Genomic DNA, 51295 nt, shown 5'->3' with positions numbered 1-51295 from the left:
AAGGTTTATACTTATGTTCTGGGTCCAGAGTTTAGGGTAGGCTGGGCCTTAGTAACTCTTTACCATCAGAAATAACAGTTGTAGCTCGATCCAGTTACCAAAAGCATATTAAACTTTTCCTTTCAGATACAAAAAGATGTAGTGAATAGGATAGACTTTCACATGAAAATATCTTTTAAATTACTTATGTTTCTCCTTGTATGTTTTTTTTTTTTTTTTGCCTGCTACTTCAATGTAAAAAAAAAAAAAAAAGTAATTAAAAAAAAATTTCCTGGGCCTCAAATTATAATATTTCAGTTTAGTTCAGAAAAGTATCAGCCCAATCCCTGCACATGTGTTCATGTGTTAGTGGCATGTCTAATGAACTAAAAGCCAAATTGCCTGCATTTATTTCAGTGGAATGACTCTGGTAGAAAACTGAATTACAAACAAGAAATGGATTTTTCCTGCTGGTCTCAGGGATGGATGGGTCTGAAGAAACAATTGCCTCTCTCTCCTAGAGATGGTCCTACTGGCTCATAGAGCCTTACTGGGGAAGGTGAGGAGTTAGCGATAGACAGCTGAGTAAAAATGTTGTTGCTGACTCTGTCTAGGCTACAGCCTCATCTTTGGCAAGCTCTGTAATTCCATGATGCAAAATAAAGGCCAGGCCAATCTGCTTACCCACTTCATTTCTCTTTCTAAATTATTTAGGAGAGGCTGAACTTACAAGCAAATTCAATTTTGCAGAACTCTTTAGCAAATCTGGACATCTCCTAACATTGTCTCTCTCCTTCTTTGCTTTAGTTCTCTTGAGTTTTCCTTTTCTCTCCACTCTTTCTCTATATCCTAATTCTGCTTTTCCACACACTCCTTTTCTATATCTGAAGTCTGCTTCAGCTGTACTCTTTCTTATTGAAAATATAGATTTCTTTTCCAGCTCTCATCACTTCTTTTTTTTTTTTTTTTATTACTTGGCCATTCTCTGCTTTCCAGTAAAAAACTCTGAATTTTTTTGAACCTATATTATGGTCTTTTGATTCTTACTCATGTGCTGTGGACTTTTTTGTTCTAATGGGGCATGGGATCATTCAAGTAGGAGGCACCCCTGGAGGCTAGCTAGGCCATTACTGAAATATCTGTTTTGAACTAGGATCAATGCTAAATGTCTTATCCAGTCAAGTTTAACACATCTCCAAGGATGGAGATTCAGCAGCTTCTGGGAACTTTTGCCAGTGCTTGACCAGTCCCACTGTATAACAATTTCTGGTTAGAAAAATTGTTCCATGGCTAGGAAGCACTTTCTTACTTGAAAGACACATTTCTGTTCAAGACAAGATTAGTCCCATCAGTTTGTTGGCATCCTCTCTGGTACTTAAACTGCTAATAACAAGCAGTTTTAGTCCCTTCTGAGGCTTTCTGTCACTAGACTAAACACAGTATCCACTTCCCACTTCCTTTCCAGCAGAAAGCCATCTATCCCTCTGACCACTCTTGGCATCCTTCAGTTATAGTTCATGTTTGAAAGTTCATTGCTCTATATTTGACATAGAGCAATCAGAAGCATATGCAAAATTGATGTGAAATCTCACAAATGTCTTTGAATTAGTGCAGTAAGATTCTACCTTTTCTGCTGGATATTCCTCACCAGACTACTCTAAGATCACCTTAGCCTGCCATAGACACCACACCACATCCTTCCCTTCCACAGTTATTTCCATAAAGCATACTTGCTGCCATTAGAGCACCCAGCTCATTAATTCCTTCCTCACCTCATCTGCTTATTAACACTCAGAAGTGCTCTCTCCCTTTCAGCCAGCTCCATGCACACCTAATTCTTGTTTTCTCCTGCTCCCTCCTCACTGCATCCCACAATACTCCATGAAAAGGCTTAATTGAAATTCCCAGGAAGGAAACATGTTTCCTTTGTGTAGGAAATAGTTTTTCAATGAGTGTATTGGGCTGACACAACCCAACATTGCAAAGTCATGTTTCATCTTATCCACCTACCAACCTCTGTTTGCCTTTCATTCAAAATTTTGCTGAGAGCTTTGCATAATATTGCAGCCAACCACTTAAGGCTGCCTGGGTCACCTCCTCTCCCCATATTTTTAACTAAAGGGCTCAGCTTTGCTTTTATTCATATGTGTGTTACTGTCCTTACCTAATAGGTCTGAAACTAGGAATACTTGCTACCAGAGCTGTGCTTTCATGTACCAGTCCCTGCCAAATTCAGAGGTACACTTTGCTTCACAATAATCCAGGAGTTTTCTGGGGGGAAAAAATGATACATTCACTGCATCTTGAGCAACAGAAGTGCCAGAAAGATAATCACAGAATCAGCTGAGTTGGGAGGGACACACAGGACTCACTGATTTAAAATCCTGACCCTGCACAGCATCATCCTCAATAATCACACCATGTGCCCATGAGTATTGCTCAAATGCTTCTGTAACTCTGTCAGGTTTGTGCTGACAAAGTGAACACTTGCCTGGGGAGCCCATTCCAGTGCCCAAACACCCTCTAGGTGAAGAGCCTTTTCCTAATATTCCTCCTAAACCTCCCCTGACTTAGCTTTGGGCCATTCCTCGTTCCTGGTCACCAGAGAAGAGATCAGCATCTGCCCCCCTCTTCCTCTCATAAGGTTAATTATAACTGCAGTGAGGTCTCCCCTCAGTCTCATCTTCTCCAGGCTGAACAGACCAAGTGCCCTCAGCTGCTCCTCATATGGCTTCCCCTCAAGGCCCTTCACCATCCTTGTGGCCCTCCTTTGCCTTTCTAACAGTTTCATATTTTTCTCTTGTTGTGGTACCCAAAACAGCCCCCAGCATTCAAGGTGAAGCCACCCCAGATCACAGCAGAGAGGGAGAATACCCTCCCTTGCCTGGCTTGGTGATGCTGTGCCTCATACACCCCACACCTGGCTGCCAGGGCACTGCTGAGTCATGTTTAACTCGCCATCAACCCCCAGGTCCCTTTCCATGACACTGCTCTCCAACATCTCATTCCTCAGACTGTACTTACATTCAGGACTGCCCCATCCCAGGTGCAGGATCCGGCGCTTCCCTTGTGGCACTCCATGTGGTTGGTGATTGCCCAAGCCTCTCATGTGCTGAGGTCTCTCTGCAGGGCCTCCCTCCCTTTCAAGCTCTCCCCAGTTTTGTATCACCTGTGAACTTGCAGTCCTGCATCCAGGTCATGAATGAAGACGTTGAAGAGCACAGGGCTGAGGATGAGGCCAGCGGAACCCCACTAGTGACAGGTCCCCTGTCTGATGTCACCCCATTCCCTACAACTCTCTGTGCCCGACCAGCTGCTCACCCATCTCCTGATGTGTTTATCCAGCTGTGTGCTGGACATTTTGTCCAGAAGGATCCTCTGAGAGACAGTATGGAAAGATATACTGAATTCCAAAAGGATTACATCAACTGGCTTTCTTTGATCAACCAGGTGGGTTGCCTTGTCATAAAGGAAATTAGGTTTGATAAGAAGCACTTTCCTCTCATGAACCTGTGCTGGCTGTGACTGATAATTAAACAACTGAAATCCAAATTTACTTATGATTATCCCAAAAGCATGCAACAAGACACAAATTGTGCAATAGTTGGCACTATGTCCATAACTGTGAAGGCAGGAATTTCTTCAGCTATATTTTTATTGTCAGAGCATATCTGTAAGGTAATGGAGATCCAAAATGTTGTGATAGCTTACCAGTTTCATTTCTGGAGTTACTAGCTGGAAAAATAATGAGAAGAGGTGAAATCATGAATGAGGAGTTTACCATCAGTAGGAGAGATTTCAGTTTCCTTCTAATCCCTTTCTTTGCTGAGGCATGTCTGATTATCCCTGTTGTATTATCCTTTTCAATCACAGTTCCCAGCAACACAATTACCAGCACTGCTCTTACAGTACCCATAACTAAAATAGTTTTGCAATATGGAGAATATCAACAATATGCATTTTGGTGGCGTCTCCTCAATTTTATTGAATACTTCTTGAGGTGGCAAAACTCTATCCTGTAATATTTAAAGAATCTCCATGTAGAAATAGATTTTTAAACAAGATGTAATGTGATATTCTACATTTAAATAGTTTCACTTTCTAAATTCAAATAGAGCTCTGAATTAAATCCCTGATCCTCTGCTCAAAACACACTATAAGCATCCTAGTTCTGAAATTTCATCCTAGTAATTTAAACCAAACCCGACTCCTTCATCTGTTTAGTCCTTTGCAAAACCTTTATTAAAAAAACATCTAAAACATCACATGAGAGAAAACTGCCAACAACAATAACCTCAACTTCTGTTGCAGTTCAATGGTAAAAACACTTAGCTTAAAAGCTAAATTTTATGCGCACCACTATTTGTTTAGGGAAAAAACCTGTATCTAAAGTGCATGAATTGTCAAAAATTAAATTTATCTGTCTACTGTAAACCAACAGTAATTAATAAAATGCAAAAGACTGGGAAGGCTTACGTCAGCAGAGAGAAATTACACAGTTCATATGTGAAAGGTTCTTTGTAATGGGAATGAACTACATCATTTATATAAAACAGATTATTTACTATGCCTAAACATGTTGTTTTGTGCCAGAATATTGCATGGTTTTTTTCTCCTGGTGCTCTATTGCTTAGTCTTCTGAAGTTCTCATTTGTTTTCAGGAAACATTTAACACATTCCTGCCATGTTGCACTAAGTTCTGCCTGAGAGGAAGGTAATTACATCTGCCAGCTCCTTGTGTGCTGGGAAATGTGTGTGGAAGTTAAAGGCTCCAAACAGCATTCCTTGAAAAAGCTTTGCTGGAGGACAAAGGCCCAGTAGCCATCCTCACCTGTCCCGCTGCTGTGCAACCCCATAGCCACCAGCAGTGTGCACAGGCTGGCTCAGAAACATGGGCTTCAGCACCTCTCTGGGTGGCTCAGAAACATGGGCTTCAGCACCTCTCTGGGTGGCTCAGAAACATGGGCTTCAGCACCTCTCTGGGTGGCTCAGACACACATGCCTGAGTGCCTGTCTGTGGCTCTTCCTCTGCACATCAGCTTACCCAGTGAAAGGAGCTGGGGAAATCGATATGCAAACAGGGATGCTTCAACAATCAGGAGCAATTCCAGGCCATGTGAGGTGCCCGAGGCCTGCTCTGGCTCCTTTCAGAGCCAACACGAAAATTGACCTTGGAGACCATCCCCACTGCAGAGAGGAGTGTGATCACCATCTCAGTCCCACAGCAGGGAGAGGAGCTGCTTCCCCTTGGTTTGAGTCTGTAAAACACCACGTGGAGTTTTCAGCAGCTTCGCTTTGAATCAGCCTGAGGAAGCTGGAACCCAAGGAGTGGGAACAGTCTCCCCTCCCAGAGAAGGAACCATCTCTGGCATTGGCTCATTATAGCTGACATACAGTACATCTCACTATACCACAGTGCGGCACAACGCTGTCCATAGTGGGGATATCAGGCATAGCTGAAGAAATCGTGTTCCTTTTTTACATCAGGAAGAGGACAGCTGTGTCACTGGGGATGGCATTACAGACGTCAGGAGCTGTGGTTCAGAAAGTCTGTCCCTGTGGCTTCTGGATCATCTGCCTTGTGTGGCAGCACTTGGTGCCAGCCAGGCCCTGTGGCAATGCTGGCAGTCCCTTCCCCTGGACATTTGTGTTTGAGGTGTAACATCATCACCAAGCTCCAGAGCAAGGGACATCATGAGCCAATGGTCCCCTGTAGGGATCAGAGCACTCGCACATCTCCTAATATCCATTCTATTTGTAAATAGCTACCTCATGACATATACCCATTTCAGCACCAAAAAATCCCATTCTAGATTCTCATTCCTAATTCACTTTGTGGTCAAGACAAAAAATCTGAATAGCTATCACAGCTTTCCCACAATTTGGACATGCCACTCCTGATTTTTTAAATCATCCACAGATAAAAATAAATCTTTTCTATTTAATGTAAATAAGTTATGATTTGCTAAAAGTATTCCAGATTACTGAAGGGAAAAAGATGAAGGTGATGAAAACTCTTGCTGATATTTCCTTTGCAAAGCTGCAGAGTAGCCTTGGCTTGCAGTAGTGTAAAGATGCTTTTCATGTGACCTCGTTCTTGGTGAGAATGACAGGCTGCAAAGGCTGAAGCAAGAAGGAAAAGTGAAAAATACAATAGGAAAGAGGAGAAAGTAAACTAAATATGTGCATGAGCCATTCCAAAGGACTTCACCGGTGCTTTATCAGGAAAATAAATATTTTCTGAGGCTATCTGAGGAAATTATACTCCATGGCTTTTTCAGTCCAGGTCAAAGCCTAAAATTGTCTATACTTTTTCATGTGATGCTGTTTTAAGACTGAAAGGAAGACTATCACATGCAACACCACAAAAAGGAACATCCTAGGCAAAAGGAGATCTGGGGAAAAACACATTTGGTAAAGCTTAACCTAGGTGCAGGGAAGAGGGTTGAGGATACAAAAAACATACAGCTCAGTAGGGAACTAAGTGCAAACTTCAGAAGTATCAAAGGGCTGTGGGATTACAGATTCCTACAGATGTCAGGGGGAGCTATTCAGGGAAAGGCCTTTACTGAACAAATTAGAAGTGTTACAACCTTTTTTGCAAATTAAAACAAAAGTAATCTATTTCAAAATCTTTAACAATAAGTATCACTTCTGGCAAGTGGCCACAGAAAATATATTTCAAAATAAAAAGCTTGTTACTACAGAAAACCTGTGACTTCATTTTGGAATTATGGAAATAAATTATCCCATCATGTATTTGAAATCTTCACATTCTAAGAAAAGTTTAGTCTTCACATTCTAAGAAGAGTTACTCCAGGCTACATCAAGATTACTAGTGCTTAAGAGACCAGCTTGAAAGGAGAAGTGGCAGAACAGGAAGAGTGACTTTGTCCCCGGCAAAGAAGTGTCCTGCGTCAATGGCAAGCAAAGAATTTCAAACAGATGTCATCTAGTATTTGCAACTAGTAATTTCTCCTTTTCTGATATCATCTGATTTATTTTCCTCCTTGTGGTATCTCAAAAAATTTAGTATATTTCTTACTATGCTAGCCTTGGTTTTGATGGTATTTCTTTTAAAAGTTTCCTCAAAGCCTGATGAAAAGAAGCTCAGGCTCAGGAGAGAGTGAACAAATTATACAGACTTTAAGAGGGAAGGTAGGAGCCATTTCCCACTTTGTCTTTCCCTTTATATATAAGACAGTGCCAGTTTCATAATGAATTCAATAGAAATGTTGCTATTGAGTTCACCCTCTTGCAGTAATTTTATCTTGTCTTTGAAAAAGTTTTAAAACAACTTTTCCTCTCTGTGACACTGATCTTACTCTTCTGAGAAGCAGATATTTTCAGTACTCCTGTGACTGATTCCCTGAAATTATTTACAAAAAAATTCTCAATAGGGACACCATAGGGAAGATGTGAAACATGGAACAAAAAGTAATGGAATTCTAGAATTGTTAAAGGAGCATTCCAACCATTTTTTTCATCTTCATCATAAGCCAGGAAAGTCAGCTTTGTTTTCCTGACTGTTTGCAGGCTTTTTATTCTGCAGATGTTCTCTGTAGACCCAAGAGCACTGGGAGTTCTGGTTAAACCATATGTTCACACACCAATGCTCCTTTCAAAAGCTGTGTTTCTAGGGGTTATCAGCTCTTGAAGTTTGCTGTCTGAAGGGTCTTGCAACCCCATCACATTGCTTAGCAGAAAAGGTTGACAACTGTGGACTTACCCATTCAGATAGCAAAGCATGCCCTGACAGTGATCATGTGGCTGTATGACTCTCTTTGCTCTTTCATCAGGCAAGTGAAGTTCTACCAAAATCAATGGAGTTACAACAGTTTAAAACGTTGTTGTTGTTGTTGTTGTTGTTGTTGTTAATAATAATAATAATAATAATAATAATAATAATAATAATAATAATAATTTGTCCTAAATTCTGTCTGGAGTTGAAAGCAGGTGGGGAGACAAAAGTCCTCATGAATTCAAATTTACTTTAGATACTAGATTTATTTGTTAATAAAAAGTGATGACTATATCAATGTCTTAAAACTTTCTCCTTTTTTAATCTGTTTTCAAGAGTGTGCACTGCTTTGGAGGTGACACGCCTCTTTTGAGATGAGGCATAACATTTTTCACGCTCAACAAAAAAACCACAGTGATTTTTCTTAATTTGTTATTGATACTCTCCCATGAGTCAGGCATTGCAGCTTGCTCCACCATACTGACACAAGTGTTCAGGCAGGCGGGCAGAGAATCACTCAGATCACAGACTGAATCCTAATGAAAACTAATAAAATTCCTTTGGTGTCTTATTTTCCATCTAGATCCCCACCAGAATCTGACATAACGGCTCAAACACCAGTGCTGACACACATGGGAAGTGGTGAGAAAAAGTGACTCGTGGCAGAAGTCAGACTACAGACTGGCAGAGATACTCTTTTTTGGTAGCATCCTCCCCACATTTGTATCTGTTTGGTAGTATGTCCCCACTTCCCAGGAGTTAGCAGGGCTCATTGAAAGAGCTTTAAATAAATTTGAATGATAAATAAGTCCAGGGGCCGCACACTAATGTATGATTCTGTTTCTGTACCAGCTTATAACAGTTGTCGAACTACATGCTAAACATTATGCAGAAAGCAGTAGATTTCATTAAATAGTTGTGTGCTACCCAGGCTAAATGGGAGATTTAACATGCAGTTGGTAACAGCATAGGATTCTCCATGGAGCTTTCTTTATGACTTAAAAAAAAAATAGTAGAATGTCACATTTTAGAAAGTAGTAATTTTGCAAAATGTATAAAATATGCAACTTCCCACAAGAACAATTGCACAGACTATTGCAAACAGATAATGAAAATAGTAGGAAATGAAACACGAAAGTTTAATTTGACCTTCCTTAAAAATGCCTGTAATTCTGATCAAGGCCTTTTCTCTCTGTTCATGTTTGCCAATTGCGCTGTATTCATAGGGAATAAAGTGATGCCTTCACATAGGCACATTTTGCAAGTCTAGGCACTTTCGAAATACTAACAAGTCCAGACAAGGAGTATGAGAAAAAAGTAGACCATAGAGACCTCAGTATTTGAGCATTTGTGATTAACAATGAAAATCTAAGTAAGAGCAGTAGGGAGTGATGGTTGATGATGCTGAGCTAAAGTACAAAGGGAGATTTTTAAGTTCCCTCTCCATACCAAAACTGCCATTGTCACACATAGCTGCAGCTGTAGAGAAGGGCTGGGTGTACCATCAGCTGTAGGGAAGGGCTGGGGGGAAGGGGATGGTTTCATATCAGAGCAGTTCAGCTTGACTGCTTCTGGTTTTTATTTTTAACTTCTGGTCTCGCACATAATTTTAACATCAGCAGGGGAAACTGAGTACATTCTGCATTTTCAGCGAGTGATACCAGGGGACTTCACAGCGAGGAGTGCCTGACCTGAGTGCGCAGATCTGTGGTGTTCCCCTGCCAGGCATGGACATCCCTGCCAAGGAAGGGATATGTGAGAGCTGGTGTATTTATTGCTCTTGAGAAGCTTGAGAAGCTCTTGCACCAGTACAAAAGAAACAGGGAGAGGAACTTTTTCACCTCAGGAAGCAGGTGTGACTCCCACGTAGCAAGGACACTTTGCCAGGGAGGACCTGCCACTCAATCCTCCTCAATTTTACCACAGAAACCAGCTCTTCCTTCCAAAAAGCAGCCCATGGAGGAAGTGTGAGGCCTTCATTTCCTCCCAGGCTTACTCAACAGCTCTGGGGCCAGAGTGTCCCTAGAAATCACTTTCTATTTCTGCCCAAGGTCTGAATTTTTTTTACTACATATTTGAGCAAACTTCCCTTGGAACCCACTAAGGTGGCACACAGATTCCTGATCTTCTCTTTGTGACAAAAAAAAAAAAAAAGGTTCACTTTAAGAGGAGCAATAGAAAAACATCTTGGCCAATATTCTTCTTGGGAATTGGGAGACTTTCCTGTAGGAGTTCTGGGTTCATAATCTATTTAAATAAGGAAGGGATATGATTCAACATCTCCCACATCCTGGTTAAGCAATCTAAACAAAAAAGCATCAGACCATCTAACTGACCATCTGAAGGAAAAAATTAGTTGGACCTAGACCACTCAGATCCTCTGGTGATGGGACCAAAGTCCTCACAGCTAACCTGGCCCCCAGGACACTTCTGCTTCAAGAATAGCAATGTGGAAAGAGTGACTATTACAGATCCAGCACAATCTATTAACCCTGTAATAGTGTGCTAGCACGCAATTAGAAAGAGCTCCTGCTATGGTAAGTAGGTTCCCTTTCACAAATTCAGTTTAGAATAATAAAGAAATTTGCTAGAACTCAACCAAAAAAGAAGAAATACTCAAATTTGCCAATGTGTAAAGCACTTTCTGAGTAGTGATAGTTTTCTCAACAAAATTGTATGACTGAAATGGCAAACTCCACAGCAGCTTCATTGTGTCACTACAGGATCCTTGTGCTAGAAAGCCTTTATGAAAGCAAACAACACTTATTGAAGGTGCACTCTGCATTTTGGTTTTCCAGTTACCCATCTGCTAAGAGAAACTTCCAACACATATAAAGTGCTATTGAAAAGTTATCTCCCAAAAGGAATGTACTGTATCTTATTCCGACAATGGAGTTACAATACTTTTACCATTGATACCATTGATACCACCCAACTTCTATTCTCACTATAGAGAGAAATCACTGCTTTCCAGGGAAAAAAACATAAAAATTTCATTAAGTGACTTGGCTTATGTGTAGGTAATTTACAAAGTCACAAAGGCAATCACCAGGAAAAGAAGAACAAGAACACAAGTGAATGCATGACTAAATGTCAAACCAAGTGAGATAATAGTCTGATATGAGATTATGGGCACAAAAACATTGGGCGTGGACAAAGGTAAACCAGTTAGATTTACAGATGTCTCATGGAACAAAACACGAGCTTTTATTTAAGAGTGAAATAGATCCTCTTTACTGAGGTGAGCTGGAGTTGGTATGCATTCATGAGTGAGATTATAAACATTGACACACTTCAGTTTCCTTTGGCATTGAGCAAGTTCCTTGGAGGGAAAACCCCCCTTTTGAATGCTTTGTAAAACACAATCTACATCTAATGTACTACGTTAAAAATGGTAAACAATAAAGATAAATACTTACACCATTCAGTACCTTGCATACACTCAGGCTCCTCACTGTGTTCTCTTTTCAGCTCTGTCATCTTCTCTGGTAACTGAAATACCTCACTCCTCTTCATCATATAACTTCTTCGAATTTTCATCTTTCATGCTTAGAAAGCAAGCTTAATGGGAACTAAGAAGTTCCTTGAACACAAGTGAAACTTACAGTCAATTAATTTTTAAAAACAGACTGAGATTTTTTTTTTTAGAAGTACAGCCCTACAAAAATTCAAAACACAATGCTGACAAAATGGGATCCCTGTCAAAACACTGTGTTGTCCTCATGGGTGATGCTCACAAAACAAGCCAGATAACAGCATGCTGCTTGTGAAAGACCCAAGGCCACCAGTGTTTCTAACTTGACCAGCTCTATGCTCAACAGCTCTGTGCAGTTTTCTCATGCAGCCCTAAAACAGGCACCACCCACCCCACCAGGCAAACTGTGCCGTGACAGAGACGAAGCAACAGCTACCTTCCTTCCATGAGAAAATCTCATCCAATTGCTTCCTGATGCCATTTAACAGTGCAGTCACAGCAGCAAAGCGCTCCTAGTGAAAATCTAGTTTCACTGTCAGGTGCCACAACATTCTCATTCCAGCATTAAAATGCCTGCAACCATTTTGCCTTGAAGGACATGTAGCATTAGATGTGTCTTGCAGCATCAAGATATTCCCCAAGAACTGTTATATTTAGGAACTCTTTCACCTAGGACTACATGGCTGAAAGTTGTTGCCTGCTGGAAGTTGGCTAGAGAAGACCATAGCATTATTTACCTTGAAATTAAGCAGATAAAGCTGAAAACCAGGACATAATTTAAAGGTAAGTAAAAATTTTTCCTCTAAACCTCTGATTTAGCTTAAGGCAAGGATATTCATGGTACTCGCATATGATGCACTCAAGAAATAAAATTTGAGTCTTACTACACATCTTAGTCTTGTTTAAAAATGATGCAAGTCTTCGTTTAGGCAAGAAAAATGAGCAATCCCCGAAGTTTTCGCCAAAAAATCCCCAAAAAACTTTGCAGTTACCTAGCAAACAACCAACAGAGAAGGAAAGAACTTGCCAAGCCACAAAAGCGATGGGCCGTTAGTCAAGTGCATCAGTGCTCTTTGGTGACATGCAGCTTGTCAAAGCAATGTTTGCTTATGAGAAACATGAACACGGGGTATTACCAACCTGCTCAACCTGTTCACTTCAGATACAGCCCAGGGCAGCTATGTTTGACATTACAAAGAACTCTGACACTCTTTACAAGATCTGTAGGAATTTGAGTTCCCTTGTTACAAGTTTTGAGGAATTCAACCAAAAATATGTTAGGGGAACTAGACATCAGCTTTCCTCCTCATTCAAAATAATTGGAAGTTATTTGCTTAGTGATTGTCATGATCCCACTTCTGACAATTGGCATTTTCTTCCACACACAATCTAACACCTGTATAGAAGAACACCACATTTTCAGTTCTATTTCTTCACTTACTACCAACAGTACTATTTTAAGTCATAATCCCCAAATAAACAATACTGGTTTTCTTACTACTGCAAAATAGTGCAGATTATTAGAAAGAAAAAGACAGTCAAACCAAACACACAGATTGGAGTGGAACTTACTGCACCATAGTAATTCTACTTCATTGAAAGACCTTATTTTTCCATGTAGGAATGCCATTTATGTTTTACTCACAACATTTAGCAAGCAAGGTCTCCTGCTGCTGCCAATGGCACTGGGTATTGACCCTGCACATGGTTGGGTTCCTTGCAGACATGTGCCTGATGGCTGACAGAAGAGGGGAGACAAGATTTGACCATGACAGCTCTGCAGTCTGTCGAATTATTCAGTGGCAATAGCATTTCCATATTGGTGTCACCTACCTCTCCTGAAAACAGGGTCCCTTCTGCAAATCTCCGAGGTTATCAAGGGCACAGGTTTGCTCCCAGGCAGAGCAATTCTAGAAAAAGAACCTTTTCCAGAATGGGTCAGTGGGTTGCACAGTGATCCTAGAAAACACACATGGGATGATCGTGGATTGGCTATAACTTTGACTGGAACCAGGAATAATTTTCACGTGTGACAATTGGATAGATTTTTTTACAACATTCAGAAATGGTCTCTCTGCTCCTACAGAAATATGCAGTACTAGTGCTCATTTCTCAGACAGAAGAAAAAGTTGGTTAAACACTGAGAATTTCTGAAATCCCACCTTAGTAAGTTTTTACATACAAGGATGCAGCCATCTTGTTGACAGCATAAATGAAAAGAAAAAGAAAAAATTTGTACAGTGAAAGAAGTGCAATAAAAATAAAAGGATGCAAGAACAGTAATCTACAGTATTACAAAGATGCTATGCAGGAAAGAAATTCCTGGGTATCCAGAAACTATGCCTCAGAGTCTCAGTAATAATACTCCTACATTTTAAGTACCAGGATCTCCTGATCTGTAGGTAACTCAAAAGCAAGTGCTGTTTGTTTAGGGCTTACTAAATTTTGAACAACATGACTACTGATGAGTCAGTGTAATTCAATGTAGTATGGTGTCGACTAACTATTTATACAATGCAGATCTCCTTTAAACCCTCCCCAAAATTTAACCATTATTACAGATAGATTAGCAAAAGTATTTCTTCTATGTACAGTACCAATTAAATAAGTGATTTTCCATAAGAAACTGTCCAAAGCAATAGAAGTATTCTAATGCTATTGTGTAAATTCCAGTTCCTTCTTCCTTTGAATGTTATGCTTTGTCCTAGATTATCAAAGGGAGTTTCTAAGCCATTAATGAGCAGCTTTCACTGGAGCATGTAAGTATACTTTGTACTTCTGAAAAGTCACATGGACATTCATATAAAAAAAGTAAACAAAACCCCAAAATGAGAAAACAGTAACTGAAGGCTTAGAGACTTTCAGATGAGGAACAGTTGAAACTTGCTTTTTTTTTTCACTCTGCAGATGCAACTACACACATCAGCAAGACCACAGAACAGTGATCAGCACAAAAATGTTCTGTGAAAATTTCTAAGGAATAGAGACTTTTACAACACAATGAGAAACTCATAGAATAAGTTTACAAAATCAAAAATTACAGAGCTACAGAGAAGACTAAATTACAGAATGCTTGCTGAAAATATATTATTAAGGAAACAGCCTTCTACCAAGCTTTAAGAATAGTATTTTCACTTAGGTTAGGTAAAGGAAAAGTTTGACTGTCTGCAGGGAACAGCCTATGAGTCGCCTGGCAGCGGAAGGAAATCCCCGAGACGTACATCCATATGCTATTGCAAGTGGAAAAAGAGGTAGGCAGGAGTTCCCTCTCTCATGTATCTGCCTCTGATGGTTACCCAAAAGCAAATACCAGGCTTTGAGCTCATCTGACTTGGCTGTTTTAATCCTTTAGCACATTTCAGTTGATAATAGTCAAATGTACTGCTATTGGCATGCTTTCTTCTATGCCTAATGCCACAGATCTGACTTTACAGCAAATACTGTTCTGGCAATATCCCCCTTGCTGCACTTGGGGACCTGGGCAGAGATGGATTGCTGCTGTTGAAAACTGCCCTTTCACACTCGCATTCCAGCTCTAATTATCTCTCCACTGGGCAAAATTACCGCAGCTGCTTTTCTGCTACTGGCAGAAAGAGGCATTAAATAGAAAACAGTAGTAGCCTGCTTCTTTCCTGAGGCTCTCTTTTCAGGCTGTTCTTAGAAAATGAAGTGGAAGTATCTGGGGTATTTTTCAGTTTCTGCCCCATGTTCTGTTTTCCCAACTCTGTACTCTCCTGTTAAGATAGGCGTTCTCAATGCAAACTCTGGTCTTCCTTATGTGAGAAAACATAACCAACTTCATACAAAAAAAAAAAAAAAAAAAAAAAAAAAAAGCAGTTTGGCCAAAATCAGTTCAAGACATTCCACAAGTTCAATGTCAGCATGCCTTAAACAGTTTGACTCAGCCTCTCAGCCTGCATTCTACAAGATTGATCCCAACAGGCAACAGGCACACTTGCCGTGGGTGAAGAGTCCCCCTGAAAGGTTAAAATTCCTGCAACAGCTACCAGGTGGGCAGAAAGAGATAAGGCAGCAGATAACAGGGAACTTCGTGGCATTTCCTGCAGCCACCCTCTCGTAGGAGCTGGCTTTGGTCCATTTAAAGCATTTGATGTATTTAATCCTACCCACACGTAGTTCACTCAAAAAGAGGCAACTCGCGACTTGTACTACCCAGCACCTAAACCGGGGTGTTTAGTTTCACGTATACAAATAATAAAAATAGCTAAAACACAGAGATAAATATACACCATACAAAATCCATAAAAGATTACACCACGTTAAAATGTTAAAATACACGGAAGTATATCGCATATATAAAGTACGTACGCATATAGGCAGGTATGCGTGTATAATTTCCAGGTGCGGCCGGAGCTGGCAGGCTCCGAGGAGAGCGGGACGGGGGCTCCAGCCGCGGCGGGACCCCGCGGGGCAGGTGGGCCAGCGGTGGTGCGGGGGGCGGCCCGGCCCTCAAGGAGTTACGGAGCACGATTACTTCATGTTCCCACCGGCCGCTCTCGGCTGCCCCCCCCACGACCCGTTTCACAATCCCGGCTCTGGATCAGCCCCGTCAAGCCGGGCGCGCTCCATGAGCACACCCCCCATGTTCTCATGCCGGATTTTCCCAAGGCCATGAATAATCTCGAAGCCCCCTCAATAAATACACGTTCAGGGATGCCCGGAGCTCATTCAACCCGCCAGCCTCGCCGACGAGAAGGGGCCAGGGCCGGAGCCGAGAAGAAGGCGCACCATGAAGTTTCCCCGGGACTGCGGCCGCGACCGTGCCCTCGCCGGCCGCCGCCGGCCGCTCGCCCTCCGCGCCGCGCTGCTGCTGCCGCCGCTGCTGCTGCTGCTGGCGCCCCGGGCCGCCGCCGCCCCGCTGCCCGGCGCGGACTCCTCGGGGGAGCCCGAGCCGGACGAGGCGGCGGCGCGGCGGGCGGCGCTGCCCGACAGCCTGAGGCTGGCGCGGCTGCTGCACGCCCGGGCGGCGCAGCTGCAGGACGAGGTGGGTACGGCCGCGCCGCGGGCTCGCACGCTCCCGCTCACACGCCTGGCCCGGCCGCGGCTGCCTCCTCACAAGGTGCGATCAAAACTTCTCCGTGTCTCTCCCCAGATGTGCGAGAAGTTTACCGTCTGCCAGAACAGCATGGAAATGCTCCTCCACAACAACCTCAACCTCCCCAGGGTGACGGAGGAAGATGGGTGTCTGCTCGCCGGCTTTAATGAGGCAAGGAACAGCTCTCCTTTCCTATCTAATCCTGTCTACCTGGGGCAGGTTTTGCCCGCTAAAAAGAACTGTGGAAGTTGACCTAAAGATTTGTACCGGCTCTAGCCGGCTTTGGCCAGACCTCCACACTGTAAGAGCATCATCTGCTAACCTGCACACAGCACTGAGATCAAGGCACTTTGAACTCTAAGTGACTTTCTCACCTTTCTCTCATTTCAGGATAAATGCTTGAGAAAAATCTCCAGTGGGCTTTATACATTTCAGACATACCTCAAATACATACAGGAAACTTTTATTAGTGAAAACCAAAATGTTGAATCGCTATCCTACAGTACAGAGCACCTGGCACGTACCATAAGACAGATGGTAAGTTGGTTTTAAATTTCCTCTGATGATTTTTGTGGCTTAATACTGATGTGAAGTCAGAAATAGAAGATACTATGTCCAATAGAGGATGCTATGTTTCAGTTCCTTGAAAAAACAGGTGACAGTTCCTTATGCTCCGATCTTAGCCTTATGACTTAGAGGTTTTACAAAGTTTTGCTTTCTTTTCTTAAAGAAGCAACTCTTCCTACTTTCTGTTGTTAGTTATAATTTCCAAACCAACTAAATGCATCATTATTTTAAGAACAAATATACTAAACTGGCTGGTAGAAATATAATTTCTCAGAGAGCTTATTTATAATTGCCAAACTGCAATTAACCCATACTAATGTTGGAACCCACTGAGAAGTAGAAGTCAGAAACTTTTTTAAAAAGCCCACATAAAAAAAAAAAAAAAAAAAGAGTAAAATAAAAAACCAAGTGTATCTTTAGAGTATTATTTATCTTTAAAACTCTCTAAACCAAACTTTTAAGCCAAGCTGTATGGCACATTGAGATATTGCTGTCAATATACCAGATATACCCCTACTGAGAAACACATATTTTGCTTGCAAAATATCTTTCACAAAAATAACAATTTCTCTCTTGATTTGGTATACTAAAATGCTGCTAATTTCTGATAGATATTTTTCATTCTTTAGAGAGCTTTGAAAGATCACACTTCAAACATTTACTTAATTCCTGTAGTTCTTGCTCATTTTAATAGTCCTTAATACGAATGCTTCCTTTTGTCTTTGGGGAAAGCATTTGCCTGATTAAAAATCACCCAGGTAAGGACTGCAGAAATCTTGGGGCATTATTTCCTTCCAGGTAATTTTGGCATGTGAAAAGCCTATTGTGTATTGTGTGTTTGCCATACCTTTCCTAACATATTTACTTATGCCCATCATTCTTTATGTGAAAGGAAGCTGAACTGTTTTTTTTCACACAGTGCTAGCTGAGAATAATTGTCCTGTCATATGACAGCGACTGATTACTAGTTTCCAGCTTGATACACAAGTTTCAAGAAAGTTTGTTTCATAACTGAGACTAGGTTTGGATTTTGGTTTTTTTTTGACCAAGGTAATCAAAACAGGCAGAATTAAAAACAGTGATCAAAAGCAAAACCTGCACCTGTAGAAACTGTGGAGTTTTTGAGAAAAGGCCTTGATCTTCACATTGGAAATTTTTCTTTGTGAGAGAAAAATCTGCTATTTAAGGCAAGGACAGCAAAGCCAGAATCCATCACTTGTGGTTAAATAGATCCACCAGCATGATACCTGTCTGGATATCCAGATAAAACTTTTAACAGAGCACAACAAGGAGCTGGGCATACCAGGAAAAGGGGGTGTGATCAGAATACACTCTCAAGTAGTCTGGATAGGAAGAGTATTTCTCTCTTATATTTCACAAAAAAGATATTCCAAAAGGAGGTTTGCATCTTTTTGCCACTTGTTAAAGGGAGGAGAGATCCTAAACACAGGATTAAGCAGATATTTGCTAGAACTTTGGACTCCAAGCACCTAAAACAGCTCCCAAATGATTTGGGTATGTAACTCCCATTTTCATTAGTCCCACTTCTTGGGACAAGTTCTTCAAAGGCCTTTAGGTACTGGGTGCACAGTGCTGTGAGTCAGCATTAGATAAACAACTCATTAACTAAATAACTTCTATTCATCTTGTAGTTATGCTCTTATGTATCAGTGAAAGTTGATGGCACTTAGTCTCACATGTAACTAAATGTCTGGAAAGTAAGAATTAAGCAGTTAAACAAGTCTGACATCTTTGGAAAGGAAACTTGTTAATCTGTTACAAAATGTGAGAGTACTCTAATGTCAGCCGATGACTGACTTATGACTCAGGATGGAGCAGAGCACGTTAGGACAAACCATGATCAGCACCTCCCTACCTAACCAACCATGTGACTGCCAAAGAACAGGAGGGGGGTATTGATCTGCTCAGAGCCTGTTGGACCGCGATGCCCGAGGCTGCACTCAAACCAAAACAATATAGCCCAGAGGTTCCTACACAGCAGTCCTAGCAGGCAACAGCATTCCTCACACCTCTCCACAGAAACAGAGCTGGAGGAAAGCATGGGTTCTCATGGGCTGTTGTCTGCAGTACAGAAAAAGTGGATATGCAGCAGGCTGGGAAAATACAAAGCAATGCTCTCCAACAGGCTCAGTGACAGTGTTTTAACCAAAGCCCTCCAATATTGTCTTTTTCACAGGTGATCAATCCCGAAGAAGTGATCATTCCAGATGCAGCTACCCAGGAATCCCTCCACACAAAGCTGAAGCCCACTAAGGCCTGGACAGAGAAAATCACCATCCATCTCATCCTCCGATATTTTACTTCATTTATGGAGAAGACAGTGAGGGCTGTGCGCTATTTGAAAAACACCAGGAGTTTCAGTGTTTGAATGTTTTAGTTCAGGCACAATCCTTTTGTTACAGATCTGTCAGGTGGCAGACAACAGTGTTGTTCTGTTTTAAGAACTAGAAATAATAACAATGGTTTGCATCTATATACATTCCTATTTCCTTCTAGGAATTTATTTATTGTATTTAAGATATTTATTAGTTTTTAATATTTCTTATTTATATTTTAAATATTTAGAAATAATTTAAACAAATTATGTATTTTATTTCCTTTCTAATGGTACTATTCAGATAATAAACTTATTTAATATGTATTAAAAAAAGCCAACATTTTCAGAACCCAGAAAAACTTTTTTGTAATTTATGTTTTTATATATTTGAGAGATGGTACCTATGACTTTTTTATATTTTAAAAGACAAATAAAAGCCAATTTAAAAAAAAAAACCTTGTATAACCTCTGTGAACTTTAAGTAAGACCAAAGCACTCTAATATATCCAGTTTTTAATGCCTGCAATTATCAGAATAACTACTTTCAAGAACTTCTCTGTAAAATTAGGCCAGTTCTCTACACAGCACATACATACACACGTAGACGGTTTGATTACCATATAATTCTTAAAATGCAATATGAAGGAACAAGATTCACTGAAAAGGGCACTTAAGAATGAACAAGATAAGCCATCAATGCTCCTGAGAAACAAATGGACAAGTGCCTTATGTTTAACAAAGAACACCCAATAAAATTGTTTGTAAAGGTCTTCTTACAAGTCAAATAGTCTCTTTAAAATAAATGAAGTGGTGAGACAACCACATTAACCACTTTGACATGAATACTTCCCTCTGATTAGTTTTATTGCTGTCATCCAGGGGAATTTTCCAAGTTTGGTTAAATAGCTCTGGCTCCTACCACAAGAAGTAGAAAAAAAGAAATTTAGGTTATTTCCTTAAGCAATATAAATTAAAATATTGCTTCTGAGCAATGCACCAACATGCATTTGTCTTTTATAATTTATATTTCACTAGTATGGACAAGCCACACACCACAAATGCATATTCCTGAATACCTGTGGGAAGAAAAAAAAAAAAAAAAAACCAAACAAAAAACAATACAGAACAGGACTTAAGCCTGAGTACCAAACCACTGAAACTTTCCTTGGCTGCATCATCTGCAGCACTGTAGTTGTGCAGGTTCCTCATATACCCAAACTTAGAAGAATGCACAGACTACACAGGGGATGCAGGCAGCAGAAGTCCCTCAAGCTTTGTCCCTAAAAATGGTAGATTATTAATTACCCTCACTTTTCCTTCTGACACAGTGGTGAAGATGCGCAGATGAAAGGCGTGCCTTGGAATGTGGATAAGGATGTCAGCAAACTCTCCTCTTCCTCTGAGTGATCTGATTGTCCACATATGCATTCCACCACCACTGGGGATGCCAAAACAGTGACCAGTCCACCCACTGCTCACATCTCAGATGCTCAAAACAAAACAAACTGCTGCTTTGCCCAATATGGTAAAATTGTCATCTCAAGTTGAGCAACATCTGGAGAAGGAATGAAGAGATCTCAAGGAGATCTTGAAAGACGTCTGCGGTGAATGGGTTTTCTAACAGCACCTCAGATTCTACTTTAAGTGTCTTGGCACACAGGAAAGCCTGGCTTAGCCTTTTCACTGCTTGCATTCACAGGAATTTTCTTTTAGTGACCATTTCTTTAAAGATCTTTCTGGCCTTTATTATGCCAATAATAGCTATAAGACCCAAAGCGGATCCCACACTGGACCTAACTACTATGTGAGAAGAGAGAGGGGAAAACAAAAAAAACAACAAAAACAACAACAAAAAACCAAACCAAACAAAACAAAAAAAAAAAACCAAACAAAACAAAACAAACAAAAAACCCAAAAAAAAAAAAAAAAAAAAAAAAAAAAAAAAAAAGAAAACTGAACAAAAGGAAAGGCTTCTCCCAGTAGAGAGTGGCTGCCTCAGATTACCATTAGTTACTATGTACACAGCATCTAAACAAACTCACACTCATCTCCTGAAACACCACCAAAAATCGTGTTAAGAACTGGAGTGCTGAAATCTGTTGCAACAACTGACAGACAAGCCCTGACACTTCCATACTCTTCAGCTGATGGCTACCCCAGGCGGTCTGCAATTATAGCAAATATGTAAATGCTACCACATTTTAGGATGCAGAAGATGAACAAAGATTATCACTCGTTGGGTGGGAAGGTCAACTTTCAAGTCCTTCCTGGAGCAAAGTGTTATTCCTGATGGTGTCAGTGAGCTGCCATTATTTCACCTTTGGCTCCTCCACAGTTCTCAGGGTCCTTCAATGCAGCAGCTGCCTTGCTGACCATCAATCCCTGTCACAGGGACTGCTCCCAGGATCAGCACTACTTGCTGAAACCAACACCCACTGGTGCTTCTGGCACACAAATATTTGCAGTAGGGAATTCAGATGAAATCAGAGAAGACCTAAACACTGCTAAGCATGTTACAGGGCCTCTCAAATGAGCCAATTTATAATTCTTTTTCCAGTTTGCTGTGTAGAAATTATTTTACATCAGTATAACACACAAAGGCATTTATTTTAGTTGGCAGACCAGCACAAACACATTAAAAAACCTAGAACAGTAAAAAGTGAGCAGTCCTAACTACACTCAGCAACAATGCCTCAAAACTTCTATTGAAGAAAGCTCTTCCTGACAGCCAATTCACTGAGCAAACTCAAAAAAACAAAGCAACAAAAAAAAACCCCATTAACAGAACCCAAATAAAAAAAGACCTGCTAATAATGACCTAAAAAAATACAAAATTAACCCACAAAAGCGGCATTCTGGCTGCTGCTGTACAGGGCCAGCCTCACCCTGCACATCCCAGCTAGCCTTTCCCCACATTTCCACTCATCCTTAGTCGTTAACCTCACACGGAGATTCTGGAATGCTTCACAGATTACCAGCTCCCTTCATCCTGATTTTAAATTCCCAAAGAAGGAAGAAGGTAAAGCTATGTTGAAAAGTATGCATACATTATACAGCATGCAAGAAAAGCCCACAGTATTCAGAAACAGTGTTTAGGATGACAAACAAAATGTTCCCAAGAGAAGTTGCTGTAAGACCAGAATGCTGGACAAGAGAGGAAAAAAACCAAAACAATCCCCAAAAAACCAAAAAGACAGAATGTAACCTAATATTAAAGTCATCTGTAATAAAAAAGTGGGGGGTGGGGATAAGGGATAGTCTCTGAAGTACCATTTTTCTATTTTTTAATCATACTTTACTGTGTAAGAAATTTCTAAGGAAAAAAAAAAAAGTGGAAAACATTTCAGCCTGACCAACTTCCCACATTGCAGTACCATTCCCTTCCCAGTACTGGTGTTAACACTAAATTTTGGCAGAGAGAACAACTACCTGAATGAGACTGCATGCATCTCTAGTGCCTCCACAGATTTTATCAACAGCTTATGGTGAGATTAGCTAAACCATGCTGATGCTACAAGACAGGGAAGAGTTACAGCACCAGTGAAGTGTGGCAGCAGCATCACTTTTCAGCAGTAAGGAGCCAATAGGTCGGCTTAGCTTGATGGGAAACTTCCTCCTATGTTTGCCATTGATATTTGTAACTAATATTTCCAATTTCGTAAGTATGCACTAGTATACATCAAAGTCCTCATGGTCAAAGTATTAGCAAAAAAAAAAAAAGCATATATATATATATATATATATATATATATATATATATATATATATATATATATATATATATAAATACAAACCTTGTAACTAAGTCCTTGCTTTTCAAATCAAATGATTAGATAACAATTTCCGACCTCACTCAATGAATTTCTTTCCTCTTCTTAATAAGGGAAAAACCAAAACCCATCTACCCCCTTGCACCAAAAAATGCAACCTCTGCAGACTTCAACCTTTAAGTACTATCTCCATGAATTACTAGCAAAATCAACCAATTTCTGTAATTAAACATATTTAACCAACTCCTCCTATATTTTCAACACTGACTTTGGCAATCATCAGAAAACACTCTTCATAAATTTTTCAATCTGGATTTCTACTCAGTGATCAGAATCTGAGAATCATTCTTTCCTGAGAAAATCATTCCTGAGAAAATATTTTTTAAAAAATTTACCATCAGAATAAAAACATTGAGATTTGATTTGCCCTGCCATATTCTTTTCCACACAGCAGATAACATTCACTCCACCTCAGCCATCCTCTTATCCTGAATTAATATAACCATGACCAAGAAACAATATATGTAACCCACAAGCTTAACCAAGAAAAGGGTATCGCATCACACAACATCATGGAAAAGTATTTAGAAATTGTAATTAAGTTGTTATTTGTAAAAAATAAATAAGTTATATGACATTTAACAGGATGTGGTCTCTCCTCCTGTGGTGAAAACAGATGTAATGAGCTTTAATTTCCAAATATCATCAGTATCATCATAGCTTAAATTCCAAGACTGTAACACAAACATCCAAAAACATACAGCTTGATTTAGCAATTTTAATGATAAAAACCATTATGTTAGATGTCTGTTTCATTTACCACACAATGAAAGAAAATGAGATCTTAAGCAGTTCTTTGTCACCTACAGCCTCTTTGGAAGACAAAGTAGCAACAGACAAAGTAGCAAAAGATAAGTTTTATACTTCACCAAAAAGGGCCTGCTGTGACAAAATTCTGAACATTGGTTTGGTCTGCACAGTTTATGTGTTTAAATGTTATAGTTCAGCTAATAGAAGCTTTGCTGATGAACTCATTCAAGGAAAAAAAAAATCACACAGCCTGTGTTAGATGAGATACAGCCCAGTTACTTTGTACCAGTTGTCTTCACACCAGGAATTTGTAGCAAAATTTAAAAACTGTTACAAATTCCTGATCACTTTCATTTTTGTCTCGCAACTGGTCATGCCTTGAAGAGTTTATGGAGAAGGCAGATACGTTTCTTTGTAGATTAATTATTAAGAACAAAGTTACAGAAAGCCAGATTTTTTTTTTTCCTTTAGTGATAACACTAAACTGACCATTCTTCTTCTACCCTGCTAAGCAGGAGATGCACAGTCCATACACCAAGACCAAGAAAACCACCAAACCCACAAGACTCCCTCTCTGACCCTCGCACAATTGCTTGTCATCAGGTGCAACAGGCTCCAGTGACAGATGGCATTTCCCTGACACTGAGGCAAACACAAGTACAGTCCACATCCCTCCACTTTGAAGGCCCAAAGTAAAAAGCCAAACAATCCCTATCTCCAGGCTACAATCAACAGGATATCTCAAAGTCAGTACAATCTCCACCAAACTCAGGAAGGCATCAATGACTTTATTTCACAGATCTACACTGTAGCCTTGAGCTCAGCTGTGGTAGCCAGAGCTCATTTTGCAGTAAACTATGCTCACTGGCTTTATTCCAACACTAAGAGTTCACAGGACTCCATCACAAGCCCCATCACAGTAAGGAATCTGCATTTGGCTGTGCAAGGTACTGATTCAGTGACAGAGATCAACACAGCAAGCAGGACAACTCGCACGTGTTCTTTTCTAATTGTCTACCATGTGACCATAACATAAAATTTTCTCAAGTTCTACTGGGAGAAAAACAGAAAGGAAAAAAATCATAGATTAAAACACTTGAAATTAATAACACCTAAATTAAGTCCCCAGCCTTGATCAACATGGGAGTTCTTCCACCTCACTCCTTAGACCTGCCCTCTTCTCCCTAGCACCACCAAAAAAACCCCAGTCTTGCTAAAACTAGTATATTTCTGATCTTTCTTGAGGGAATTAGGATTCTTCACAGGAAACTCTTTAATATATAACTTCCCAAACCACTAATGTGTTCTTACAAGCACATCCAAATTTTGTGAAAATGACAAAAATTGCAGAGTAACTTCAAAATATCCATACCAATGATTTCTTCATTTTCAAACTTGAAGAAAAATATCTCCCTTTTATTTTTTTCTCAATACCTCACAATAATTACCATGACTTAATGATTAATACCTGTTCTTTTTTTTTTTTTTTCCACTAGGGAAGAATATAAATGTTTATTTAAGGAGAAGTTTCATTCACCTTTTAATTACAGGAAGAACACTACATGGAATGAAAGTCTGGATGTATAAACAAAAAACATTATACTACATACTGGCATTCAATTTAACCTGACTTGAAGGTACTATGCAGAGAAAAGGTACCTTTTCTCCCTCAATCTGAAAACCCAAGATTTCTATGCTAATAACTTTCCTGAAACATACTGCAGTAGCAGTGAATTACCAAAAAATTCCTATCCAATGTGCTTAAAGTAAGAATTTCATAAGCAATATTTATCCAGTAATTCCAAGTCACAAAAAATCTGAAATGCAACTATTTTTAAGACAAACTTTCAGCATGGAGACATCACAGAATCTGGCCTGTGCTTGATATATGAATGCTTTTGTAAAAGTTTTAATGAAAGAGGAAACACTTCCCTATTTCTTTACCGCTTGCCAAATACTATAATTCTTGGAAAGCAGCCAGAGCAACCACGTGGTGGTTACCACCCACAAACCACATCCCCAAATGTCAGACACACAACAGGGCACATGAAATACACTTCTGCAGGTGTTTGGGTCCATCCACACACTGCTGCATTTTGGGTATTGCACACCCATGTGAAATGTAAAATCTGATTGAGAAATATGAGTTACTTCACACCAAATACTGTACCTCTTAGTACTGAGTATTTCAGGTTACTGCATGAAATTCAACAGATGAAAAATGTTCCTAATCATGATTAAAGCCACTACCAAGTACCAACAGATTATTTCATTATGATTACCATTAGATATCATCAGTACAGAAAAATAATCAAAAATTTAATTTCTTTCATAATTTAAGACTATAAGCTGTTACATTAATCTCAAGTTACTGTAAGAGAAAAGGCACTTTTCTGCACTAGCAAAAAGCTGCACTAGCAAAAAGATACATGGTCAGAAGACACTGTTCTGCATTCAGTCCTTGTACTGTTCCACTGTCACCAGTCTATCAGCATTAGCCATGCCAGTATTTCATGGAATTTGACTGAGTTATCATGATTACTGGAATTTTAAAGAACATGCTGATTTGCATTAGCTCTCATAAACGTTTTCACTTTTTTCTTTACAATTCTTGTCCTTCATTTTAAGTTTTCTCCCTTGGCTCATTTCTGTTTCTCCAATCACAGCCCTTAAACACAGTAACACTTTACCATGAATTGCCATGGCAGGTTAAAAACCGAGGAATCTCTTATTCTTAAACATTTAATTAATGTAAATAAGCCTGAAAATTCTGTGGCATAAAAAAAAAAAAAAAAAGGCCATGTCAAAATCTAGAATACCTGTGTTGCAATGATAATTTTGATATAAGAAACATCATTTTTTAAAAATCACTGCAGAGATACAAACTACCCTACACAGTTCTGGAAGGGAGACAGCAATCTACCTAAAACAGCTTCTATTTAACAGAAACCAAACAGTCACCATTTAAGTGCTTGAACTTCAGTGTTAAAAGGGGAAAAATCAATTGAAACCAAAACAACCACAGTCCAAACAGCAAGACTTCAGCATAAAAATGAAGCACATACCTTGTTTAGTGCACTTTTCTTCCATCAGTTATACATTAGCAACTTTCTCTTACAGTAAGAGCAATTTATACACATACACACAGAGCACTCAACTGTACTGTCCTTCCACCCCATCCTAGATCCCAGAAAACATAGAGAGCATTTAAAGGTAGCAGGAAAGTATACTTTTTTAGAATCTGACTGCGCTAGAAAACACAAACATACACATCCCTCAATCCTTACTGTATCCACAGATAAAAAGAATCCAGAATGAGATAAGAAACCTGAAGTGGATCAGCACAGTAACCATCCACAGAGGCTTACCAACATTTGGGCAAGGAACTTTTGAGGAATATTGAAGTATTTAAAACATTAGCTCAATTTTCTGGTTACTGTGGAGATAAAGACGAATCTTTATCCAAAAGGCAATTGTTAACAGGGATAAGTATGGGAATTAAATATTTTGGAAAAAAAACCACAACAAAATAAAACCCCCACCACGGGTTTCTGTAATAAATAAACCACTACATCATATTATGTAAAGACTTAAAAACAACATGCATCCATTCAAACAGTATTTATTTAATTACACCGTAATGCAAATAAGTTAGGTCCATATAAACTTCATTTTGTTGTATGTACAACCTATGGCATTAGCGAGCTGATTGAGCCAGCTGGTCTAAGTGTCGGCCTCATCCTCTGGAATGTACGCATCTTCTGACACTCTGTCCATTGGCTGCGTCTACAACAGGACCACCAGAGCCTTCATCCCCAAAGTAGACTGAAAGGGGAGGGGGGAGGAAATCAAAGTCAGATTTGCAGCACATACTTGTCTTTAAATCAATATTTCTAAAACACAAGTCTGGAGAAACAGCCTACAAATGTACAGAATAAACACTAGCTCCCAAAATACTGAAATAATGCCACCTTTAAAGTAAAATTTAAGACTACAGAGCACTCAACATGAGCATCTGTAAGTCTCAGATTAGACAAAACATCTGTTCATGGTATCTACATATATATATTCCGGTACAAAACACATCTTTTACACTGCACAGATGCACACCAAAAAAAGAAGTCTCAAACCACCAGTGAAGCTAAACATAGAAATGCTGCCAACAAGCAAATAACTGCAGCAACTTGGTTATTAAGACAACAGAAGATTGCACTGAAATTGTAATATGATCTTACCACTGTTTTTCCCATATTTTCTACTCTTTCTACTGAATCACTGAATCCTAAAAATGGGATTTCTATATACTGTAACTATGTAAATTAAGAAGAGTTAATATATGACTTTGCAAACAATAGAGTCCATCAATTATTTGCTTTAGGAATACCTGGTTCTGCACAGTAATCAAAGGCATTTCTTGAAAAAGAGAAGAACCACCCTTTCTCCAAAACTTTAATTAGACCCAAGGAAGCCCTTCAATAACACTTAAACGTCACTAGAACTTAAGCATTACTAATGCCATAACATCACAGCATAACAGAGTCCCACAAGAAAGAGGCAACACAAGCCAAATGCACTTTGCTTCATGACAGTGACTAATACTGAAGGATACAACCCCCTTTATTTCATGCACCTTTTATGCAGTGTTATTCCCCATTTGCAAAGGCAGGAGATCGGATTTTGGTTTCCATTTATGCTAGAAATCTGTTCTGTTCTGTGCAGAAACTTGCACAAACTAGCTCTACAACAGATTAGAAGGGCAGCTGTCATGCAAAAGACACAGGAAGTTCCATATCTTAAAAACTATGCAAGATTAAGAGAAAGGTCTTCCCAAGAACTAGAACTCTGCTGACTTGTCATTTGAATTTCCAAAGAAACAAGAACCACAAAAATTAAAAACAAGGGATGGAAGCATCAATCACAACTGTTGCTGGCTGGAGATAACACCCAAACCAGTTAACTATTTGCACTGGGTTTGTGTGAACATTTGGAACCAATACATACCTCCAGATAGTTGGCTCAGGCATTCCAGGATCTGCACCTCTTTTAAAACCTGAAGTGAAACATACGTTACATGCATATATAAAAATAAACAAGTATGTGCAGATTCCTGCATAGTTAAATCTCCATGAAGTAATTCCAGCCCATTAAATAGCGATTAAAAAGAAAATTACTGAACACAGAATTGTGATTCATGAAGCTGTGCACTAACCTGAACAAAAACTGCACATTCTTACAAGAGTCAGAAAGCAAAGAAAATAAATACCAGTGTACACTTTTCTTTTTTTAAAAAGTCTTACCTGCATCTTTACCTGGCTTAAAATTCAGGGTCAACTAACTGTGTGAGATGAAGGAAGTCGTCTACCCCAGAGATCAAGACATGCACACTTTTACACACACAAACCCACAGATTTTAAATGTTGTTCAGAAAGCAAGCTAGCAGGGCTCTACCAACAAAGACACTTAAAACTGGTGTAAACACCTCGAGGTCTAACAAGCAATTATGCAGTGATGTCTGACACACCACTTAGAAGCGGCATTTCAGGAACAGTTCACTCAATTTAGCATGACAGATACTAAACGTTAAATCAATTAAACCTCAAATCTTCTATTCTGACTGGCACTTTTTGGAAAAAGTAACATACTACTCAAGCTTGCAAACAAACAAGCTGTTTTCTAATACCCAGGAAAATGAAATTAAAGTTAACTACAAAGAGTTCATCCCCAGTCCCCAATGACTCAAATATACCAACTGATTAAAGTTATATGTATACTAGGGAAGCAACTGAAGGTTTAGTGCATGAAGTATCTTTGCCCTCTGGACTGTAAAATGAAAGTCTTGAAACAGAATCATGCAATTCAGGCACTGTTCAACACTACACTGGCTATCTAGAAGTGAATGTTTCATGAAACATATTGTTTCCATCATTTACAGAAAAAGAATAATTCATGTCATGTTGCCTGAAAAACAGGCCACAAAGGTTAATGGAAAAACTTCCATTAACTTCACAGGCACCAGAAAAGCTCTTTGAAGATAACCTTGAATGATTTGAGAAAATTAGACATCCTGACCCAAGTTCTTTGGCTGTCATACTGTCCAGCAACAGAGCTTAAAAATTCACCAATTGCAGCCACACTGTGTGTGTGAATGTTTCTGGCTCCTTGCCTTACTCCCAGTATTTTTAAATAAGCAAACCAGGTTTAAAAAAACTGCTTTGGTCTAATTTACTGACTTTAAACCAGGCAGCTACTTTAAAGAAAGTTTAAAAAAATACAACAAAACCCCACCAATTACCTATAATTGCACGTTCTCATACTGGGCTCCTCCTACATGCCCTGAGCTAGAAAGCCTTACAGAGAAAGTTACAGGCTCAAATTTGCTGACCATTTTCTTGCCTATTTTTAGTTCAGCACGTATTTTATACACACAGAGTCACACCTTCCCTCCCAGATTCAAAAGTAATCCAAGTAGAGATCCTTTCAATCCTGCAGACTTTGGGCACATGCCACCTCCAAATGTCTATGGCAATCAAGGTGGCATCTGCACTTCCCCTTCCCATCTGCTTATACTTTCATTACTGCAGATAAATTTATAAGAAGGCAATGTAGATGTGGTATAGCACACTTATTTTCTGGAAACATTAATCTAAACTACCCTAAATTTCTCACTGCTACATAACAAAAAATATACTAGGCACCCTGGTATTAGTGCAACTGTAAACACAACAAGGTGGCCTGATAAAATTTGAACGAACTTATTTAATGTCACTAATGCAATTAATGTGACACTCTGATGTCACTAAGACAAAAGAGCATCTTTCCAAGATCCACAGACACTGTCATGGAAGTAAAATCTAAACAAAACTTCAACAAGAAATTAGGTCACAAAACACTGCTGAAATTCCCACCCAAAACTTATTAATTTAAAATTACTGATGAACTGAAGATGGAAATGCAATTGAAGTTCAGACCCAATAATGCTAATTAGTTTTTTCTATAGTTGTTGAAGTGATGTCTTTTGCTTGCAGTTGTTGTTAAAGCACTTCTGTAACAGCTGAAGAGACCAACGTTTTCCTGGTTGTTATCTATAAACAAGTAAAGCCCTTCAAAACAGCACTGCATTCCCTTCAATTAATCAAAACAACCACTCAGATTTGACTGGAAACACATCAAGTTCCCAGCCATCCTTCATGTTTGCATTCAGTGCAAAGAGGCTTGCCTGCTTTAGGTGCTTTTCCCAAAAGGCCCAACAGTTTGGGCAGAAAGTAAGTCAAATGAACTGCAGGAATCAGCCTTCCTGGGCCCCTCAGTATAAAAGAGGTGAACAAAAGTGTTGGCCTCTTTTTAACAAGGACAGCTGATGGCATACCTCTCTAACTCAGCAGAACTACCACGTGGTAGTGATGCCCGGCCAGCCCAATGACAGGACAAGCAAAATATATCCCTGGCACCAGGCAAAACAGCAAGGCATCTCCTTAACATTCCACTGCAGCTTGGAAACAGGAGCCACACTATTTTTGGTGGGAGAGAGACTGTAACCTGTATTCCTGTTGCTGGAAATTCAATCTCAGCCAGAGGCTGCCAATGCCCTCAGTGCCAAGAAGCAGAGCTCCCAGCGTTCTGCTCACCACAGACTCCCTAGAGCACAAAGCACAGCCTTGACTGCTACAGCAGGCAGTCACTGATACAGGGTTAAATCACAGCCCCACTTGCTGCTCGGCTGCTTCAGTGCTCTGCTCACTCCCCAGAGAGGCCCTCACACAGGACTGGCCTCCAGGGAGGAAAAGGGGTAAAAACCTCTTTATTACAGAACCACAGAATTGTTAGGGTTGGAAGGGACGTCTGGAGATTCCCATGTCCAACCCCTGCTAAGGCAGGGTCACCTAGAGCAGGTGACACAGGAATGTGTCCAGGTGGGTTTTGAATGTCTTCAGAGAAGGAGACTCCATGACTTCCCTGGGCGCCCTCAAAGAACTTCTTCCTCACGTTGAGGTGAAACTTCTTGTTTATGAGGTGAAACTACTTCTACAGTTTATGGCCATTGCTCCCCGTTCTGTAGCTGGGCACCACTAAAGAGTCTGGCTTCAGTCTCTTGGCACTTCCCCTTAAGATATTGGTATGCTTTAATGAGACCCACTCCCAGTCTTCACTTCTCTGGACTAAACTGGCCCAGTACCCGCAATCTCTTCTCATAAGAGAGATGCTTCAATCCCTTAATCCTCCCGTGGCCTTGTGCTGGACCTTCTCCAGCAGCTCATCTTTCCCGCACTGAGGAGCCCAGAATTCGACACAGCACTCCAGATGTGGCCTCGCTAGGGCCGAGTAGAGTGGGAAGATCACATACTTCTTCTTCACAAAGAAAGGGGAAAAAAAACAAACAAAAACCATAGAAACGCACAAACAAAAAAACCCAAGCGTAACAAAAAGCCTCCCCGTCAGTTCTGCCGAGGGCAGCCCCGCCGCCCCTCCGCACATGCGCGGCGGGGCGGCCCCGGGCCCTTCCCCGGCCCCGCCGCTCCCGGCGGCTCCGGCCGGGCCGGGCGGCGGAGAGCGGCCCTCGGAGCCGGCCGCCCACACCCGGCCTCGGGAACGGCCGCCGAGGGCCCCCGCGCGTCCCCCGCCCGGCACTGACCGAGATAGAGCACTACGGGGATGAAGCCCCAGCGGATGGCGAACTGGCCGCCCTTGAAGAGCTGCTGTAGCCGCTGCTTGGCCTCCTTGCTAAGCTTCGGCATCCCGGCGGCGGGGCAGAGAGGAGGAGGAAGAGGAGGAGAAGGAGGAGGGGCGCAGCCGCTCTGGCGGCGGTGCCGTGCGCGGGGCGGGCCCATCTCCCGGCGGCGGGGCGGGCCGGGGCGGGGAGCGGGCCGGCCGCGCCCCGGGCGGGCAGGGAAATGGCGGCGGGGCGCGGCCGGTGCCGCCCGCCGGCTGAGGGCCCGCCTCGGCGGTGTCCCTGCCCGCCCCGGCGGTGTCCCTGCCCCGGCGGTGTCCCTGCCCGCCTCGGCGGTGTCCCTGCCCGCCTCGGCGGTGTCCCTGCCCGCCCCGGCGGTGTCCCCGCCCCGGCGGTGTCCCTGCCCGCCTCGGCGGTGTCCCTGCCCGCCCCGGCGGTGTCCCTGCCCGCCCCGGCGGTGTCCCTGCCCGCCCCGGCGGTGTCCCTGCCCGCCTCGGCGGTGTCCCTGCCCGCCTCGGCTCCTGCCGCACTCCGGTGCGTGTCCTTCCCGGGGTGTTGCGCACACGCCGCCTCTGCAGGGTGGGAAGTGCCTTCGGTAAGTGAAGGGTGGAGATGGAGTGATAAGGAAAGGTGTTCCTGGAGGAGGCTGGAAATGCGTCTCCATGATGCTGTGTCAAGGAAGGTTTAGGCTTGATATTAAAAGGAAAATAATATTAAAAAGATTCTTCACCCAGGGGGTGGTTGGGCACTGGAACAGGTTTCCCAGGGAGGTGGTCACAGCACCAACCTGACAGAGCTCAAGAAGCGTTTGGACAACGCTGTCAGGCACACGGTGTGTCTCTTGGCATGTCCTGTGCAGGGCCAGGAGATGGACTTCGATGATCCTTGTGGGTCCCTTCCAACTCAAAATATTCCATGGTCTGTGGTACCAGGCTGTGTGATGTATCCAGTCCATGGAAACAAGGAGTGAAAACTTGATTAGAAATATGAGGAGAGACACAATACATAAAAACTGCCAGTACAGCACTTGGAACTTTTTGTCCTTAAAAATCTCAGAGCCCAGATAAGCATTGAGGCATTTTGTTTTTTAACTAATAAGTGTGTGGCCTCTGTCCTTGCAGTGCCCTAACCACCAAGCTACTGTTTGACACAACTTACATGACATCTTGCTCTGTAGTGTCTATGCCTTTGATTCAATAATTTATATCACGTTTTTACCATGTTTTCATTCTTTCTCAGGTAGCCTCCTGCTCTTTGCTGTAATGCCAGATCCAAGCCAGATGCATATCTTCAGGTTCTGCTATTGCTAATGCAGCTGCAGAAGTTAACCTCATCAGGCTGTATCATGTCTGCTACCTATAGCAAAGTTCTGCATGTTATATATTGGTTTGCCTACAGCAGCTACATGAACTTCTGTAGTCATTTTGTCACATTAAGAATAACAGCAAGTCAGTACTTTTTAGAGACAAGAAAAAAATCCAGCGATATAATAAATCTTACATATTCAGATATACCATTTACTCTTCCAGTGTTTGGGTGCCTGTTCTGCCATTTCAAGATGATAAAAATAGGAGCTTTTTGCTCCCTACTTGCTCTCCAGGTGCAGGCAGGTAGCAAACTGCAGGCAACATGAGGGGTCCTGGCAGCCCATGGCTTGCTTTTGCCACGGTCTGTGAATTAGGAAAGTGTGGGAGGATGAAAGAATATTTTGGTGAGATCTTGGCACAAACATGCAGTCATGTTGCAGAATGCACAGCCTTTCCTGCTCTACACCAGTCCCAGTGCCCTGTGCTTCCATACACATTAAATATGGGATACACCACTATTTCTAGTCATAGGACTGACACACATTTAATGATACCTGACAAGTAAAGTAGAGGCTTAGATTTTGCGAGTGTCTCTTTTAAAAACTGAACAGCTTATCCCTATGGAAAAGTTAGGAATAGGAAAATACAGCGCATCTGTATTCATCATGAGCATCAATATGAAGTTCATAGGACTATATGCCTACACCTTTTCCAAAAGTATATGCCTTTGGTGGGGAAATCCTAGGAATTCTAACTGAAAATTGAGAGAAAAAGTCTTTCTATCCATAGGTTTGTGTTGGATTTCAGTTTTTTTGGTATATCACTGTTGTCAAACTTTTCAAATTAGTACACATAAGTAGAATTGTACAAACATTCAAAATTACAAATTTACTATTCTTCTGAACCAGTGTCACGCAAGAGGCACATTCATTAATCAGCAATGGCTTATCATACTCAAACTAGAATTCAGACTATTGAACCTGGTTTTTTGACTTGCAGGAACCTATTTCTCAGCAGTTTGTATTAAATTGGTTTTCCTTTGTAGATGAGGCCAAGTAAGCTCTGTTTTCACACTGTGGTTACTGTTACAGCTTGTTCTTTCTAAACATACAAAACCAACTGTTCATTACAGTGCACAGCTTGTTAATAATCTCTTCCAAAATATTGCAATAAAATATGACCCACTGGTGGAATGAAATTTGAAAGGGATTTTTCTTTCCTGTAAATTTGCTGCAAGTAGGATTGAGAAGATCAAGTGTACAGATGACCTGATATGAAGGGTTGAACAGTTGCTCTGTCTCCTTTGAGATTTGGTTTAACAGTGTCACGTGTGACACAATGCATATAATGTTATTGTGGGTGTTCTTGAGAAAGGATAGTCACCAAAGTGCCACATGTACCAGATCTTCTCTTCTTGCCTTCACACATTGAGTCGAGGAGTAATTTTCAGAGTACAAAAACATGTCAGCCTTCATTTCTAGTGCCTGCCAATTTGAATGTTTGACTAAAAGCACTAACTACAGAAGACAGGAAATCAATAGCAAGAAAACTAGTATTACTTTGCCAGTTTTCTCACAAACAAAATCAGTGCTAGAAGAGCACAATGGTGTGTGTTTGGTACGCAAATAAACCAGTGTTGATTCTGTGTAGTTACTGGTCTAGATCTACATATTCTTACATACTGAAACTGTGAAAGGATGACTGGAGAAAAGCACTTATTTCATCATAACATACATCCATAGGCTCAAACTGTCCAACATAGCATGTTTCCATTAAAAGATCTCAACTAGCCAACCAACCAACAAACCCGCAAAACCTCCACAACAAAAAAAAACCCACAAACAAGTAAATGGTTGTGCTGACTGCAAAAGTTTTCCATGCCTTTTTTTGCCTCCTGTGTCACCTAGGATGTTAGAGGATCTAAGAGCTCAGCAGTCCCTTGGTGATCTACTGACTTAGACAAAGGGGGAGAGGGAGAGCAGCAGTCATTCTCCCTGCAAGTTAATGGGACAGCATTAGTCACATAAATAATGGCAGTTAGCCTCTAAAAGCAAATGTGCCTGTGATGGGGCATGAAACAATGAGCTTCTTTTGAAGGGAGAAAACATAATACCCAAAGAAATGGGTAGTATAAGATGGAGGTGACTCTGCCTGACAAGACAGAAGTAGGATTTTATAAGTGTGCTGTTGGTATTCATGTTTGTAAGTTATTGTGGTAACACTCCTATGATGGATTTTGATTTTACTTGATTTTTTTCTTGTAGCTGATAATGAAGACAAAACAGTTTGGAATGGTGTATCCATTAACTAAGGAGAACAAGAGCCCCAATTGCTGGATTGACAAAAGAAAATTAGTGATACCATAGATGTTGAAAGTCTTTTGTTGCAAAAAAAACCTCTTTGAATTTCTTTTGCCTTGTACCTTCATGTGATCAGCAATAACAATCAAATCAGAAACAAAATTGCAAAGGTTTCAACTGGGACAACAAGCATGAATCCCTAATTTTTTGTTAACTCGATTAGCAGTGATTCTGCAAGTATTTTCACAGCAAATAAATGCCACTAAGTATTCCTGGTAAAATAGCCAAATATTTCCATTTTTATTGATAAATGAGGGAATTGAGATTCTTATAGACATGACTGAATCACTGAAGTGTCAGATTCAGGAAATAATGTCATGTGGTCAGATAGCATTGTCTTTTTGAGTGCAAAGGGTACCACCTTTCAGGTTAAAGAATTCCAGACTTCTAAAGCTTTATCTCAGCAAACCATAAAGTAAAGCCATGCAACAGTACATGCAACTCAGAGGCTGATGAAGGAGACAAAGTGCAGTGACACATTGAAGTCTGTGAAAAATCACTGTAAATTTCATAGAAAATTTCCTGCAGGCCTCCATTATGCACTTAGCAATCTCACTTTTGAGATTTCCCCAATTTACTGACAAAAAGCTGCATTAAATTCATTTACTTGGGAACAGAGATTGAGTTTGACTCTATTTAGGAGGAGCTTAGATTTCAAAGATGCTATGGTGGATGTTCCATACTTTAGGATTATACCATAAATCAGTATAAATAGCACAAGAATATAAGGAAGAGCTCTTCAACAGATTTCCAATGCAGGCTGAATCTTTATGGTGTCAGTAAAAACAGTAGTATATTATGACTAGACATTCTATTCCACTTCATTATTATGACTAAACTTCCTATTTTTATTGTGCCCTAATAATGATGTTCCTTCTATTCCATTTTAGTATTCCTGTTCATTTGGTCTAATAAATCCTTGTTTCTCTGCAGTACCTACCACTGATCTGGGAAATGTTCCTTTTTATTTCACAAGGACAAGAAAAGACAGAGACTAAGAGAAATGGAAAGTACTGTGGTGAAAGGAGCAAAGACATAGTCTGTCCAATTAGGTCATGTGTGAAACATCCAGAATTCTAAATTGTCTCCTTAATGTTATTGAGACCTAGATTAGTTTGGGGTGAGTATATTTGAGCTCTTGCATTTGGCATAATTTCCAAACATGCTTGGAATGTAGAGCTGCAATGCATATAAAAAAATTCTGTCCAAATTAGACTCTTCATATGACTTTCAGTATGATACTTGTTGGATATACTCTGGTCACTATCTGATACGGCATATTTCTAAGAAAAGTGATATTGCCAGTCACTGTGCAGGTTTCAGCTGTGGTAGAGTTAATTTTCTTCATGGTGACTGGTATGGAGCTGTATTTTCTACTTGTGCTGAACACAGGATTGATAATATAGACATGTTTTTGTTATTGCTGAGCAGAGCTTATACAGAACCAAGGCCTTTTTTGCCTTTTGTACTGTAATGCTGGTGAGGGGACTGGGGGTGCATTAGAGGCTGGGAGAAGACACAGCCAGGACAGGTGACCCCAGCTGACAAAAGGGATATTCCAGACTGTGGGACATCACATCATGCTCTGTATATAAAGTGGAGAGGAAGGAGGAAGGGGAGACATTTGGGGTGGTGGTGTTTGTGTTCCCAAGTAATTGTTAGATGTGATGGGGCCCGGCTGTCCCAGGGATGGCTGAACACCTGCCTGCCCATGGGCAGCAATGAACTAATTCCTTGTTTTGCTTTGCTTGTGTGCACAGCTTTTGCTTTCCCTGTTAAATGTCTTTATCTCAACCCATGACTTTTCTGGCTTTCACCTTTCTGATTTTCTCCCTGATCCCAGTGTTTGTGATGCACAGTGAGCGGGTGGCTGTGTGGGGCTTGGCTGCTGCCTGAAAATTATTGAAAATCAGTAGAATGATCAGAGTGGCAGAAACAAACAGCAAAGTGTAGTAATTTTGTATATTTACTACAGTAACTATACAATTTATTTATTTAAAAATAAACCAAAACTGAGTGGTGACATGGAATTATAATCGCATTATTTTTAATTACAGCTTCTGAGGCTAGGGAAGGAGAAATGGCAGTCTGAGGTGAGCATTGAAAGAACCTCATCAAATGCTTTTAGTGAGCTCTGAGAAGAACTTTGATGTGCTTAAAAATTTAATATTACCTGCTTCTAACAACTGTAATGTTCTTTGAAGCATGACTTTCCCATTCTGCCCATCTTTGCTGAATAATGAAAATTAAATGTTACACTTAGAGATGCTACTTTTTACCATAGATAGTTTTTCTAAAAATGCAACAGTTCTTCAATGCATTTTTTTTATGATTGCAGTACTTGGCCAAGGATGAAAACAATAATCTGATTCCTTACATACTTTCAGTGATACGCAAAAATCTGATGGATAAAAGGATTTTCTGAGGCCAAAATTAATACCCATATTTACTCATTCATTATTTTAAAATTAAGCTCTTTTTTTAGCAGCTGAGCAGCAAAGGTTTTGGTAATTCATGCAAGATTTTCCTCTAAAGGTATTTTATTAATGTAAACCTTTTTTTTGTCAACAGATCTCAAACAGATTTTCGCTGATGAAGAATATGTTGTTTTAGCAGCACATATATATAAATATTTTAATGGACTTTAAAGATGCTTATTTTGGGCAAATTTTTACTATTATTTAAACAAGGTGAAGAAAACAATGTATTCTGATTCCAAAGTCTTTTCTTGTATATTTGCCTTTATACCAATTTCAGCCTTAATAAATTGTATTGTGGTGAAACAACCATGAAACTGATAAAGTAAGTCTTTGCAAAGAAAAATGATACAGGACATAGAATTGCAACAGAAAAAATTCAAAAGATATTTTTGATACAGGGTCTCTGATACACAACATAGAATCACAGCATTTGAAAAATAATTCTAACTATAAGTCATATTCTGTTTTCTCTCTTCAATGCATGTTGTAATAGTCTTTCTTAGCATACAACTACAAAAAATGATGCTGAAACAACTTTTTCTGACAGTGAAATATTTGAAAATGTAACTGATTGATGCACAGAACTCGCTTCACTGGTTTAGAGCTTCACTGAATAAAGCTTTCATATGCACTCTCAGATTTTGCAAGATAAAGGTATACAACAAGTTACTAATTAACTCTGGTTATAAACTAAGAGAAAACATGTAGTAAAGCAAAAAGAACTCTTGAGTAGATCTGAAACAGGTTGGTTTGAGTTTGTTCTGTGTTTTGTCTTAAGTCCCAGTAAAACAAATGATAGGTAATTTCAGTTACTGTATATATCCTTAAGTATAATTTTTTGTTGTAACTTCCAAAACAAGAAGGGTGTTTGTTGAAACTAATATTTTTTTAAGTGTAAATTAAAATTTAATTCAGTATAGCTTTAATTTCAATAGAATTTAAAGCATAGCACAATCTAGGTTTTAGTGTTGCCATTATAATAATGTTTAACAACTTGTAATGCAAATTACAGAGTCTAGATCATAAAAGGAAAGGTAAAAATATGTGTATTTTCAGATCTTGAATAAGACTGCCCAGTCAACAAAGGAAATGTGTCATGTGCATGTACAAACTGAATAAATTGGTAGTAAATCTAAATTTACTAATTATTTAAACTGAACATTGGTATTAATTTATCTTCATTGTTCACTTTGAGTGAAATTACTTCAGAAACTTAAGGACAAACCTATTGTGATATTCTTAATTCAGCAGGGCTTAACCATGACCAGCAAGGTGAGGAGCAGTTCACACATCCCTTGGCACAGACCACTCCTCAAAGAGCTGCCTTTAGAATTTAGAAATTCAACCAGTATGGACAAAAGTGTCAGTGTTTATGTCTGTCTTTAGTTTTTGTATTTCAGTGGTTCAGATTTCACTGCAAATTCTTTGAGCTCTTCAGCACATGGAAGGTTAGAATCAATAATTTAGTATCATAATGAAGAGTAATTAAGGCCTTTCCTAGATACCAGAAGGTGATCAAGGAAAGCTCACTTCTTTCTTTCCAAGTCTCATCTGCTGCTATCAAGAGTAAATGAAGCGCAACTCATGGTTAATGAAGTTTTTACTATTCTACTAAAATTAAATTTAGTCTCTTAAAATGCCTGCCTTTTGCCTTTCCTACATAATTTCTGTCCCTACTTTGTCTATTTTAGTGGAGTCATATGCCATATTTAGCCCAGACAAGCGTTTTTAGATTTTACTAATTTCAAAACATTGTCAAGTAGATACACTAGTGTGTCTTCTCTATATATTGTCAGCCTGATTCATGTGCCTGGAAGTTCATCTAAGACTCTTTCCACTGTTGCACAGAAAACAAATGATCTTTCAGGGAAATACATGTCAGTGTTTCAATCACTGCTGCTGCTTTTCAGTTAGGATTATTAAAAATCTCAAACTTTATTCTCCTAGAAGTGCAGAACAACTGCACTTTAATCATTTTAGATGTTGGAGTCCAGTTTAAGAGGATGATTTGTAGCGGTAAGGCACTACAGTGATTAATGAGATTTCAGTAGCTTTTAGATAGCTTCTGACCTAGAGAAAAAAAATCAACAAACAAACAAAAAAAACCCCACCCCAAACCCATAAGGCAGATTAGTTGTGTGCCTTTCGCTGCTTCTTGTAAAGGGTTAATGGACCCCTAAATGTTTCATTTTTGAATGAGAACCATTTCAGCAAGAATTTTAGCAGATGCAGAGGACATTGAAGGAACTTGTGAAAATTCCTTGTGTTCTGCTTTATAAAGTCTGTTGTGAATCTGACCCTGAGTTACAAGCATTTAAATGGTCCAAATAAAATGCCATTTCTGTAATACTTTTATATTTTCCCTTTTTTCCAAGTATATATTAAGTACACATCTGAAGAAACAATATTGTACTCCTTTATTTTAGATGTAGGTAGCAGTCACAAGAGATTAAATGCTGTTACGTGTAACGAAGCATGAAGATGACAAGATATATAAACCAGAGGCTTTTCAGCTCAATCACATCATCCAGCACGTAGTTATATAGATTTTGTATTTCAGACACCAATGTCACCTCGAGGTTGAAATCACTCTAGATGAATCTCTGTAAGTATAAATAAGATAGTTGCCCACACCCCAGTTACCGTCCGAATTTAAAAATAGAAAGGAAAACAAGTCGTCCTGAGTTTAGAGATGAGTTATTTGTGTGTGGTGTTTGTGATGGAAAATTCTTTCTAAAATAAACACAGTAATAAATTGTCTTCTTTTTTCCTCTCATATTTTAAGGAGACAGCCTGCTTCAAGTGACAGAGTACTAGACTAGACTGATCCTGGTCTCTTTTAGTATTTGACTAATACATACAGCACTATCTCTTAAAGGCATTAATTGTATCAAGCAAAATATTTTTCTGTAGTTTTTCTATTAAATTTCTTTAAAGCCACATGCAGAATGTTACTTTCCATGTTGTATTTTAGTTCCACTGACTCTAATACATATGATACGCTGATGGGCTTTTGAAATCCTGAAAAAGAGGAATGTGACAGGGAGCTTACCTGGGACTTCAAAATATAATACAAATCATTTAACTACTATTACAAAATTTTTATAAATGCTGAATAAACGTGTCAATTAATAAATGTATCAGCCTCCATTAATTTAGTTCCTTCACTTCATTACAGAAACACAATATTAATCAAAAATTTATTAGTAGTGTTCTGCTAAAGCCAGCGGAGGGCAGACTTGAATTGGAAACTTTTTGCCACTGCAGTTATTTGAAGTTAAAATACCAGCTATATCGTGTCTTGAGCTCAAAGTCTCATCACTTCTCTACTATTCTAATTACACTTGTGCTGGATAAAAGCCTCTTTGCAGTTGCTGTTTGACAAAATGAGTGTTTTGCAAATGTTTAAATAAAGATGCTAATATGAAAGTGAATAAATCAGTGTATTAGCAGCTGTGTGTTACTCATCAGGGATAATCCACACTGCTTAATCTTTAACCATGTATATATTGAAATGTTTGTTAAAAGCTAGTGAATATAATTATCCCCATTTTACAGATGAAGAAACTGAGGAATAGAGTGGTAACCCTACACATTACCCATCTGGGTGACCTACAGAAACAAGAACAAAATCCAGATTGTTGAGATCTAATCCAGAACTTTGCAACATAAACTATGTTAACTCTTGCAAACATTATGGAAATTATTGCTAGCACCTTAAATTGTGGAGACTGAGGAGCTTACAGTGATGAAATAGCAGGCAACCTGACAGGTTGTAGATCTTAAGAAGAATATTCTTCTCAAGAAGATGGGTGGCAGTCAGATCAAATGCCTAAAGATCCACTTTAAAAGAGTATTTTGTTATTAAAACAAGTACTTCACATTTTTAGGCCCATTTGTTATTCATTAAGTTAGTCTTTCCAAAAACCTTTGTGATAGCCTGTGACTGCTGCTTGTTATGTGTAATGTGTCATGGTTTCCCACATTTTTAAGTTCTGTGTGAAAGTTTGTAAGAATAAAATAAATAAATAATAGAATAAATAAAAGAGGCCACTTTAAGCTTCTTGGTCATTTCTCCTTGTACCTCATGTAATTGTACACCTCACAAAGAGCTGTCACCACCAAATTGTCATCACTTTCCATAATTCACAGAGGCCTGAATATGCAATTATCTTAAAAGGGAAAAGATTCATTTACTCTTCTGCAGAACATAAAATCTCCTTGAAATAACCACTAATTGAAGGCATTTGTATACAGGCTCATTTTATAGTAAACCACTGGATGCCTCGTCTCAAGAAGCAGCAAGAAAGATAACAATTCAATTAATGAAAACTGCTGCTTTGAGAAATGTGGTTTCCAGTGTCAAAGTTATTTTATTCATCCCTAATTATACATTGCTGAAAACTATTAACCATTATTAGGGGCAGATAAGTCTGAGGTTTGTGGATATGGCTGGTTCTTCCTGCTGTAAGCTTCACAGGTTTACACCTCTAACTCCATAATTATCTTTTCTTTCACTAATCCTAGTTGGTGTATATTCTGTTTGTACCCAACTTTCTCTTTTATTTGTAAAATATGTGTGAAATATTCAAAACCTTAGTGATTTAAGAGCAGTTAAGATATTTCTTCCTCAGAAACACATCATTGTTACATACAGTTGTGTTTGTTGTGCTGAGCAGGCCCAACTGAGTTACAGATAAGGCAAAATAACTGTATTAGAGCAGGTTGGCCAAAAGCTTGTCCCTGTATTTCTTTATATGGAAAATAAAGGATAGATGTATGTGCTGTCTGAATAGAGAACATGATGATGTTGTGTGCCTGTGCCAAAATAAATCCAATAGTATTTTACTGGAAAAGTAAACTCAGTTTTGGATTAAAAAAAATTGGAATATGCCATGTATAAAATACATACTTGATCAAGATCAGTTCCTCTGGTAATGTTCTTTCAGAGGTGAGAGTTTTAATGACAGGGAAAAGATACTTCTACATCTATGGAATTTAAAGCCTGCTGCTGTCAAGTGGCCAGGACCCTTAAATGTGTGTTGAAGTGTCCTACTCTTAGTACATCAAAAATGTTTATACTTGCTGTCCCAAGTAGTAGAAAGAACACCAGCAAGTGCTTCCATGTTTAGAATTCTGTGGAGTCTGCTACCTGTGAGCAGACTCCACTTAAATAAAGTCTCTGGACTTACTGATTGCTAAACTCATTCTTGACATACTTCACCCTCCAACAGCCTGCTGCAACTTCTGTTACACCTTCTGGGATTCTATCTATAGCAGTTGCTTTCTCTCCCCGGTTGGCTCCAAGCCAGAAATATATCCATTTGCACAAATGCTTCTTAACCTTGTTCACATTGGAGCTGGGGGGGTAGGGAGGGAGTTATATTTTTTTTCTTTCTGCTTGTCTGGTTGGTGGATACTTTTATAGGAAATTCCGTACTCGCCATATTCGCTGTGTAATGGACAAGTGGTTACAATGCCTTTTCCAAAGTACTCTTTGTTTAAATGCACTGAATAAAACTATTTCTACATGGTCATTTCATGGGCATCTTACTGTAACATGGGAGCCCTAAGCAAACACATTTTATCAATTTTCTGATAGGGTTGTATTCTTCCTTCTCACTAGGGCATTCTCAGCTAGAGAAAAAGCCTTCTCAGACAGAGAAAAAGCCTTCAAGACTTGCAGAGTAGCAAGCGCTTCTGGAGGCTGAAAAAAACACTAAGGCACAAACATTTCTCACCAGCTACCTGGCAAGTTCCAGTCATGAAGAAGTCCCTGTCATTAATAAATTGGTTTATAACTGACAGGGAAGATTGTGCTTACCACAGGAATGCTACTGGTACCCAAACTAGCTTGTCTTCATTCTGAAAAACCTGCAGCTCACACACATACGTGTACAGCATCCAGCTCTGGGGTCCTCAGTGCAGGAAGGACATGGATCTGTTGGAGCGAGTCCAGAGGAGGCCACCAAGATAATTAGAGGGATAGAACACATCTCCTACAAGGAAAGATCGAGAGAATTGGGGTTGTTCAGCCTAGAGAAAAGAAGGCTTCAAGGCAACCTAATTGTGCCCTTTCAGCAACTGAAGGGAGCCTACAGGAAGATGGAGAGGGACTAATTACAAGAGCATGTAGTGACATGACAAGGGGTAATGGTTTCAAACTGATGAGTAGGCTTACATTAGACATCAGGAAAAATTCTTTGCTGTGGGGGTGGTGAGGCACTGGAACAGCTTGCCCAGATAAGTTGTGGATGCCTCATCCCTGGAAGTGTGTAAGATCAGGTTGGGGTTCTGAGTAACCTGGTCTAGGAAAGGTGTCTCTGCCCGTGGCAGGGGGGTTGGAACACGATGGTCTTTAAGGTCCCTTCCTACCCAGGCAATTCTATGATTCTATGTACATGTGTATAGACACTTCTGCATATGAATGTAAACAGAACTGCAGGTTTATCAGAATTAATTGAAAATGAGCCAGCTTGGGTATCAATACCAGCACCATTTCTGAGGATTTATGCATAGACTCATATAGCAAACCTCAGCTGCAGCTTTGAAGTCCTCAATGTTTCACCTACCTAGAACTACCTCTGCAAATATTTGATATTAGGAGCCCTTTGATTGGAGCAATTAGGTTGATACATAGGAGTTCTATGGTAAAGGCAGGAACAGATAGTTCTGATTTTTCTGACTCAAATTTCCACAACAAATTTTTTTTTAAATGTTTTCATGCACTTCTGTACAGTTGTGGTGAATGCTGTACCAGAGTCCAATCCAAGCTCTGGAAAAGACAAAAAGGATGTGGTCACAAACATAGTCACAGACCATGGCTCTATGTTTGCATGCTAGATCATGAATAAGGATTCTGCATTAATATTGTACATAGGACAGTGTGTGGCATCTCTTACTGCATTCTTCTGTGGCATTTTAACCACATTTAACTTCCATTTTTATTAGATCTCAACCTTAGGAAAAAAAAATGCAAGTTCTAGCTTGTGCAAAATTTTATTTATTTCCTGCTCTAATAAATCCAGCCTTGCAACTTCCAGTCCTCTCGGGTGTACAAATACCTACCCCTAGAAAACATTCCTCTGCAGTAGAACTCATAGGGTAAACTGCTGGATCAGTAAAGTTCTGTTCTCTCTAAGGTACTGCATCATGCATTTGCAATTTTGTTCTCCCCTTAATGCAGCTGGAGTTTCAGGCTGTCCCATTTAACTGCATCTGTGTCACAAGTCACTGACATCACAAACACATTTTAGCCACAAATTAATCGAGTTACAGAAAGAACAAGCCAGGAGCATGCAAGCTCCTACTGGTCAGTTTTCAGTTGATCAGCTTTTAATAACTACCTGCAAAAGATTAATTAGTGACTTCAGTGTGCTATCCTACATTTCAAAGTGTCTAATTGCTGTCATGTAGCTGCACACCTAACACTGACTGCTAACTCTACTTCATACCCAGCACTGGTCAGCACTAGCAAACCTCAGCTTCAAGGTTTAAGGTAGAGTCAGCATTTTGCCTCCTGTCAGCAATAATCTATAACTTCCATTGCTGGGAACAAGCAGAAAGATATTAAACCAGAAATGGTTTGGTTTTCACCTACTAACAGTAAATTTAGAGCAGTAACTTTATTACATCAGTGGGAGAAGACTGTTCAAATCTTCCAGCATGTCATGGGAAATACAGACTATCAGTTTTCCATTCCTATTTTGGTGGGCATAATTTTGTTATTTTTAAAGCTGTTGATATTGGCCACCTCAGTGTTTTCATTATTTCACACATATTTTGGCATTTCAAGAAGTCTGTGCTTCAGCAGATATAGGGGATATAGTGTGTGGGTCCACAAATTTAGAGTTTCTTTCACCAAGTATGATATATTACATTTACAGGCTTCGTTTACACTTCAACAGAACATTCATCTGCATGCTGTCAAAGACTGGTGGTGGGGGGGCATTAAAATAGATATTTTAGAGAGATTATGAATTCTAATAAAAGGGCATCAGGACTGTCTACAGCAGTTGTAGTGATCTGTAACAGCAAAGCAAAGGATGATATGAGTTAAGAATGAATGAAAATGTGTGAAAGTAACAGCAGGCGCAGCAAAACAGAGGGTTAAAAGGACTGACACTTGTTAACACAGAAAACCCTTCTCAGCAGAAAAGTTAAAGATTTGCTGTGTTTACATCAAGGCCAAAGACCTGCACTTTGAAAACAGCCACAACACAGATGACCTCTCAGCAAATGAGCCAGGATCCTGATCCCAGGAGGATGGTACCAAGGCTGCAGCGTCAGATACGCCTTGCCTTCCCTGTTATCCTGTCTGCAAAACACACATGTTGAAAACAGGGAAAAACAGGCAATGGGCAGCATCCTGGCCTATCATCTGTGGAGAACAAAGGAAACAGGATTTTGAGGTAAAAGATACCAGCTGATGCCTCCTGAGGTAAATGACAGATCTGTCCAGAAACCACTTTGTTGACCCTAGTCAAGGGCTTGTAGTGGGGGCGTAGCAGCCGCATCCCTGTTCCTTTTTGTCAAGCTGAAGGGATCCTGGCCAGGCCACTGGGACTCTATGAGTTGGTAATCAAGAATATAGAAGTGTCAGAGTGTCAGAGAATTAACTCTACAGCAGAATGAGTGTGAGTGCATAAAATTAACTTGCTTAAAGATTTTGTAAATAAATACCTTCCATAAGATCTCACACTGTTTCCTGTGTTCAGCGATTTCCCACTCTTACACAAATGAACAGTCATGCTTGCTGAGGACCATATCATAATTCCCCAACAGACAGAGGGACAGAGATGCTCATTACTTGCTCTAATTCTTGCATTCCTTCCTAGATGTGGCATAGTAACAAACTCTGTGGCAATTTATCTACAAGTACATAGATTATAATTTCCTCCTTGAGCTTTTCCATAAGGTTGGTTTGCCTGACACACATGGATTTTGTACAGCATTTCATGACATGGAATTTAGGCTTCTTTGAGAAGACCCTGGAGTTTTCTACTGGAGTACTCCACTACTGGAGTAAAATAATCATTGAATCATAGTTGAGTAGTTATTGATAAAAACCAAATAACTCCATGGAAAGACACATGAAAAACAAAGGGTTGGAAAGAAAGTGAAGCAGGAAAGCTGAAAAAGTGTGATGTAAGACCTGAAACAATAAAAATGAGTTGGCCTGACACAAGAACAATATGGACTTAGCCAGAGTCACAGTATTACTCAAAGTTGGTAGGACATGTGTATAATGCCTTCCAACACCCCACACTATTCTGGATCTGTAGTGCTAGAAGGGCTCAGCTACAACAAGGCTGGACTGTAGCATGCAGAAAGGGAGATTTGGATTTGTTTTCTTTCACAAGCTTTGATAGGGTTCACATATCAAAAATGAGATTAGGGCAGCAGAGAGTATGGCCCTTTGCACCTCCCAGCAAAAACCTGGAGAAATAAATACCTTTGTCCTTCTCCCTCACCATAGTAACACTAAAATAAGCTACAATATGTATGTCCATTTACCTTGTCAGCCAGATGTCAGTGAGGCTCAAAGTCCTTGTGTTAAGTACTGCAAAAGGCTTTTCCCAGAGGACTAATCAGATGTTACCTGGGAGCTGGCTGTTTTCGATCTTTGACACGTATCATGTTTGTTCTGACACAATTATATATTTATTCTTTCAAATTTCTTTTGCAGAAAGTAGAAAGTCTACTGGTAGCTCAGCAGCCAGTTGGCCCCTGCTGTAACCTTGGTCTTTCTAAATGTATTGAGAATGTTACACCTGCTAATTTAGCAAGGACTGGTGACATGCTCAGTGCTGCATAAAAGAGCTGCTCCCTCACAGCAACTGAAGGGAAAGAGGGCAGGAGCCATAAGGAATTGATGCTACTTAGAGATCAATACCTGGCAATGTTAACCTGGTAAGTGTGAAATCTTTGAGACGCTAAGTTTGTGTCCAAACAGTCAAATGTTTTATCATTATTAACATCACAAACAGGATTTTCTACCCAAGTAAAATGTCTTAAATCCAGCAGTCTCATAATTGTCCTGTCTGGAGTGCCTCTAGATCTATAGAGCTCTAGAGCAGAAATTCTCTCTGTATTTTTTCTCTTACAATCAATACTAGAAGGCTTGCCAAGCTTCTGCCTTCATATATATTTGGCACTCAAATCAAAAAATGAGGTCTGAGGAGGGGGAAAGATTAGTTGTTAAGAACTGTGTCTGCCACACAATAAACTATGTATTTGAGGGGTGAAAAAAGGGATGTGCAAAAATAGGTTTAAACCAAATTTGTTCCCTCACACAGCTGGACCAGGGTAAGGGTTCTGAGGGATAGTCTCAGTTGACTACCAAGTCCTGCTGGAAGAAGGAGATGTCCTGTCTGGAAGATGTGCAGCCTAGCCTGGTGACAACAAAAGCTGCTCCACTGAGGGTGCTCAGGACTCTCATGCTCATAGCCAACAACATCAACTTCTGACTTGTCATGCAAGACAGGTCACCAGAGCCCAGCACAATGAGTAATCCACTTGCTAGATCATCTTCAAGGATAAAGAGTCTTAATTCGGGCATTACTAAATTACAGAGCTTCAAAATTACACTGCTGAAATTTAATTAAGCTGTGAAAGCAGCCAGGCACTGAGTACTGACAGTAATTCAGCCATGCCACAAGTGCTCAGCCTCACTTCTGCTGCAGCTCCATAGGAGGCAATAACCAGGAGCTCAAAAAAAGAGGCACATGAGCCACTGCCAAAATGTAATGAGCTCTCATTCAGCTGTGTAACAGCTGTTTTGAAGCCATCACATAAGCATTTTCATTAAAATATAAAGAAGATAATTGGAAAACCCTGAAAAAAAAAAAAAAAGCCTCATGAACCTGCCTGCAAAGAAGCACAATGTAAGTAGGCCAGCCCAGGCATCACTTGCAAATGAAGCTCAGACTATCAAATCTCCAAGAAGATGAGGCACATGCTGAGGAAAAGGTTTGGTGTGTTACCCTGGCTACAGAGGCAAAGGGTGCTCTATCATCTGCTGATAGGTACCTGGTAAATACTGCTTTGGTTAACTAACTGCAAGAGAGAAATCTCAGGGGAGCTGAATAAAAGGCTGGCACCTCTGACAGTTCTCTTGTGAAATTTATGTGACAGTAATACAGTAACAGTCATGGCCAGATCTTTGACCATGAGGGCAGAATTCAGCTGCACTCAGAGTTTTTGGAAGCCATCAGGAGTGGACAGGAGATGGAACAGGATCATAGAAGCATAGAACAGTTTGGGTTGGGAGAAACCTTATAGATTTCGTAGTTCCCACCCCTCTGCCATTAGGCAGGGACATCTTCCACTAGACCAGGCTCCTCAAAGTCCCATCCAACCTCACAGAGATAATCTCCTTCTGTGTATTTTATATACAACACATAGACAAACAATGAAAAAGACACATACTAGTGTTTCTGACATGCTTTCCTTGTAAAATTTCCATTTAGGAACAGAGCATTTTAAAATGCTGGCATTTCTGTGTAAGAAAATCCCATGGTCCCTCCCAGCCCTGTATAGATGGTAAGTGTTTCTCTGATTGCATGGTCATGATTAGGTCTAGCAAGTAAAATACAAAGCATTAAAAAAATCACATTGCTAGCAAGTAAAATACAAAGCATTAGAAAAATCACATTGCTGTTCAACAAGTAACTCTGTCTGCCCTGACCAGCCCAGTGAGAAGACACTGAAATTATGGAATACATGCCTTGACCCCTATACTGTAGAATACCTTTAAATAGTGGGATAGGTTCCCTTCCTCCAGAGGCAAGTTTGCACTACTGTCAGAAACTTTGGTTTGTTCTCATTCACCTTAGGGCAGCTGAGTTTCTGTTAACACAGAGAAAAGGTGATAAATCTGACAAACACTGTTAGAAGACCATCTTATCTGAAAACATGCAAACAAATTCCATTTACCTCAGTCTGTAACACTTTGATGTCAGTGTAGGCTGCCAGTGGTATCAGTGCTGTTGGGTCTTTTTTGATTCTTTGATGGAGATATTCTATTTTCTTCCTTCACAGGAATCATAAATGGTAGCTGTTCCTTATGCAGAAGGACTCCTTATTTCTTACACTGCAAAACACCCTTTGAGTAAAAGGGAGAAGGTGGAATGGTATTTTTGTTTCTGCCTGAAAAAGCAGATCCATACCATAACTACACAGACAAACGCAGGAAGTGGAGTGGGATGCATAAACACATTTTCAACTCAAATGCCAACATTTCTGGGCATGCTGCCCCAAACAGTCTGGTGTTCGAGTAGACACCAGCTCTTGGATAGATTTCTGCACTTAGAGAAGTAAAAGTGCCTCTCAGAAATGCCATTCATCTCGGCCCTTGGGAGCAGAGAGACCCAGAATGACACCCACTTGCTCACGTGTTCCTAAGAGGGCCAAGGTGAGAGGGAGCAACCCAAGGCTTGGTCAGATTTGAGAGGGCTCTTATGCCATAGAGGCACACATGACTGGTACGCCTTTCAAGCAGACACCGTATGTATGACTGAAAGATGACCTCCAGAGATGCTCCAAAACCAGCACCACAGCACTAAAGAACTGGGACCAAACAGAGCAAGCCACTACAGAAGCTCAGAGCTTGCATGTTGAAGGCTCTGGTTGGTTCTATGAGGTATCCATGAAGTATGACTGCTGGCCCAGAAGAAATGAATCTGAAAGCCATTGACTTTCAAGTAATAATCTGCAAGCAGGTGATGTTCTTCTAGGAAACTGTGG

The 51295-nt window shown here is 40.1% G+C and overlaps 2 protein-coding genes, 1 long non-coding RNA gene and 1 other non-coding gene across 4 annotated transcripts; 3 read left to right on the top strand and 1 right to left on the bottom strand.

The window, feature by feature from the left end:
• The first annotated feature begins 15945 nt into the window (after nucleotides 1-15945).
• Nucleotides 15946-19207, top strand: IL6 (interleukin 6). Its single transcript, XM_077781208.1, has 3 exons — nucleotides 15946-16422; nucleotides 16642-16788; nucleotides 19016-19207. Exons 1-3 carry the CDS (start codon nucleotides 15946-15948, stop codon nucleotides 19205-19207), a joined length of 816 nt encoding a protein of 271 aa, XP_077637334.1.
• Nucleotides 19208-27342: 8135 nt separating this feature from the next.
• TOMM7 (translocase of outer mitochondrial membrane 7) lies at nucleotides 27343-32542 on the bottom strand. Its single transcript, XM_021538051.3, has 3 exons — nucleotides 32366-32542; nucleotides 28738-28786; nucleotides 27343-27561 (listed from the first exon to the last, which is right to left on the bottom strand). The coding sequence occupies exons 1-3, from the start codon at nucleotides 32466-32468 to the stop codon at nucleotides 27546-27548; spliced, it is 168 nt and encodes a 55-aa protein (XP_021393726.2). The 5' UTR covers nucleotides 32469-32542; the 3' UTR covers nucleotides 27343-27545.
• A 295-nt stretch (nucleotides 32543-32837) lies between these two features.
• On the top strand, nucleotides 32838-34906 carry LOC110474663 (uncharacterized). Its single transcript, XR_002466131.2, has 2 exons — nucleotides 32838-32996; nucleotides 33334-34906. It is a non-coding gene; the product is annotated as an uncharacterized LOC110474663 (long non-coding RNA).
• Nucleotides 34907-38410: 3504 nt separating this feature from the next.
• Nucleotides 38411-38498, top strand: LOC116183347 (small nucleolar RNA SNORD93). The gene has a single exon (XR_004147947.1). It is a non-coding gene; the product is annotated as a small nucleolar RNA SNORD93 (small nucleolar RNA).
• Nucleotides 38499-51295: the final 12797 nt, after the last annotated feature.

This window comes from Lonchura striata, chromosome 1 (assembly GCF_046129695.1).
Source record: "Lonchura striata isolate bLonStr1 chromosome 1, bLonStr1.mat, whole genome shotgun sequence".
Classification (NCBI taxonomy): Eukaryota; Metazoa; Chordata; class Aves; order Passeriformes; family Estrildidae; genus Lonchura; species Lonchura striata.
The sequence above is the reverse complement of the archived record's forward strand: the minus strand, read 5'-3'. Positions and strand labels throughout refer to the sequence as shown.

What these genes read in the sequence shown, in the direction of transcription:
- IL6 (XM_077781208.1), top strand. Translation starts at nt 15,946, where the DNA reads ATGAAGTTTCCCCGGGACTGCGGCCGCGACCGTGCCCTCGCCGGCCGC. An exon ending in TGCTCGCCGGCTTTAATGAG is followed by an intron (nt 16,423 to 16,641) that starts GCAAGGAACAGC and finishes CTCTCATTTCAG; the next exon opens with GATAAATGCTTGAGAAAAAT. An exon ending in CACGTACCATAAGACAGATG is followed by an intron (nt 16,789 to 19,015) that starts GTAAGTTGGTTT and finishes TCTTTTTCACAG; the next exon opens with GTGATCAATCCCGAAGAAGT.
- TOMM7 (XM_021538051.3), bottom strand. Translation starts at nt 32,468, where the DNA reads ATGCCGAAGCTTAGCAAGGAGGCCAAGCAGCGGCTACAGCAGCTCTTC. An exon ending in CCCCGTAGTGCTCTATCTCG is followed by an intron (nt 28,787 to 32,365) that starts GTCAGTGCCGGG and finishes GTTTCACTTCAG; the next exon opens with GTTTTAAAAGAGGTGCAGAT.